The following is a 72,089-nucleotide window of genomic DNA, read 5'->3' as shown; positions in this document are numbered from 1 at the left end:
ATGGGGATTGAATGTGAGGGAGAGAAAACATCAGTCTATACTGCACTTTCACATGCACTAAGTTAGGCGCAGGATGTCTATGTGCAAGAGTCGGGCACTCAAGTCTGTTTTCAGGAGTCTTCCATTACGTCGTGCCTCAAAACCCCATTGTGCTTTTGACACATACAGCCCCATAATTCCACTCAAGTTGAATAGTTCTGCCACGATGCAGTGTGCTTTGTGAGGCAATTCTTATGTTCAACCCCGTCAGAGGATATGAGGTATGGCGCACAACAACGCCTCAAGCAAACGCCTCCCTCTATGTGTTCTGTGTACTGCGCAGACAAGCATCCGTGGTGCACGCAAGGTAACGTTTAACATCAACTTCCCATTCCCGTTTTGGACTGACCATTGAAGAAATTAAATCTTCGCCGTCAACAACACCACTCATTATTCTCAATCAAAGCAACAGCACAGAAAGCTCCGCTTCCATCGATTCCCACAGTGCGTGGAAGCTGCCTAATTGTCCCTTCTTGTGTGTAGCTGCAAGCACCATCGACATGAAGCGTTACCAACTCGCCCGACCTTCGCTCGAACGCTTACTTCTTAAACCAAAATAAGTCACCCATGCGCACGACACACGCAGCGCAGTCACGGCGTCAGCTAGAGGCGCGGCTGATTATGAGCTCCATTTTCGGCATCATGCCATGCACGTATCTTCGTTTCATTTTCACCGGAATGGTATGAATCTCCGCCATGTGTCGACGGCGAGGTACGGCTTGTGCCTTTGCTCAGCACAGTGGTCTAATGAGTCCAACGTTGCCTGGTTGAAGCCGTGCGCGTAGCTCTACGATTCGCTTCTACAGCAGTGGTTTGTACCTCGCGAGGAGGCGCCGTAACCTGTATCGAAGAGTAAACACAGGTATCCTGACTAAGCAGCGCACATGTCACATACACTTGACCCATGGCAGGATGCGATGCTGTTGTTGTCGTTGCTGTTGATGATGATTTATTGGTATCCGCTTTGAAACGGGCCGGTGACAAATAATGACCTAGTCTCCTTGAGTTAACCAGGCTCCGCTACTTGCAGCATGCAAATGCTGCATGTCGAAAGACCTGTTGGATTAGAACGCAACTGCTATGCACACTGCAAAAAAAAGGGGGTACCAGCGAAACACATGGACGCGCACACAAGGAAAAGGCGCTAGACACGGACGTCGCGCGTCCTTTGTATTTCGCTAGTACCCCATTTCCTCAAGTTCATCATGCACCAACTGGCCCAAGAGCTTGCGCTAATGCTATCCAAAATTTGCACATATCGACCCTACGCGGCGCGCATGTCACATTGCGTGACAAATGGCAAGATACGACGCTAATTAAGATGAGGGTGATTGATTGGAATTCCTTTTGAAATGGGGCGGTGAGAACCAGTCGCCTCACCGGTTTGATTTAATCAGGTGTGCTACACATCTTTTTTTCATTCTAGCATTTTTTGTACACATCTCCTTTATCTTCTTTTTCTTCTTCAAAGATTCTCTAACTACCTGGTACCACTAGCTAGGCAACTGCTACATGGCGTTCCACCTGGTGTAATAATGTACAACTGCAACAGAAAGTGCGCACATATTCATGCTAAGCGGTGCGCATCTCATATCGCGTGACAAGTGGCACTATGCAAAGTTAATGAAGATGATGATGATAAGAAGGAGGAGGGCTTATTGGGCCGTTTTTGCTGCCAAACGCACGGCACGTGTCTGAGGGCGCACGAAGGGGCCGCGCATTCGCCTCTAATGCCAGCGCAGCACGACGTCGGCACCAGCGGCGACGGCGCGAGTGCACTTGGAGCGTCCCCATAAATGCTATTGCAATTTAACTCAACGAGTGCTACACAGCGGCCACTGTATGCCGAACCTCATGAGGCGCTATTCAGAGGCCGATGTGCGACGAATTCAGTCACGATTGGTCAGTCAGCGGCATATTTTAGTTCTACTGGATAAATACACCCGCTTTCCTTATGTTATTTTAATTACAACATGTCTACTTCACCTAATCAAAACCACAGACTGCTTGAGGGTGGGCTGGTAGAGCGTTTGCATCAGGTGCAGCCAGACGCTATAGACCACGCCCTATGTTCTACATACGCAGTCTGCGTTCCCAGGTACCTTTTTGGCTCAAAGCTAGGAGGCACTTGCCTCGCAATGTACCACGATTTACCACAATACTCTTGAATGGCAAATGAGAGGTTACGAATCTTGACAATTATAACACCATAACCTTTACATGCAAACTCGCTTTCACTTGAGAAAATGCCAAATAATACGTATTTTATCAGTTCAACTGCAAAGCCGATCCTGAGAATGGCTAAAGTGATTCCGGATACAGTGTAATCTTTTGGTGCCGGAGAGGAAAAGATAGATGCACATTCTACGTGCTCTAATGAGCAAGTCAACCTTTCGTCCAGGCAGGCGTAATTATAATTATCCTAGTGAACGAAAAAAATGGTAACCCTCCCCTACCGCCAACACAGGTGCTACCGAAGCTCGGAATGCGCGGCTCTTCGTTGTAACGCTTCGGCTTCGCGCTCCCTCACGGCGAGGTCGGCTAGTAGACGGCTAGCCCTTTCTCGAGCGGGTTTCCGGCGGCGTTCATGAGACGCGGCCGAACGCGCGTCCTGCGTTCGGCCGCCTTCGGCCGAACGCAGGACGCGCGACCCGCTCCCGCTGCCGTTCCTTTAACGCAGGCTGCTCTTCGACAGAACGAACCAAACGCGGCTGCCCTGTCTGACTGCCGGCCCTGCATTGGCGGGAAGGGTGAGCGCGGGATGAGCAAACGCGTGATCACACCCTTTCCCTCCTGCGGAGGGAGCAGATCCCTGTGATTGGCTCGCACCTTGTGCTGCGTCTACTTCTTCAGGCATATAATAGCCCGCTTCAAAGGGCTCATGTGACCAATCGACAGTGATCGCTATACCAAAAGCCAGTGATCTACAAAATCCTGCTTTCGCGAAAGTGCTGCTCATGTGAGAAGTGTGTACGCGGCGCAGGAAACTTCGCCAGACTGGACGCCTCTGTTTATAATGTGTAGCTGTATCCGCTCTGTAATATATTTTCAGTTTTGTTTTCCATGTAATAAAGAAAAAAAACGACAGTATCTCAATCGATAAGCGTGGTGACTTCGCAACACCGACGTCGGTGGTTCGAATCCGCACTTCAGCAGGGAAGAAGTTTGGGCGTGTTGGTAGTTCAATAGTAAAATCGCATCCGCAGCCCGAATCGAATCCGCAGTTATGTCGAATCAGCATCCCGGCAAGCAATTTTTCTTTTCCCGCGGCTTCAGTTATTCCGTACAGCAACGCCAACGTCGACATGAGTGAGGCAATACAAGCTTCGCTTGAATACAGTTCATCTAGGTAGCCTGGCATTTCCCCATTGATTGAGAGCATGACATGGCTTCCCTTGTTATTATCAGTACAACTTCGAATGTAAACTGTAGTGTTCTAGGCAGATGTGTAAGTTATCTTTCCTGCAGTGTGTTTTGGGCCCTCAAGGACAAATTGGTGAGATGTAGAAAGCTTCGCCTTAAAATCGAAGCCATTCCATTCTGTGAATGTGGGCTACCAGTGGAGCTGTAATAAAGACAAACCGTGCCAGTGAGTGTAAAGGTTTACTTAATTTGGGGCTTTTACTTTCCGCGTATGTAGAATACTCTGCAAACACGCGCAATCGCTTCTAATAGAGGCTCAATCTGTAGAGGTGTCCAAATTGAAACGCGCCAAGTGTCTCAAGACCCTGGCTTTCCCGCAAGCAATTGCTTGCCTGCCGTTCAAATGCGCTCAACGACAGAACCCGGTGATCTTCCCACGTGAACTTTCAATTTTGCTCTTACAATGGCGAGGCCATTGCACCCACGCTATAGGGTGACAGTAAAGCACCTCCTCTGAATGAAGCTAACTTTCTCTTTATTTCAGCTTGCCTGAAGCTTTTGTTTAACTCAACACAGGTGGATGCCTCCGAGAAAAAAGAATAAAAGGGGGGGGGGGGGGGGTGTTCATACGACAGTCCAAAGCTCGCATCATTGCGGGCGAGAGCGGCCTCGTCGAACCACCATCAGCCTCGATGAGCGCGCAATCAGAGAGGCGAGCATTAAACTACCGGGGTCACACGGCACCGCAGTGGAGCGAGTAATAGGGGCGTGGTAACCGTAATGCAGTTACCGTCGCTTGCTCGTGGTGTGAAGCGCGGCCAATTAGACAGGAATCACGGAGTACCCGTAGGGCGACACCAATGGGGTGCATTTCGGCTCTATCGGCGCGCTGACTCTTGCGGGAAAAAATTTTGTTTGAATGCTCTGTGCTTCATTAAATAGCATCAGCCGCCTGCAGGCATATTATTAGGGAGCTCGGCTACATGCGGGGCACCTTTCTTTTTTTATGCGAAGCATATTACGAGAGCTCAACCCAGCTCCTCAGGCGCGGCGGTGTCGCCTTGAAACCACGTGACACCATGACGTCACGACAGAGGAGAAGTGGCTTTGGCTCAACTCTTTCAAGACGGGCTGGGTGGGAATCGAACCAGGGTCTCCGGAGTGTGGGACGGAGACGCTACCACTGAGCCACGAGTACGATGCTTCAAAGCGGTACAAAAGCGCCTCTAGTGAATGCGGTGTTGCCTTAGAAACGAGCTGTTTCTAAGGCGTGCGTCTCTTGCTCAGGCGCACATTTCGTTGCCGCGCCGAACGCTGCTTTGCTCGACGCTCAACGCGTCCAATGCGGGGCGCGTAGTCGCTGCCCTGTAGCCCATTGTCTTACACCCCTTGGCGAGTCGACGGGAACGCTGTCGCGTTCCGCTCTTGAAGGCGAAGCAGTAATGCATGAGTTGTTTCTTCGTCTAGCCGAACCAAATATAGCCAAGCAACAGCAGTTCACCAGGCTAAACAGTGGTTCAACAACTAAAATAAAGGCTAGTATGCTTCGCATCCTGGGCTTAACCTTACCTAAGCCACAGCCATTTTTTTGCCTTTGTGCTTTCTTTTGCTACTTCTGAGGAAGTAGGCGGGTGGTACTTGCGACGCTGTCGTTAAGCTGAGCATTAAACTCGAGTGAGTCTTTTCAAACGTGTGCCTAATTAGAAAAGAAATGAAAAAAGAAAGTTTGCTGCTCGCACAAGAGTGCCCGTAGCTACTCCGAAGTTTAACGAGAATGGCAGATTGGGTCACAAGCTCTAAAAGACAAAGCGTGAAAGAAAGACAGGTACACTTCTAAATACAACCTCCCATATAGCGACATCGCCCACACCTCTATTAAATGCAGTGTGCCTCCTCAGTAGAGACATATACGTATTGGTTAGGCTATGCATAACCACAGTTTCCTATATCTTTTGTTGCAAGAAGACTTCGAAGCGTTTATTTTAGGCAACATTTATACGCTTTGCTGGACATTTCATAAAGGCGCAATTTATGGCGTCACGTCGCAAAGTGCGCGTTATGTATACGAGTGTTCCCTTGCGCGGACACGTACATTAGTCGGTAAGCAGGAAGCAAATGTTGCATCCTTAATATATCCATCATGCTGCTTCCTTTTTGTAACATTGATCCAGGAGCAACCTCCCCGAAAAGTAGACCACTCATTCGCAGTGATTTTACAGATTTAATGGACTGACGTTTACACAAGCAAAACACTTTCGTTTATTATACACGAACAGTATCTCTATCTCGCCCATGGCAAGATATCCAAACATTTGGAGAAAGCCAAGGTAGCTTCAGATAGAACGTGGCAAAGTTCAGGCAGATTTTATTCCGGTACCGAAGCCACAGCCTTACATATATCAGCGTCGGTGGTCGATCACATCAGCTCGCCACTTTTACTTTACGTGGAAACGTAAAGCGCGTGCATACCAGCGTCTCTTCCGGTGGCTAAATAATTACTCGCGTCCAGAACAGCCTAACTAATGCTCCTACGAACGGGCAGAAGAAAAAAAAAAATGCACCAACCGTCGCAGCTACGCTGCATCACCTGTGCAAACGAGTCTGAAAGGGGCGTTCAGACATTGGAGAAGAAAGGCGATTCTCGCTGCTGGTTGGCACAGCGCTGCACCCCTCATTAAAGATTGATGGGGCGGGGGGGGGGGGGGGGGGGCCGCCAGGCTGCTTCAAAGCACCGGTCTCCTTCCGTGCCAGCTCGACCCTCAAATGGCGCGAGATACGGAGACCGGGCAGACGGGAGCCGCCGTTCGAGCGCGAAGCACGCATTGGGCGCCGTTTACTTCGGCTGCCTACGCAAATGGCTGGCACTGGCCGCTTTAATTCAATTAGGCCCCGCGCAGAGGCGGGCGCAGCGGCGGCACGCGGACTGTACCGGAGTGGATCCTGCACAGGCGCAGGCCGATAGTGGCCGCTTTTGTCGAAGTAGGCATTCCTGCTCAAGCTAAAGCTCCGGAACGTAATTATTCAGGACCGTTGAGCCCGAGAGGCGCTAAGACCCCGGCGGTGGCACACTCTTCCTTTTTTTTTCCTTGCTCTATTAGCTCCGTAACGATCCGAAGTTGCCATCGGAAATAAAGTTACCACGGCCAAAGGAAGAGCTGGCGCGAGTGGAGATAGCTGCTCAGCATTGAAGACGTGGCTAATCGCCTGATGTTGCAGCCGATGCTTTGATGATCATTTATTACCACCCCCGTCGGTGACTTTCGAGGCATTCTTTCTCGCGTCAACTTTGCGAGTGCGAGCTGCATCTTATATTGTGACATACTGTGTTACACGTCGTGGAAAATCGCTACTTGTTGACTCACTTGCTACAGATTTCTGGCTTGTCCAGAGGAAGATCGGTAATTGGATTATTCTACCGTGGGAGACGCATTCTCATGTCGAGGAATAGGAGTTTGCCATTTTTTTGTATTTCTTCAGTACGCTAAAGAACTAATCCATAGCCATACATAAATGGCCGCGGCTCTTACACTTCAATAATTGTTAAAATTTGTTTATATTCTCGGGACCCTTCAGCTGACTGTATAGGGGAGCAGTGCCCGTAACACCTCCGCGGTAATAAACATCACCATGAAGTCGCCATGCCAGCAATAATATCAAATGACGCTATCAAAGAATGAGGAAAACAAACGCTCCTGGGGTGATTTCTTACATAGGAATTTTAATCGAAAAACTCCCGCTGAACGAAAATGTAAAGCGCGTGCTCTTATATCAATATTGCTTTGCAAAGGAAACGCTGCGATGAGTGCTTTCGTGGACGATACAAGCATACATCACTAACAGGGCAATTGCGATTAACACTGGGTTTCGATACTCTACGTAGATGGCCCAAGATAAAGTTAAGCGGACAGCGGTCCTTTTAAATTTGCTACCAGTTTTGACGGAACCGATAAAAACGCAGCTTTGTGAAGATAGTATTGAAATCAAAATGATGCCAGCTACTTTGCTGTCAAAACACGGTGGCAGGAAATTGCGTCAATATTCGACTATTAGGTAGTCTGCGCTCAAGAAGAGGAAAGAGAAGGAATTTAATTTATAGGAAAGCAGAGAGGCGAGTATGAGCTTAAGCGCTCTCAACCGCTACTCAGCGCTTAAGAAGGGGACCGAAAAAATTATGGAAGTTGGTGATGGCAAGGATGGGTATCTGATGGATGCTACAAAACACGTCAGCATAGATAAATCAGTCTTCAACCCGTTCCTGCGTCTTGGAAAAGTTACACTATGACTTGTACAGTTAGTCCAGTAGATCTCGGGTAAGTTAGAGCCCATAATAAAGTCCTCCGAGAATGGTGTTGCTATGATCGTTTCCATAGAAGAGGCTAAACTTTGTAGCCCCATTATTTATACTGAGCGAAAGCTGAATGCGTGCGATATTGTCTCTCGTGCGTGGTAGTTGTCGCAATTTCGGCTGCTCTTGCAGCCGATGAGGTACACTTAGCACTTTCTGAATGCCACGCCACGTCGCATTCTGTGTACCAAACTTGTGTAGTGGCGTTTCTGGTTAGGCGGCTTGCGAAAGTTTGTTTCGGTATCAAACTTGCGCAGGCGTTGGTGTTGGTCGTCTGGTTGTGCCCTGTGAATTGGTGTAATAGATCTGTATAACGTCACCAAGCAGAGAGTTTGCGTCAGGTTCCGGAAAAGCAATGCATACTATAGTGTCATGAAGCAAGGCAGCCTGGCTTCTGTTTCGCCTTCCAGATCGCATTGTCCAAGTGGGCAGTGGAATTTCAGTTGGTTGGTCCATTGTTGTGCAATGTCCATAAATGCTGCAAAGTCGGAAGCTAAACTGAAATGGGTGTCCCTGAAAGTGCATGCGATAGTCTGCAACGTAGTCTTAGAGTCGAAAGCGCTGACCCCGCGCGAAGCTGTTGGTCGCAAACGAATCTCACTGTCCCTCTAATGTAAACTAGTTTGGCAGCAGCTGAGGTTGATCTACGGTCTCACTTGAACCATCGCGCTTTATTATACTCTTAAAGTAAGCTACGTGTGGTTTTTCATAGGTTCACACACAAAGAAATATAAAATACAGCGATAATAAGGGCTTTTCGTAGCTTTTTTTTTTCTTGACTCGAAGTGGCGCCAAGTCTCAGAGACGTCTTCCAGAGGCGTCAAAGTGTTTGTACTTGATGCTGTCTTCTCAGCCGTCACAGCAGGCTGTCTTCAATGCTGACCACACTTGTATCACTGAAAACAGATCAAGGGCGCTATAACGTAAAACTATTCCAAACTTTTCTATTCCCATTCTGCTATCAGCCCTCCGTGATTGGTCAAAAACTTTTTTGGACCATCCCCCATTTCACCTGTCTGTCACGCGACGTTACAAAAACCGCAATACCTCCCCATCTGATATGATGTGTGCACACTCATTATGCATGATTTGACAGAAAAAAGAAAAACAGTTATTTCTGATTCGACCCCTTTTCGCCATTAGCCCTCGGCTATTGGTAAAAAGTTTTCGGGCTGCACCCACTTCACCTGCCTGTCACGCGACGTCACAAAACCGCACGAACTCACCGCGTCAAAGTGACGTGTACGCGATAAAGATGCATTAATATGCCGAACAAAACTGATTTTTTTTCGGAATAGCCGCAGGCTGCCCCGTTCCGAAAGGAATAAAAGATAGCTGCCGCCGATCGCTGAGACGCTGGCTACTCGCACCTGCCAGAAAGCATGGGTGTATTTGCGTATAAAAAACTTCTTGCGTGACCGTGTAACGTTTTTAAGCACTTTCGACACGTTTACTACCTCATTCTGCCAACTCTTCTTTGCTGAGGGTCAATTTTAGCGTCATTCTTAAGCTTCCGTTGCATGCCGCCGCGATTTTCGACCAGCCACCACAAGCTAACTAAGGGAAAGCCGACCAATCGCAGAAGCCGGCACCACCCTCTTCATCCGGTTATCGGTTTTCAGTGCACTGGCTCTGCCCTAGTGAATCCCTCTCCACTTGAGCGTTCTCCTCGCCTCTTGTCAGCCAATTAGATACAACAAGCCGCTCAGTGTAGGCAATGTTATTCGTTTTTCACGCAAACAAAAGGGACCTCCTATGAACGAGGAGAGCGTTTGATTGGTCTGTTCAGACAACCCTATGGGTGACCGCCCGGTGCTTGCGTCGGTGGTTACGCAAATTTGACGTCAGGAAATTGGAATAGAAACATATTGGAATAGTTTTACGTTATAGGGCCCCAAGTTGGCGGCATGAATTGAAGGCGACGGTGGCAAGAAAACTTGGAGAAGCGACGTCATTTACCCTTCAGAGGCGCAGAGAGCACAACGGCTGCATCAAGGCAGTGTTAAGAGGGAAATATTTGGAGAGTGCCAAACTATTGGTCTTGCTTGCCTGTCTAGCTGACCGGCAAGATTGGAAAGGTGCGCGCTGTAGCGAATGTAAAGGTGACTCTAGTTGCTGGTGTAACTGTAATTGGCATGTTTGAGGCGTAGCAGCTGTTACGCTTACTACGGGGAAAACCAGCTTAATTCAATGGTGTACTTCGCTACATGGTTTTGAAAAATTACCAGTATGCTTACTGGTTGCCTTCAAAGCCTGAGGCGGTACATACGCAGGCTGTTCGCTCTGCTCTTTTAATGTTTAATGAAACAGAAGTCATTTGAAACATTGAGTAATGTGCGTTATCGATTTCAATGCTTCGTAATTTCGAAGAGCCTCATAATTGCATTTCTTGCCTGCACAAACAAATCATGGGATCACCTCACGAAGAGTGCTTGATGACCTGACGTTGAAGATAAAGCCGTCAACTTGTCACACACTCCAGTGCTGCGGAAATCAGATTGATGTGGTTGAAGCGCTGTGGCAGCAAGTTTAATTTTATTTTTCGCCGCTCGTCTTTTTCAGCTGGCGCTTAACGCTCCGTAAAAACAATACACGATCTCCGCCAGATAAATTTCTTTGCTATTTAATTTTACGAATGGGGTCTTGTAGTTGCCTTTCTAAGTACGAAAAGTCTGACGATCATGGCAGAGCTTCAGGTCGTGAGTGCTAGTGTAATTCGAGTTTCCTAGCTATCCCACGTATCATTTGATAAACCCTACCTCTCTCTTCTCTGTTTCGTGATAGGCGATTACGTTACGTGTGTTCAGATATGAAATAACTCAAGCATGAATCTCGCTTTACAGCATAGCAATCGTGAGTATTGAACAACGTGCGCTTATCAACTGCCAAAAATATGGGAACTTCGGGGAAATTTTTTTTCTTGTTCCCAAATTTTATAAAATGGCTGAAAGAAACAGTTTCTGCGAATTCAGCTATAAAATATGTTCCTCTTCAGAGCCAGAAAAAAATGTTAGATTAAAATTTAAAATAAGCTATACTATAAATGAGAAGCTACTTCAACATGGTGGCTGCTTTAAAAGGAAGCTTCTGATCGAGGAGCTACTCTGGTAAAGCAGCAACAGTTTTTGCCGGCAACCAAACCAACAAATTTGGTGAGGCTTGTTGTATATAAAGAAAGAGCTAAAACCAAGCGACGTTTACAAGCGGATTCTTGATTTAAGCAGTGGGTTTATTTTTACAAGAATTGCCAAAAATCGCAAATATCTGCAAAAGCAAACCATGCAATTTAAAACTCTGTGCCTCAGAAATAGATGACGATATCAGAATTCTGTAGACAGCATCTAAAAGTACAATTAAAGCGGACAAAATTACTGTGTAACATGCCATTCCGCAGTATACTGTTCGTACGGGAGTATGACTTCTGCAAAATCCTTGTAGACCTTTAACAATGTAGACATCTAACAAATTCACGCATGCTGTAAGTTTATATATCAAATTTATGCGCTTTAGATGGTCTCACGAATGAAGTTTACAGAATCGTGATATCTGTTTCTTATGCAAAAGGACAAATCTGTAAGCTTCGGGCTTCCATGTTCTTAAAAAGAATTTAAAAAAAAAATAAGAGCCTTCCAAAAAATGTTGACGAGCTTAATCAGAATTTCGCTTCCGACAGGCAGTAACATTTAACATGCTCTCTAAATTGTAAAAATTCATTAATTTCGGCCAAAGGGTTATCTCAGAAAACTATGTCTACTTTCTTCATGTACTTGAAAGAGGAGCGGCATCGAAGTTGGGCCCTAGATAAAGCTTCGGGTTCCCAGGAAAGCTAACAAAGAAAGGTGGAACTCAATAATATATTTATTGAGCTTTGAGAAGTCTATTTTTGTTGTTATTATCTGCTCCCAGTCCAGCTTCCACCTATGGAAAGGTGGAGGCGTACAAAGTGGAGCCGTAGGCGTAACTGTATAGTAAAATCTGCGGATGGGCCTTCGCAGCAACCGCTGAGGACGTCGGTGCGTTGCACCCATGCTCTTCTTTACAATAACTTCCCTGCATCTCACTTTTTTTTGCTGTTCTGGGGAATGGATTCGATGTGTAGGCAGGCCGAAGCTGCAAGAGCGCGACTGGTTGAGCACGAGATAGTATGTTGCGCTGCATGCTTAGGGTCATCACCATCGGCGGCACGTAAGGAATACGCGCATAACTCTCACCTGACGAGAAATGGCCCTGACTTCAGTAGCCTTTACTTAAGATTAAGTAAGCGGCCAACAGCCTGTAATCACTCAGTAAGCTATATGCGACCGAAGCACTTTCGTCATGCTACCTACTGTCAACAGCAAAGCCAAGAGGAAAGTGTGTTACACAACACCACTATAACCCGGAACCTGACACAACGCTTAGCTCGACAACCCCTCCCATGCTGTGAGTGCAACAAGTTGTTTGAACGATGTCGGAATGCCGTTGCATCTGTGACACTGTCGGAAAATAAAGACACAATGCCGGACTGATACAGCCAAATATAGAATCCACCTTGGGCGGTGCGGGAGAAGGGGCGAAGTTTCGCAGCGTTATGAAGCGGGCTAGACTGTGTACGTTGGTTGTGACTGCGTTAAGACTACAGCACACAAGAGCGGGGACCCGAGATATATCGACACGTCCCTCTTAGTCGGCGTGGTTAGGAGGACCGATGTGTCAGTTTGTGTTTTCTTTTCCTGGTAGGTGTTTGTTCTGTCCTAGTTAGAGCGTGTAGTGCATAGCGCAAGAGTGGTGAATGAGCGAAATTTCGCCCAAATGTAGTTGACGGTAGCTGATCAGGTGCAGAAGAGATGAGCACACTCCATAACAATGCAATTCGTTCTTCAAAAGACGATTTGATGTGAGCTACAGCAAGTTTCTATACGTCTATTCACGAAAACCACAAATAATGTATGCATCATTTTAAAGCGCAATCAGTATTGTGGAGGGTTATTTTAAATAATTATGAGGTCCGCACGTGATTCTACTCGGGAAATGAGCGGCGTTTTTATCATGCTGAGTCATTGTCTCGTGCGCTCACACTATGTTATCGCGTAAAAACGGAGTGGTATGTTGAAACTCGTTTGTCGTCGGGTGCCTCAAAATCAGTAAAACGAAGAGTTGGCTTTGTGAGCTCAGTGAGTAAACCTTACATTAGCGACAGAAATTCCAACACCATCTTCCTCACCCTCCTTTAATTAGCCCAGTTTATATGCGAGAAAAACCCTAATAACCTTTCAAAAGAGGTCAAAATGGTGACATTTTTACAGCAGCGTAGTTATTGCCTTGTAAACCTCGCTGCTTAACTTTAGTGCGTATTAGGCTCCCTGGTCAGACCTGTGATATAGTTGGGTTTACGACGCGAAACTTCAGCGCAGTAGACTTATACTGAGTGATATGCGTGGAACGTACTCGAAAATGGAGCCTAAAAAGGACTGACCTCGCAAGATTACTGAGCTCATCATGACTGCACATGTAATGCGAACAGCAGTTGTGAGCTAGGGAACGACGCGATCTTGTTGTTCGTTAGCGTGCTCGTTTGTTCGTCCCACTAGCTCAAGACACGGCCACCTAGCAACGCAAGAGTCCGCACCAGAATTATACAACTACGGTCTATGACTACAACATAACGCAGTCGTTCCTGCGTTTCGTCATCTACAACAAGGGTGGCGTGATGATGAGGTTAAGGCCACGATGATGGCAACAATAGCGGCAGGACTGCGAATCAGTTCAATGCTATTTGTGACAGAGTTCGCCCATCATAATCTGAAGCTTGTTAGGACTGTGAACAGGGCGAACTCTTACGAATGTATCTTTTGCAGCCCCACATTTAGACACGGACGGGCAAAATAGTACAGGACGTCTCGCCTCCCTTCAGCTATTTATGTCAGAAAGTGGTGCTGTAAAAGATTCATATTCTCACGGTTGGGAAGGGGTCTGTCTCTACGCTGTTGTTCGCAGTCATCTCGTTAAAAGACTGAGTTGCTGCGCCGTGGGGATTGTCCATCTACGCATCATTCACACGCAGTACTCGTCACGGGAGTGACTTCTTGCATTTTCACGGCACCTAAAGCTCTCCTGCTGAGGCACGAATCCGCGGATAACAGAAAGCAATTCAAGGCGTTCCACAGTAAGAGGCCCGCAGACTAGCGCATGCTCAAGGTTAGCTTCCAGAAGCTAGCGTACTGCGATAGATGACAAAAACGTACTGTTGAGCTCACAATGTGCGTGCTCTATGAGTGAGTATGACAGACGTAGCTCCCGAAGCGAACTCCTCTGTAGTGCACGTTTACTCTTTTTCCGTATGTGCTTAGAAGGGCTAGATATTTTGGCTCCTAAGGATATCTGCATATAGTAGGGCATACGTGTCTGCGAAGATCAGCACTGCAAGCCTATAGGTAAAACTATCTCGCTCAGGACTAAGAATGATTTCGAAATGTTGGAGGGTGTATCCCTGATGTAGCCGCCGAGGTTACTGCTGAGGTTTTAAGACCAGACCTACGAAGAGTAAGGGTCATCTTCTGGAAGTTCTTTGGCAACCATAAAGACACTGAAGCAAGCAAAAAAAAAACTACCTAAAGATGTCGCATACTGTTGCAGGGGCGGTATAATGTGACGACAGAAAACTAAAAATGTAATCATCATGTCCACCATCATCATCCCATTTTAAGTCCACTGCAGGGCGACGGCCTCTTCCTCCGATCTCCAATTACCCCTCTGCTGTGCCAACTGATTCCATCTTACGCCTGCGAATTTCTTAATTTTATCACACGACCTAGTTTTTTGTCGCCATCGACTGCGTTTCTCTTCTCTTGCCACCCATTTTTTAACCCTGACGGTCCACCAGTTATCTAACCTGTCGTATTCTAAGTATTCTAATGTCGATTAGAATATCAGCTATGCCCGTTTGGTCTCTGATCCGCACAGCTATCTTCCTGTCTCTTAACGTTACGCCTATCATTCTTCATTCCTTCGTTCTTTTTACGATCCTTGACTTGTTTTCGAGCTCCTTTATCGGTCTCCAAGTTTCTGCCCCATATGTTAGCACCGTTAGAAGTCAGCGGGCCGATAGGTTTGATAGCGTGCGCCATGGGATGATCCGCTTCCAAGAGAAATACCAAAGAAAGGGGTGAAGCAGGGAGGTTAACCGGAAAGGAAAATTCGGTTAGGTAATAAACACTAAAACTCGGCGAAGGTGAAAGGTAAGAAAGTTGTGAGACAAGGGGCACAGACACATAAGAACACCGAAGACAAAACGATAGTTTGCCAGAAGCAGATTGTTGAGAACAAAACCCAAGGAAGAACTGCTGCATACGCCTTTCTCGTAAATAAATTAGCTTCCAATAGGGCGGTTAACAGTGCTGTTCAGGTAGCATTAGGTCCAGGAATCCATACCATAGACTTTCCAGCAGAAGCACCAGCTCCACTTTCTAGACCAGGTTCTGAAACTTGAAACGCATCACTTGTGCTGGATGTACTAACCTCATTTGCAAAATCACTTGCACTTTTTATCAAACATTTGAACCTTGTGATACGAACTATCGGCCATGCTGCTTCAAAGAAAGCCCTTCTTCGCCTTGTCGCCATCAAGCAGTGCCCATCTTCAAAGCTCTTGTGGAGTTGCTTATGGCCGCCAGTTTTCCTGACCACTTCGTGAGCAGCATTACGGAGACATCTTGCAGTGTTTGCACCAGGGATTTGCCAATTGTGAAAACAAAATCGCAAGAGAAAGCTTCTAGTACTACCGTTTATTCATGGTCTTCCCCCAAAACTCATGAATGATGCAGAACCCGCCTAAGTCGTAGCAGTTCTCGTAGCTAAGAGCAAATTTTGATGTCTATGAAGGATTGTCAACAATGCTTATTCACCCCGACAGTCCTGTGACAAGAGGCACTCATAGAGACTCATTTCTTCCTAGATGCGCTCGGTATACGATGTACCGCTGTCATGCGGCAGGCCATACATTGGGCAAACAGGACGCTTTGCCTACGACCGTGTATTGGAGCAAGCCATGCGTTGTGAGACAAAAGAGTCACTAATGTGGCTGTCCACTGTGCCAAGCGCGGGTTTGAAGTGAAATTTTAATGCCCGCACGCACAAGGACGTATCTCAAGTAACGAGCACGCAAGATGTTCTATGCTTTTGCTATGCATTGCAGTGTGACTTTTGCAGAGTTTCGTATGTGGGGATAGGCGATAGAGAAATCGCGTACCTATACGATGTTCTTACGATGTTGCTTTTCTGGATGTTGTTCTTGCCTTTCTCTTTTGTCAGCCATCATAAACCATCTTTCACAAAATAAATATTTTAGTAGTTAGCGCACTGTCATACTTTCCTGTACTGTGCCTTTTTAGTGTTGTTTGCTTCCAAAGCTCGTTCTTCGTTAATCCCCCAGAATGGACATCTCACTCTAACACAAGGGGTGCGAAGCCTTAAATGTGTTTAGATATGTGTAGCACTTCATTATGCATATACCTCTGTCAAGATTCTTCGCCAGACAAGCATCATACTTGACTTTCGTACTGTCCATGAAGAGAGAAAACAGCTACAGACAAGGCATGCGCTTGTGTCATCCGTTAATTATGCTACCTCGGTAACTCAAACACGTATTCAGTCACTTTTAACGCAACATTTCATCGGATCAGTGCATGGTTATCAATGAAGCGAAGCAGATACAAGCTGCGCATACAAAAATTGTTCAGCGAAATTTCTGTAAAGGTGATGTCATGCACTGCCGCTTTAGTCGCGCGTTGCCAGTCACACCCCCAACTGCCTCCTGCTTCGCTTTCATCTGTACCAAAAGCCAGGCTGGAACAGTTCTCTTTCCACTTTTAACCACTCAGGGAAAGATACGATGCATGATTTGCCTTGAAATTGGGATGCAGGTCGCTTCACACAGCTATAAGCCAAAAAGTTGGCGACTGGGCCAAGCCGGTGCCGTAGCAATCACTAACAGTTACTTTCTATCAGTGGCTGCTGCGTGGCTGAATTCATACTGAGAACACAACGTTTGCAGCAAGAAGAACCTCTTCCTACCGACACCATGGTCGAACTGATGCCTTCGCATAAGCGACGATCGGTTTCTGTCTACGATATTATAACTCTCTCAAAGATACAACAGTTCCGGCCCAATGGGCAATACTGCCCACGTACGCACCATTCTGAACAGGTGAAGTATGAATGCATAGAGCAAGAAAGAATAGAAACATGCGGAAGTCTTCGTGGCACGAAGTCTAAAATATCGAAGTGAACAGAAATCAATGGAGATATGAGTAAAGCGGGTCAATTATCGCATTCAGGAATAATCGTGAATGTGTAGTAGTTGCAGTCAAAAAGTAAGAATAAATAAAAGCGCTTTTCGAACGATCTTCAGTAGAGAAGCTGTTTTCCTTCATCCTATTCATAGATTACGTTTTTCTGATGCGGCTAATGTGTAAGCGTCAAGTAAACTCTCCTGTGGGATCGAAAGGCAAAGGCAAAACTGTGCCGAATACTATTTCAATAAAAATTCTCTACACCCACAGTTCTTCAGTATTTATTGTTATAAATTCTCTTTCAGAAGAGACGTTAACCCTCCCAGCTGAGCGAGCGGCCGGTAAATAAGTTGTGCTATGACTATTGCACATACACTCGAAGAACAGTTTACACCCTTTGGCGTGCCCCTTCTGCCACACGATGATAATCGTCATCTGCCTTGATGCGTCTCCTTTCTTTAACGCTGCGAGCCCGGAACTTTCCACTAACGAACGGCACGCGCGTTATCAGAAGGAGTACTCTAAAGGGTGTAAATTGTTCTGTGCTGATAACGCGCGTGCCGTTCGATACTGGAAAGTTGCGGGCTCGCAGCGTTAAAGAAAGGAAATGCATCAAGGCAGATGACGCTTATCGTTGTGTGGCAGAAGGGGCAAGCCAAAGGGTGTAAACTGTTCTTAGAGTGTAGAAAACGTGTAAAAAGAAACGACAGAACTACTTAGCCGAACCTGAAATGGCATTTATAAGAATGCAAGTTTGCTTAATTTGCGCAAACTAACTTAGCTGTTTAACTTCTACGTGTCGCTAGGATAATTACTGAAGTCTTCTTGAAAAGTATACAAATATCGCCCCCTTTACGAACGCGAAAGCCGTTATTTCTTATAGACATGGTTTTGTGCCCACTCAAAGTTAAGAAAACGGCTAACCGACGCTTACCATCGTTTTGTCTCAAGAAACGTGATTGCTACATTTCCTGCTTGAGGCCCAAAATATGCTTATTCAGTTTCTACATTTTTCAGGCGCCTCTAAACGTTTAAGAGGAAGGAAACACTGTACGACTTATTGCTACCATGAGGGTGTGAGGCAACGTCAAAAAAAAGAAGGAATAAAAGCTAGCGCCATTCCGGAAAGCTTGCATGTATATGGAAAACGCGGCAATGCTTTCCTCTCTACCGCTCTCACAAATTTCTCCTGCGGTTTCCGTCACCCCTTGGGGCAAGTGTTGGCGGTATCAGCTTCTCGTGCATGTTTCCCGGCGCACAGTTCTTTGTGCGAGGCCTAATCGTTGGCCATGTGCAGTGTGAAATGTACAACATGGTGTGCTTGAGGGCAAATGTTCATTTATCGTAATTTGCGTGGGAACTAAGTGAGCAGAATGCACTGCGCCTCTTGGCCTTTCGGCAACTAGACAAACATCTTTAAGCCTAGGCGCGTTGCAAGATGACACATGACATTTTTCAGAACACACAAACTCGCAAAGTTCTTCGTCCTATCTTGTATTTCTCAATACAATAAATACAGAATACACCCTTAGTGCGCCAGTTCACTTCCCCACAAGGCCTAAATGGTGTGAACAACAACGGTTTAGGCAACCGCGGAGCTGACGCACTTTTGAAATTAAACGTATTCAATTTCGGTCTAGGGGAACGCTTGCCGAAGTCGCATGCAACAAAACGGTTCTACACTTTTCTCGCTTCTATCGTTGCAACCGTACTATATATACCCACGCGGCCTACTTCGATATCATTGTGTAGAAGAAAGAAGTTCTTATGCGATTATGAATATGTCGGGTGCATCGATGGAAGCGTAGTCGCGTGAGGCACGACGCAGTCGGAGTTAAATTTATCCTCTTGTTGGGCGTTCAGAGAGGCACAGCTGGACAGTACGTTTGTCGATCCGAATAGGAGTGGTCACGTTTAACAGCTCCCTGAACCACAGTACGTATCATCCACAATGCTCAAACGTCTGCTCATAAGCGATTATAAGGTGGTATAGTCTGCATTTTTAAAAAGAAATTTCGCGCTTTCTCTGTTATGGTACTCCTGCGTTCGAGGCATGGCTTCTTGAAATGGCGTGCGGAAACTCGGGTCTCAAAACACATGGATGCCAACTTGAGCCCACCGTCTTCGCCGCGCGGCAAGCCCGCTACGAACAGAAAGTGAGTACGACTGCAATATCAGAGTGTAGGACACCGACTAGCTGTAATTTTAAGCGTGTAAGCTACCATATTGCGCGAATAAATGTCATCTCCTCACTCTGGCACCATATTGCAGAGAAAAATTAGTCGTTACGCGAACATTCATGCGAAGCGCGCACTTCGGCGCCATTGTAGCACCACGCGTGACGCCATCTGAGGTGCATTTAGCCTCGCACGCAGCGCTCAGAAAGCCCCACGCGTTTGTCGATCCGAGCATGTCGTGTTTGAGAGAGGTCATCATGCCATAGTCGAGATAAGTGACCGAACTGACACCGATGCCCACCAGAAGTTAACAGGAGGTATATACGTGCGCAAACTGTTGCAAAACCTTTACGCTTGCTAAGATATGGGGTCCCTGCGTTGGACACGTAGGGTTCAGCGGTGCCGTAAAGAAACTCGGCCAGTTAGACAGAGTGATACCTAACGCTTTGACCACGGGCGGATCATGTCTGTTTCCGTAGGCAACGCTAGCGCAAAAGATTGAGAGACGCGCAGGAGCCCAAACCATTTGCCAATACTATGGGCTTGATCGGCTCAGGGCAGTCTCTGGTGTCACCAGCAGGGGGGACATTTCTGTGCACTAGCGCCCGAACACTCTCTTCGAAACAAACGGGCGCAGTACGAATAGGGACTGAGCTCGATCGCAAAACTGGCCCGTAAGACCTCCAACAGCCATAGCTTAACCGCGTATAATAAATAAGCTTCCTAACGCGTGAATGAGCGTAAATTCTGCATTTGGTAACGTCATTTCTGTACCTTATGGTGCCCATACAACTTCTGCCGCACGCACAAGACGTTTCGCAAATCCCACTGCGGCTGCGTGCCTGATACAGCCGACCAAAATTTTTGTATAATGTTGGTCTTCACAAGGTGCATATGCTCAATAGCATGGAAATACCAAAATTTGCTTAGGCAAAGAATGACTTCTTATAGATTAAGCTGATCGACTAATGATATGCAGTATCAGGCACGTAGGCAGGGTCTTTTCTGGGGGGGGGGGGGGGGCTGGGGGGTGTAACCCAAGGCAACCTTTTTGTGCAAATGAGGGGGAGGGTACTTTTAGTAGCACAAACGTGAATATTGCCCACCATTCGCCATAAAGAAGCGTAAACCAGCACAAGAGAATTGAAATAACGTGTATCTCGTAGCTACGCCTGCGAAATACACCTCTTATTTACTTGGCAGACAAAGAACCACATCGAATGGACTCGCGCATAGATAGATAGAATAAACTTTAATGTCCAACAGAAAAGGCGATCTACCCACTCCCCGACACGCAGGTCAGGGGGCGAGTGCCACCGCCTCAGATGCAGGCTGGGAGGTCTTGGGTCCTAGCAGCCTATTCAGCCAGTTGGATGAGCCGGAGCTGGAGCTCAGAGTCCGAGCTGCGCAGCAGGGTCTCCCAGGTGTCTCTACTATCTATTTTGTGCGTTCCCCCGGGAGAGTACGGACATTCCCATATTATGTGGTCGAGGGTCCCTCTCGCCCCACAAAGATTACATTTATCGCTCCTGGCCTCGGGGAACATGTGGTTCGCCATAACCGGGTGCGGATATGTATAAGTTTGTAGTCGTCTCCACGCGACTGCTTGTCTGTTGTTTAATTTTGGGTCTGGCGGGGATACCAGTCTACGAGCCAATCTATAATGCTGCGTGATCTCTCCCTATTTTAGCATGCGCTCTCCGCTCCCTCGGTCATCGAGGGGCCCCGTAGCGGCTCGGCGGTAGAGATCTCGAGCCAGCTCGTGGGCCGCCTCGTTGCCGGGGACGGCTTCGTGCGCCAGAGTCCAAATTATTTGAATTTTTCTATCTAGCTTTCTCTGGCCTAGGATTCTGGCCGCTAAGGGCGAGATCCTTCCCTTGCTAAAATTTTGTATGGTAGTTTTGCTGTCACTGATCACAAATTTCGCGTCCGTTCTAGCGCAAGCTAATGCGATCGCAATTTCCTCGGCAACTTCTATGTTGCGCCCGCGCAGAGTGACAGCGGTCACGGGAATACCCCGGCCGCTGACGGCCGTTGCCACCGTAAAACCGCCGCTACCTCCCGCCGCGTCTACATAGGCCACCTCATCTTCCGGGATATTACCGAATCTAATTTTTAATGCTTCGGCTCGTTTATGCCTTCTGTCTTTGCTATGTTCCGGGTGCATGTTTTTTGGCAGGGGGGGATAATCAGATTTTTTCTAACTTCCCTATCTACTTCCACCTTTTGGGTCGGGCCTCTGTCCGGATTTATTACAACCTTGCCCAATATGGCTCTTCCTGTCCTCGTGGTGCTAAGTCTCTCAATTTGAGAGGTTCGCACCACTTCCGCCGGTTCTGCCCATGTGTTGTGCACTCCTAGATTCATCAGTCTCTCTGTTGATGTACACATGGGCAGTCCCAGCGCTAGTTTTACGCATTTTCTCATTAGAGAATCAATCTTTTCTCTTTCCACCACTTTCAAATCGAGATATGGCGTTGCATAACTCACCCGGCTGAATATGTACGCCTGTATTAGTTTAATAAAATTTTTTCCTTTAGCCCTCGGCCTTTGCTGGCCACCCGCCTAATTAGGCTCAGGGTCTGTATTGCGTGATTCTGCAGCCTCTTGATGATCTCGCCATTGTGGCCGTGTGACTGGAGAATCAGGCCCAAGATTCTAATTTGCTCGACTATTGGTACCTCTCTACCCGCCACTTTAATTTTGAACTCCGACGGTGCCTTGCACCTTAAGTGTTTCGGATTGTATATAAACAATTCTGATTTCTGCGGCGAGCATGCTAGGCCTCTCTTGGCCGCGTAATCGACTATGATGTCGGTGGCGGCCTGGAGCAGGCTTTCGACGGCTGAATCACTTCCCCGGATGACCCAGAGGGTGATATCATCCGCATATATACTAAATTTTAGTCCCTAGAGCTTTGCCAATTGCTCGGGGAGTTCTCTCATAGCCACGTTGAAGAGTAGGGGAGACAGCACCGATCCTTGGGGCGTACCCTTACTCCCTAGCTCAATTGTAGGGGATTCCAGCGTTTGGGACGTTCTTCCCCTCAGGAAGTCCCTGATGTTTCGATATGTACTGGTACCTACATTAATCTTGTTCAGCCCTTCCAGGACCGCATCATGCTTTACGTTATCAAAAGCCTACGTGAGGTCCAGTCATGAAACATTCGGAGGGGGAACCTTGCCAAGAACTAGTTAACTATTGAAAGGGCCAAATAAAAATTTCTGTAGAGTTTTCTGAATTAGCTCTGGAAGAAATATAGAGAAATGTATATTTGCGGAACAATCACAGTTATTTTGGATCCCTCCTTGACTGCTCTACCAAGTGCCAAAACCGACTCGTGTTGTTATTTGTGAAGTTGCGTAACGATGCGTGGTCACCAGTCCCGTACAACCACGTAAAGCGCAGGACGCTGCGTTTCTAGACGTACTGCGCTCACCGCGGAAGGTTAGAAAAACACGCCGCTTAACACAGCATGGAAGTGGCTACGTCTGCGGGTCGGTTCATAACTGTACCAGAGCCATTCAAAACACACGGAATTATTCTCCACTTCCGGCGGCGTTTTCTGTGCTCCCTTTCTAAATAAAAAGATGTTGATCCATAAGTATTTTCACAAACAATTTTCGCTTTGTCTCCCTGTTTGGCTGTTGCCTTAGCTTTTTCCCCTAGTAGATCGCTTAATATCTCATCTCGTTGCGACTCTTGTTTCCAGTTGCCAATCTTGCACGAAAAGTGCAGTACACTTAAGGAAAAACCAGACGATGTAAGGGGTGACAGTCATATTGCTCATGGGTTGAACGGTTATTGCGGAGTCTGACGATGGACGCTGTTTCACAATATTTTATTTTCTACCCTATCTGAACCATATCGCGGATTTATGGTTCTGAGGATCTGCTAGCGTCGCGGGGAGCCGTCACTCGAGGAAATAATGAAGTAAAAGGAAAAGTTAAACGCAACTGGCGTTTTCTCCGGTCACAACTCGTTCCACGAGCATACAGATAAGCTGACTATGAAGCGAGTCCCTTTCCTGGCCCCTGGATCAGTCTAAACAAAGAAGGTTGAACTAACGAAGCAACAGCGTTGCGCGTGATCGTTGAATAGATGGTGACATAAAAATTGTGTTGGGCATATTAAATAAAATAAAATATTATAATTAAAAGAATAAACTACGCCCTGCCTGTTGCAATAGATGATGACAACTGTATTCACCGTGAGCTAATCGTGTGGGCACCGAGTCGATGAAAAAACTGGTCTCTACCACTCAGGAGGTCCCGATAACTACCGCCATCCAAAAGGAAACATTTGACGTACATTTCACTCTGTGAAGATAGAATGGCAGCGAAAGCTGACTACAGTCAAAGCTCTCAAACGAAAAGAAACGTGTTTCACCTCCGCTGCGGATCGGCCTTAAGATATTGCAATTCCGGGCTCCCACGCGGCGGAGGCGAAGCAGGCGTTAAGCGCCCGCCATACGTGGGTCCATCCCGAAGGTAGTTCAAGACCCGCGGTGGTGAAGCAGGCATTAAGAACACCCCATACGTAGGCCGATCCCGAAGATATTGCAATACCTGGCCCAACCTCGGCGGAGGTGAAGCAGGCGTTAGGCACTCCCCATTCGTGTGCCCATGCCCAAGATTCGGAAGGGCGCGTTATAGGTTCCCGACTCCGCAGGAGTATGTGCCATCTATCTTGGACGCTTTTTGCACTATCACCAGGATCGGCCCATATGATAATTTTTTCTGTTAACGGACGCCGAAAAAAACAATGGTGGTCAGTCACACACTGCTTTCGCTGTAAAGGCAGCAAAATGGTGACCGCCGAGTAGATTGATTTGTCGGCGCTTTAGGAATGTGTGTGAAGATTGGTGGCGTGGGCGGATGGGGGGGGGGGGAGCATGCTGCTTAATTCCCTATAATTCCATTATAATATACAGGCACGTACCTCCCCTGGGTACGTGCCTGTATAGTATAAAGAACGGTGGATATTTATTTTTGAAATGAACCAGCATCTTTCATCAATGCGGATGCAGTTTGGTGGAAATGATTGCGCAAACCCGGAACTTTAATACTGATGACCACTTTACAAAAGGTGAAGTTTAAAATGACCACCGAACGTCATGTCGCGCGTGAAGCTAACGTAATGTATCATGGCTGTGAGCAAGCTAGTCGTACCAATGACACTGTGGTCGTGTTGGATGATAAGAACACTTTCATGATCCCATGGAAAATTCTCTTTTGTATGGGCTTTGCTTCTCAGAAGAAGTATAGCAAGACCGTCATAACTACTATTTCAGCTAGTTGGGGACAGGTCTCGAGCTTTGTTTGTTCTTCGCCTGTTCTATATTTGTCTAAATTGCACGCTTCTACCAAGCCATGCAGAACTTCTCCAAACCCTTGATCACACCGACTTAGTGTTTAGGATTGGTACGTACTAACAGCTAGCACATAATTTACTTCATAAATGGCTCATGCAATATCGTCTTAACAATGGCTAACGGTCATTCACTAGTAAAACAGCCACCAAAAAAAAAACTAATTGTGCCAGAAACTATCGAAGACGATCGTCAATATCAGTGATGGCTTTGTAATGTAACCTGCTTTATATCATACCATCCACAAATCACGAAAGCTTATGAGCACATCAGCAGACACATGCAGTACCAAGCTCACTGTCAACCACGACTCACCATAATACCACGACATAGTATATTCTGTAATGACTGCACCTCAGTTGAAACTCCCTAGTGCACGACCCCGCTGTTCTTGGCATCAAAACAAAGTGTTTCGTAGAAAAAAACGTTCCTGCTTTGCCTCGGTGTTTGATGCTCGTCTCGTTGCAGCTAGCCTTTACGATAGTTTCAACGATATGAGATTTCACGAGAGCAGTGCACAGAGATCACATTCTAGGCGGCCGAAGTTGAGAAGTAGGGCACAGCTTGCAATTCGTCGAACACATAAACGATGGCTAAGATAAAGGGCACCAAAGCAAGAAAGGAAACACGCAAAATGGGTTTGATTTACTCAAGAATATTGCAAGTGAAGAACGCTCTCGCTCACGGTTTTCTTCAGCAAAACATAATTACATTGATAACTATGTTTAAATAATGATCCTCTTATGTCACGCTTTTTCCGTACTTTGCTCTGTGCAAGTTATTATTAGTTACTACAGCTGTTGCGTCTTTGTCCCAACACTATCTAATTGTGGCGCCTATACGTTCGTTGAGGTACTGAGCTCAAGATGCAATGTACCATAAAGAAGCAAAAAAAAAGAAAGAAAGAAAGGGCAGCAACTTCACGAATACTGCACGGCCGGTAACAACACGTGCCACTGATTCTCTTCCGTTATCTATAGGCCGAACTTCTGGGTCAGCTAGAGCGTGCACGCAGATTTATTGGTACAAATGACATGAAATATTTCGTAGCTTACCTTATCTGTACCTATAGAAAGGACTGAGTTCTGGAAATGGGCTTGCGCTATATTATATCTTAAAGGAATAAGCGTTCCCTGTACTTCACATCCATTTTTCAAATCATTCGTGTCTTACCAAGGCAGACAACCTACCAAAGGTTGTGTGCCAGGTTTAGGGCTGCTTGCGTGCTCGGCACAATGTACTCTTTTAGCTGCTCCCTAATATAAAACTCCCCGCACCTTCGGTACAAACGTTAATGTAAGAACAATGCAGTCATTACAGGTGCTTCGCTAATCGCGTATAACATCAGTGGTACACGGGAGCACGAAAGTACGTACAACTTTCGCGTGCAGACGCAAATCAAGGGGCGACGCTCAACCTTCAGATTTTAATCGATAGACCTTCTACCGAACGACAGTCTTCGCGACGAGAGTGCTAAAATAACTTCTTCGAACTGTCCGAACCGTCCCATTAAGAGTCGGGAATTAAGCCGCTACGACCACGTATTGAGCGGCGGCGGTTTACGCACCGCCCCTCCCTGCATTCGCGCCGGCAAAACTGAAGGCCCCCCTCCGCGAGCGCCCGCGACGTCGCGGCGACGGAGAGTCCTCCACGAGGGGGCACCTGAGCCCAACCGTCGGGCTCTGACGTCACGAGCCGCTCGGCAGACCGCGTGTCCCCACGCGGACTCTCAAAAAGGAGCTGCGATCGACTCGCGAGCGCGAGTGAACGCCGCGCTGCGGTCGAAGATGCGTCGCTCGGCTTAGCGCTTCCTCCTCAACGGCAATTCGCCCGCTGCGACGATGAGACGACTGAAGGAGCAACGGTCGTGCTCGGAGGCTGCGATAGGGCAGCGGCCCCGCTGGCGCTGTGCTCTGGCGGCGTCGACATCGCCGCGAGTCTCATGAGCGGATTTGAGCTCGTGCTTTAAAAAAAAAAAGTGCTTCGGTATATATCTGACAATCGCGCACGATTCGCGCCGGATACGTCACATGGCAGACGCGAGGTGGCACGTGAGGAGGTTCGGGACTGTGCAGCTGCCTTGACCCCATTTTCTCCAGCGAGGAGATACAGACGCAGTGCCTGCAAACCTTGCCGGGCGATGAAGTGCCATCCGTGTGCTCTCTTCCTGTTCATGCTGCTATCGCTGCCAGGTGAGTCACTCATTCCTTATGATTGTAATTTTGCGTGTCAAATACTTGCCCCTTCCTTCAAGACTTGAATATGCCCACAGGCCTTGTCGCTGTCATGTGGGCATGTGTGCCCCTCTGCTTAGCAAGTGTAACAAAATATCGTCCCTCTATAAGCTGGTTTTATAGCTGTTCAGTAATACTCTGCACCCAGACATCGCTACTATGTTGGGAAGCCTGCTGCGTCGAAAAAGCGTAACAGTACTCGTGACCCTCACTTTGTAGCACATACACAGACATCGCTTGTATAACGCGAGCTGCATTCTAGCGACAGCCACAGACTGTGTGTCTGGGAAAATGCGTGGCTTCAGGTGCATACATTTGAATTTAGGACAGGGTTCGCGCTGCGTGGTAGCGCTTGCGACATTGCGTTTATTTCAAACTTGGCATCCATGCGAGTGAACTCTCACTGCGACGTAGTGCTAACTTCCTTCGTGTTTTTTTGTGTCTTCGTAAGAACTTTATACTATATAGTGCTATTAGAAATCGCGCTAGTACCACAGCAGTGCTCGTGAAAATGATACGCTCCAGGCTAATGTCGGGATTTCAGGCGTACTGAAGAGCCCTTGCAATTTGACAAAAAGACTGCGAGATGACAAAGCATTATACTGAGACAATAATACAGCCGGTTCTTTCGAGAAGGGCCGAAACGGCGAAAAGTGCTTGCCGCTCGCGGTAATCTTCGGACGTGAGCACAACTTCCATAAGGCCCCATGAAGGACACAAGAACCCTTTGTGTACCGCCTTTTCTTGGCACGACCTCAAGTTACTGCATCTTAATAGTTTGAGTTTGAGGACAGCGGTGTCTTGCTCGCATTGGTTCTTGCAGCGCAAGCATAGCGGTCGTGGCAAAACTATTCAAAGCGTTGCATGCCTGAAAGGCAGGACATCTGGCCGAAGGGCTGCATTCACTCGTGCTACAAAATGGGGGGTTTTCGATGGTGGTGTTCCAAACGCGAACTTCTCGCATCCGAGCCGTACGCTCTGCCAACTTGGTGACGACTAAAAACTTCGGCGTTTGCCTCTGTGGTTTTTGTTCGTTTGGACGCTATTTCGCAACTGCACGCTATAATTGCAGTATAAAAGGGCCGGCTTCGGAATGATAATTTTAGTGCGCGTGCTCCCTTTGGAACAGAGCTGTTGTCGAAGTTTGGGCCTAATCAGCGCGATACAAACCTCCCTGGAATTTGCCGCATGCACCTTCTCCATGAAGGCTAACTGTAAGCATTCATTTAGCGATAATATGTGAATAGAAAACTGCCCGGTACAAAAATATAATGAAAAACGATATCCCTAGGATAGCAGTAATGATGGTCTCAAGCTGAAAGCTCTATGCTTTCCGTTCCAGCAGCAAGCGCTCTACTAATGCCGAAGCGCTCTTTGCAGACACTGAGGCAGCGAGTGCATGGCATGAAAATATCACGTCGGGAATACGCGACGAATTTCGGTTTATGGAAGCGGTGCGCTTATGTGTGGTTATCCAGTGAATACAGCATGTCGTGGGTGCGAAACTAGCTGCTGCCATAAAAGAAAAATGAATAACATTTAAAAAAAAGTTAAATATTACACCATTTGGCTTGTGACCTTTTTTTTTAAGCCATACAGCGCTTGAGAAAAAGCCTCACGCCTGCTATCTGCCGTCGCACTCTGCAGGTATGTTACGTAACTGAAGGGAAAGCTATTTCAGCCGTGATTGACAAAATTACCCTCGTGAATTTCTGAAAACCGAAGCAGCCACGCATGGGCAACAGTTCAGAGTGTTTCCTGCGGAAGAAAGGCATCGATAGGCCAGACGGCTATAAAAGAGCATACAGTAAATTTAAGCGCTTGCTCTACTTGAAGAAAGTTTGAGCATCGCGGTACATGCGGAAGTCACTGAACATGCAGCAGAGGCAAAAGGCTTGGCTTTGGCTAATGAAAAAGTAACTGAACATAGGGTCATGTGTAAGTCAGACTGATCCCTGCCTTCTGGGCAGTACGTGTGACCGCCACTGCGATGCATGGTAATCTTGGAAAGAACATCGTGACTAGCTTTTGAAGCCACCTGCAATAACGGCAAATTTTCAGAGGGATGCTAGAACGTATTCGTTTTATTTGTTGCACACTTTGAGAATCACGGTGAATCCTTTCTGCATCGCACTTTTGGTGGTATCCTTGACGTCTTGCTGCATAACATATTGATTGAAGAAATATTCGAAATGCACTTAGAAGTGCTTGCATTTATAGTGGCAACAAATAAAATTAGTTTCTCACCATTTGCTCTCCTACGGTACAATTTGTGGGATTCTTGTGATAAGATCGCAATGTGGCGTCTAGCGTGAAAGAATAAATTTACATCTGCAGCTTATTTCATGATAGTTCATCGTTCTTTGACTTGGAAATTGAAAAAGCAGCCATGGGTTTACACGAAATAGTTAATGATTTCATGCCAAATATATTACTGACATTTTGGCACTTGCATGGAAGACATTGTATTGAAGAGCATTCTCCAGCCGCGCAAGCTTGCTGAAGAATGCTCAGTCTATGCAAATTATTACTTCTTTAAGTTAGAAACTGTCAAGCTTTTTTTTTTTTGACAACACACAACACCGAAAGACCGCCTTTCGTACGCTGGAACATCTCGTTCCAGCGTTACCCAGCGTCAATGTACCACTCATACATTCTATGTCACACAGTGTACAGTCACGATTTGTCACAAAGTCTGGTGTCTTTTAAGTAACGTAGCAGTGCTCTCATATCGGCTCGCACTGATGTTCGTATAGGCCGGTTTCGATAATTATATGCGATACCTTCTCAGAGTGCGTGACAGCGCCCACAGAAAGAGTTCTGTATTGTATGTTTGTGTGTGTAACGTGTGTTTTTCTTTTGTTTTTGTATTATTTTGCTCTCATCTATCTCATCCGTATCCTCTCCCGATACAGGGTAGCCAATAAATAATGGGTAATTCCCCTGTCTTATTTTTGCCTTTCTCTCGCTCTCTCATTTCGGCACAGAATCTTAGTATCGATGTTTCGCTAAATCGCGGCATTTGTATATCAAAGGTCAAGTTTAACATTTCTTGATTGGTTAGTGCGGTGTTTCTCGGGTTGATAGCTCCGACAGGTATGCCACATCTTATTAGCAATAGTTATTGTGTTTTCGCTGACGTGCTTACACATGGGAAGAAATATCACATAATTACATCCCTTGACAGCGTTTTGTTATCTCCGGGAGTGGGTGTTTCTATGTAGGTTTCCTAATACATAATACATAAGTTACGCATGTGATAGGGTATACTAAAGATGCAGAGTGGTTTGAAAACACGGTTCGTGTCTGCCATATTGGGAACAGCTTAGGCCGCCAGGGGACATCATGTTGTGTAGTTCGGCTATCTTTGCCGTACCTATATTCAGGTCTGTAAAGTGCAATAATCACCCTGATCGTCCAATGGATAAAGAAAACCTAATCTCTCTGTTCTGATTTAAATTAACGAAGCCACGCCAGCAGTTATTTGCACTATTGGGGCTCTATAACGTCAAGCTATCTCATACTTTTCTATTCCAATTCTTCAATCAGCCCTCAGGCATTGGTCAAAAACTTTTTGAACCACCCCCAATTCGCCTTTCTGTCACGCGACGTCACGAAAACCACGATAGCTCCTCATATGATGTGACGCGCACACACTGATTATGCATGACTGGAAAGAGCAAAAGAAAAATGGTTGTTTATGATTCGACGTCTTTTCGCCATTAGCGATCCGCTATTGGCCAAAAGATTTTGTGCGACACCCACTTTACCTGCCTGCCACGCGACGTCACAAAACCGCGAGAACTGCCCACGTCAAAGTGACGTGCACGCGTTAAAGATGCAATAATATGCCGAGAAAAACTGAGTTTTCTTCAGAATAGGCACAGACTGCCCAGTTCCGAAAGGAACAAAAGATGGCTGCCGCCGATGGCTCAGGCACTGGCTACTCGCACCAGCCAGAGGGCATTGGTTTATTTTCATACAATAAAGCTTTCTGTGTGGCTGTGTGACGTTTTCGAGCACTTTCGGCATGTTTACGACCTCGTTCTGCCAACTATTCTTTGCCGAGGATCCGTTTTAGAGGCATTCTTAAGCTTTCGTTTCATGCCGTCGCGATTTTAAACCAGCCACTGCAAGATAAGGGGAAGCGGACCAATAGAAAACGCCGGCACCACCGTCTTCATCCAGTTATCGATTTTCAGTACATTGGCTCGGCCCCATCGAATATTTCTTCAGTTGAGCGTGCTCCTCGCCTCTTGTCAGCCAATTATATAAGACCAGCCGCTTAGTGTAGGCAATGTTATTCGTTTTTGAAGCAAACCAAAGTGACCTCCTATAAACGAGGAGAGCGTTTTAGTGGTCTACTAAGACAATCCTGTGGGTCACTGCCCGATGATTGCGTGTGCGGCTACGCAAATTTGACGCCAGGAGATTGGAATAAAAACATGTTGGAATAGTTTTACGTTATAGGGCCCTTGGATATCCGTTCGGACGGCATTGAGAAGAAGGTTACTGCTTTGAAAACGAAACCTGCGCCGAGCCTCCTCGTGCGCTAGAAACTTGAGCAAATTGCTGATTAATTCTCAAATTAGCCGCATCAAACCTCGAGAACCACTTTGCATAGCAAATAAATGTCCCGGCTCCGTTTCCACCGCATGTGAAAAACCAATGATCCCTTACTAAGCGCTGTTCATCGAAGCTTATTAATAAGGCTCCTTGCACGCAACTAATGAGAAGTGCAGGTCGCTCTGTTCACCTTTTCGGAGCGCCTCGGGTGTGCGAGCTTAAACTGCGCAAATCACACAAGCGTGGCCCGCGAAAACGAGAGACAAACGTGTGCCGCAAGTTGAACGCCAGGACTTGGTTCCTTGAGCCGCTTTCTTCGCTTCGCCGCAGCCCGTGATAAGTTCCCGCACGATAGGGCGTTGCGCGTGTTTTTCTCTCACTCGAGCTCTGTGCGCACTTCAATTCTCGCAGTGCTTTTGTGCCTCAATAAAACTTGGTGCTGGGCTAGTTGGTGATGCATTCTTAAAAACTGATGGTAGCGCTAAATAGGAACGGACACACGAAGAAAAGACGACACGACGACAGTTGTCAGTAGCGTTTCTTCGTCGTCGTGTCGTCTTTTCTTCGTGTGTCCGTTCCTTTTTAGCGCTACCATCAACTTTTGTGCCTGTAGGCTGAAGACTTCACTGTTCACACACCTTTCGGCTGGAAGCATAACGTGATAGAACAGTAACGGGCAACCTTCAAAGTGCACTGCCTCTCAATAAAAAGACGTAAAATGCGAAAAAAAGCATACACAAGGCGGTTTAATGTTAACTGAAACTACGGCAAACAAACGTCCATACGATGCAACAGCATCCTATAAAGGTATAAAGGTATAAACTATAAAGGTATAAAGGTAAAGCAGCGAAAGCTTGGAGATTTAGGGCTAATTGAAATACAATTTTTGCGGCCATCACGCTGTGGTAAGGGAAGTTGTTCATTTTCACTCAGTCTGGTAAGAATCTAATGGAAACTGTATACCGCAACCTTCCATGCATTCTTTCTTACTCGAATAGCGTAATGTATGTAGCCGCTAAATTGTACAAATTTTCAATGTGCGTTGTTATAAAAATGCATTGCTTGTTTGCTTCCAAGCACACACATACACGCACCTTTAAGAAAGTTGTGTGAACGTTAGCGCTGCTGTTGGGTGCAAATTTAAAGCTTGAGGTGGTGAAAAGCATTACACAAATATTTTTTTCTACATCTCTCGAAAGAGATTGCGCGAGGTATACTTGCAGCAAAGACTCAATAAACGTAGATAATATTAATTGCTAGTCTTACCAGCTAACAGCAGCACTGCACCGCAACGGCGACTGCGGCGGCTTACCACTATTGAGCTCGCAGATTACATTTTACTGGCTGATTTTGTTTTGCCCACTACTACAAACAAATAACCCTAGATTTTTCTCGGCGTTGCCGCTGATCCTTTGCTTCGCTTTTAGCAGCCAACAGCGGTGGTTCACAGAACACGGATGAAGTGGACGCTGTGCGTGCAGCTATTCTGTCAAGCCAGCAGTTTCATTTTGCTGTGCCGTCTCCAAAAGGGCGGACGGCGCTTAGCGGCAAGGCTTGACATTTTGAATATTATCATCATCATCATAGTCATCATAATAATCATCATCATCAGCCTGGTTACGCCCACTGCAGGGCAAAGGCCTCTCCCATACTTCTCCAACTACCGCGGTCATGTACTAATTGTGGAAATGTTATCCCTGCAAACTTCTTAATCTCATCCGCCCACCTTTCAGCCGCCCCCTGCTACGTTTCCCTTCCCTTGGAACCCAGTCCGTAACCCTTAATGACCATCGGTTATCTTCCCTCCACATTACATGTCCTGCCCATGCCCACTTCTTTTTCTTGATTTCAACTAAGATGTCATTAACTCGCGTTTGTTCCCTCACCCAATCGGCTTTTTTCTTATCCCTTAATGTTACACCTATCATTCTTCTTACCATAGCTCGTTGCGTCGTCCTCAATTTATGTAGAACCCTTTTCGTAAGCCTCCAGGTTTCTGCCCCGTACGTGAGTACTGGTAAGGCACAGCTGTTAATATAGGTAGTCAATATAGTCATTATAGGTTTATGTAGGTATAGGTTAATAGGTAAGACGCAGTGTTTAAATATCGCCCATACACAAATGGAATCGCTCTCCATACCCTTCTTCATCAATAGGAACTTGTAAGTGCCACGGCGAGCCACGAATGAGTCCTCATGGGCATTACGCGTCCTATAAATTAACAACGTCGCTGCTTATTCTTTATTGGTATGGCTGACACCCCCACGTGCAACCCATGCAAGTGTAACGAGACAGGATTCGCAAGATGGGGAATTTGGGAAGAGCATTTTTATCTCTAACGTTCCCGAGAACCATCCCAATATATCAAATGACCATCACATTTACAATCTACTCGCAAGCATTCCATCTGCCATTGTTCAACACTCGTAGACTACTACTGTAGCCGACGCAGTCCCAGGAAAGGATGACCTCGCAAAATACGACTCGCTGAGTCAACTACTTATTCCTGAGCATGAATAAAACAAAGCAAAGAGACTGCTTAGCAGTCAATTATCCGAAAGCATCGGATCACGTTCCTTGTCATCGCCTAATTGCTATGCTGTCATAGCCAAACCTCGACACCGAGACCTGGAGGCTGCGCCTTATGGGCGAACTGCGAAGTGCCGGCGAACAGCTCTGCCCCGCCAACCCTTAATGACCGTAGTCGTGAGGAGCGATTAATTATGCAAAAAAATACTTTGAAACAAAAACTCAAGCGGCTGTCATAGACGATTAATCATCCACCTTTGGGAGCAGTCAATCGATGTACCTAATGGCAGTGTTCGGGACCCTTTCATAGCTGAAAAAATGATCTTCATCCTAACAACGTGTACCATAAAATTTTGCCGTATGATTTCATTTTCTATCATAAATACACGAACTTGCTGCCTAAGATGCTGTTGAGTTAAGCCCTATGTATGTGCGTAAGGGCTGTTATCGCAACACGAAACGGGTTAATATTGACAGGTTATCACACTTATTGGTGTGAAATGAAAGCCACTGACTTATGCGTCAAATATTTCGGGTCCATTTATACACACCCGCTTAACAGCTCTGTTACCAAAGAAATACTACAACGCACTCAACCTATATACTAAAAGAACCGTTTGAATAAAAATCCAGCCACTGCTTCATGAAGTAATCGCTACATAATGGGTAATTTTCATGCGTTCTTTCTTTTACAAGAACCCGCCGTGGTTGCTCAGTGGCTGTGGTGTTGGGCTGCTGAGCACGAGGTCGCGGGATCGAATCCCGGCCACGGCGGCCCCATTTCGATGGGGGTGAAATGCGAAAACACCCGTGAACTTAGATTTAGGTGCATATTAAAGAACCCCAGGTGGTCTAAATTTCCGGAGTCCTCCACTACGGCGTGCCTCATAATCAGAAAGTGGTTTTGGCGCGTAAAACCCCATAATTTAATTTATTTTTTTTCTTCTACAAGTAAGTTAGCACGCGAAAGTCTTGTTCGCGTTGAACTCTTGTTTGCGTCATACATACGAGAAGGCAGTTGAATAGATAGTTCTGATAATCTAACCACTCATGCTATGCAGCGAAGTTATTCGCTTCACTGCTAACAATTGAATCCGTACCTTTTCAAAAAAAAAAAAGCTATTAGTGAGCTACGCTGAGTATGTAAGCTTGATACAGTGTTAAAATCTCATTTTGTACCACACAGTGCGCAAACGCCTTTTTGAAAGAGCTTACTTTGCGAGTGTTTTTGTTTTTCTTTCAAAAGTGACGGCGCTTCGCTACAATTCAAACACGCATTTTTCTTTGCTTTTTTACCGGTCGCTGCCGTTGTTTGCTTCACACTGTCTCCAGCTGTGTGCAGAGCGCTAATATCGAACTGGAGGCAACGTCGTCGTGACACAGAGGTGTAAACAGAACGAACCGCTGGGAAATCTGGGTTTGTTTCCACATGGCGTGACGGGTTGTTTGAACAGTCTCAGTTTTTTTTCGGGACAGACAGCCCCATCTCATTCACAAGAACAGAAAATAGCGTGCCAGATGCCTGCGTAGTGACTTATTTATTTGCTCCCGTTTGCTAGCTATACTCCACTATAGATACGAAAAGCTACATTTCACCAGACAACGAATAAAATAGGAAAAATGAAAAAAGAATGACTCGAAAGCGCAAGGCATGAAGGTACATAGCTGACGAGGCTACCAGACTACTACGTTGTCTGTTCATCGTGCGGTAACGCTGTTTCTGAGAACATATATACGCTTGGATACATAATAAAGTAATATGAGATGTACAATTTAACGTACACAAAATTAACAAAATACTGATATTCTAGGTTGATAGACGCTACTTGCACTTTGTCATAGATCATGATAAATACTCTTCTGCAGCTGCAGATTCCGTTATATCTTTAGAGCTCGAGCTGCTGTTATTTCATTATGAGGAAAAATGTAACTGCCTCTCTTTAATGAACTTTTAAAGTCCATTATCAACGTCATCTTCTTTATCTTTACTCTAACTTTATGTCCACTGCACGAAAAAGGCGTCTCTAAGCGATCTTTACCTACCCCTGTCTTGCGCCCGCTTACACCATCATGCCTTGTACACAATCAAAAGTGCAGTATATTGTTAGGGCGGGTCGGATCAGTTACAACACTATTATAACACTTTTTATCTATCACAAGCCAACGCCTTATTTACTACCCTCATTCAAGATTTCTAAAAAAACTGGAAGTAAACTGAATTGTCAGGTGAGTGACTACTCATACTAGTACGATTCGCCGTTGCAGTTTTAAACGCAAGATCATTCTTGTTGGGTGATTACCGAAATTAGGTGAAACTTTTGGGAACGCCACCGACGGCGGTTAATAAATTATTGTAATTAAGTTTTCTTTTCTCATGCTCCTGTTTGAAAAATACAGTAAGGTTGCAGGAATGCTCCAACTGTTAATGTGATTGTCCAAACCGTTGCTCTGTGACACAAATTTTCACTTGCTGAGTCTGTGAAGCTCCCATATGTAAGGAAAGTGACGCTTTATCAAAAAGAAGAATATGTGCGACCTCATCGATTGTGAGGGCTCACCATAAGACGAGAACAGGTAAGTGTGGAGGTTTGCTAGATTCATGTTGTCGATGACACCGTGAGAAAAGTGGATATGGACGTGACTTTGTTGCGCACGCTGTCTTAATAGCTGCCTTTAACGTAGCTAACTCGAAGCCAAGTGGTCAACCCTTCTTTTTAACTGCTCCATCTCTTGATGCCCGACATTTTTTGTTATTTGGCTGTGATTTGCAACACTCCCGTATCACGCGACATACTTCCACCCAAATGTGTGCGTCCGCTGCTATGTCTCCTGCTAAGTGGCCTATGTTCAAGTGGTAACCCAAGGTTTCGTTGCTAAATGATTATATGCCCAGTTACGCGAAAATCTGGCATTGTCGGCGGCGGCGTGACCGAAATGTGGTGCCAAAAATCGCCGACAGCGCAATGAGTAGAAACATGTGAAACATGCTCGGAATGACGTCACATTCAGGTTTCTGAATGAACGTCACAGGAAGGTTTCTGTAAACAAAGTCAATGAATGGAACGAAAAGAAATGAGGTAAACTTCGGTCTGGGTGGGAATCGAAACAGTGCCTCCGGAGTGCGATACGAGCACGCTCCTCCGACGCCATGGTGGCTCCGAGTTGTGCCTAGTGCATACGTCATTGCACAAGTGACGTCATTGCCTACGACACAGCCTCCCACGTGTCGCTTGGTCTTCGGATTCCATCGGTGGTGTGTGTACTGCGATGCACACTCGACGCCAAATCATGAATGCATAAAATAAGGCGCGCCTATTGCATGCGTCATTGCACACGTCACATCGCTGCCTCCCGCGCTTGCTCTTCGGATTTCATCGGTGCTGCGTCCACTAGTACGCACTCCGAAATTTCTACAGACATATACAGACATACAGACAGTATTTGTCCGACACATTGAGGAAACTAGACGATCGTCCTTTGAGTGAATAGACAATATTAGAGCACCGTCCCGACCGATCATCGGCTCAGAAGGCAGTGAAGGCACTTTTCTGTTTTCTCAGAACGTCTGGTTTGCTCGAGCGACTTTAACTGAAGTGCTGTACGTACACGTACCTACACCTTCTCTCTCCCTTCTTTCTCTTCCCCTTCTCCCTTCCCCTAGTGTAGGGTAGCCAACCAGACTATTGAATGGTTAACATCCCTGCCTTCCTGTATTCTTCTCTCTCTCTCTCTCTCCCCCGAAATTTCTACCTCGTCGGCTTCTGTGAAACCTCGTCACCCACGGAAGCACGCCACGCAAGACGAAGCAAATGAAGACAAAAAGGAATGCCGTGCAAGTTTACAACGTGCACAACGATATACGCATGAATGCCTAAGCGAAAATCATTTCCCAAGGTGACTACAACGCTTTTGAATTCCCCCACGTAAGCAGTCTTAACTGTCTCTGCAAATCTTTTTTATTTATTTATTTACGCAGCTTCCTTCATTTTTTTCTCAGTCCCGTTTCGCGATGCAGAGTGAAATAGGCAAGAAATACGGTATGCCAGTATGGGAAGGACTTTTCGCCGTCTTCGTGACGTCGCGTGACAGACAGGCGAAGTGGGCGGTGGCCCGAACGTTGTTGGACCAATCGTGGTAAGCTGGTCGCAAACTTTGAATGCAAACAGTTTGGAATACCTTTACGTTACAGCGCCCCAGATGCCGTGGCTTTCTTTTGTCGCTTCATTGCGGCCGACAAAACGTAGTTTAGTATAACTTTCGAGACGCAATGAAAAATAGCAGGTAATTAACTGACTTCTACCATTTTATTTCTAGATACAAAAAAGCTGGAGGCTATAACTAGACTCTCTTCCTCTAGTTGTGGTGAGCAAAAGCCTTCCTATAATTCACCATAAATTTCGTCCTTTTTCGACTCAGGCGGGAGCCATTCGCAACTATATTTTTTTTTTCCGCGGTATTGATTCTTGCTTCGCCGCTCCCTCCCATGTCGAGGTATCCCTTGCGTATTGTCGGCACTTTACACCGTCCATCGTGTTTCGATAATGTGTGTGCTCCGAAAAGAGACTGGGTCGTTTTTCTTCCCCCGCTCGCATAAATAAATCGTCCCTAAATGGCCTGCGATCCCGGTTTTTGTTGTCGCTGTTTGATTTGTGTTCGTCCTTCTGGAGCCTCGATAGCGATCCTGCATGCGAGAATTACGATAGTTTCTTTGTCACAACAATAAACAAAGAACACACTTCCGCAGCCCGGTGGCGATTCTCACGCGCTTTCACTTCATCGATATTTTGTTTTGAAGGCAGGAACGACGGACGCGTTTTCAAATTGAGAATGTTTACGCGAAGAGCGCTTTATCTTGCCTGCTCATATGATGTCGAAACAAAAGCCCAGGAAATTGCTGTACTTGTAGCGTTCATTGCAATCATCTGGCTAGGCTATGGAGCTAGAGCGAACGAAATGAATCAACGAAAGAATAGATTTTTATTCCAATAATATCACGAGACCTGCGAGACCGCGTATCAGGTGAGCTACAAGGAAAGTGTCAGCGTGTGTGTTATGAAAATGCACACCTATATAGTAAGACATGAACGCGGGAACTTCAGAAATTGAGCTCTGCTTACATTTCTTAACTCGATAGTGCCACACGTGCTAAATATGATGGGATGATATTGATGACTCACAGTTGTGAGTTAAGCATGAAATTGTTAGCGCATAGGCTGTAATAGCGTTTCGATAGGTTGGAGGCTGTTTTGAGTTACGAATGCTCAGCGAACCAATTATAAATTAATTATTATGCTGAGTAGGTTCGTGTTACCTCAATATTTCGTTGTCTTCTTTTTTGCACGAATCTACTCTCCATGGCATTGAATAACGGCGAACAAGTTTTATGTTCTTCGATGTGAACTGCGCATAACAATCACAGAAATAATGTTTTATCTCAACCTCAATTCCTACCATTGCGCTGTTGTCATCTGTTTTCTATTTTAGTTACTAACATGTTAATATAGTAAAGCATAGCACACTTATGTTGCACATACTATTCGTCATTGCAGGACAAAACAAATGAAATAACAAGAAAGTACTGTCGTACATGTGTATGCAGTATGCTATAGCTGACCTAACTAGTGCGCAATGTGCTTATTGACACTAAATCTTAAATTTCGGCATCTTTTCAGCAATGAACACATGCGTTCTCTCACAAGATATCTGGTAGCTTTTCCTTCCTTTGAATACATTTTCATTTGCCATGCCCTGTAGCTGAACTCATTGTCACAAAAAAAATATTGCGTTAATGCTTCATCTAAGGTTGTCTAACTTGTACAACAAACAGCTCATTCGGAACACAGAGAAAATTGCATAGCATTCGATGCCCCAATATCTACAGAAGCAGAACGACGCAAAAATGTACGGGCGTTCCAATAAACATCATGCGAAGCAAAATAAAGTGCAGAAGGTAACTTGTGGCTTTAACTTGTGGCTTGAAAAGGGATACTTGGACAAGTGTGTCGTCATACACTTTCTCTGTGAAGGGCTTCCAGAAGTCTTCTCATTCCACAGCCATACTCTGAGGCCCATTGTTGATTTATCAAAACCTGCTTGGTAGATATGTGTAATGCAAAACATATGCCGCGCTTTTGCTTAAAGTAGAATTATACATCACTTGTCGCATTAGCAGCTAGAGTAGTCTATCACGGAGTACGACGTGCAACTTTGGAATTATCCAAAAGAAAATGTGCTTAGCGTAAACAGAACTGTCAACACCGGAAACAAACAATATTTGTGAAAGCAGCCACTAGTTAGAAAGAAAATGGCTCAGGGCTCACAAATTACCAATTGTAAATTCGATTCCTGCGTCTTTTCCCTGAAATGTTGCGTATACTTTGCAGCTCTTTGTGTTATTTCTCACAGCAAAAAATTCATGTGTAGCCTGTCAACACAAACTGTGACCATGAAAGACTACTTTACAGTAGAGCACAATAATCGTACTGCGCTGCAACTCAATTTTCTCCATATATTTCCCTGTGCAATCAAATGAATAAATGGAACTACCAGAGTTTGTTTTAACGTATAGCAGGAATATTTAGCATAATTAGGAGGTACGATCTAATAGATCAAATACTCCATTCCCTTCGTGCTATATTACGTTGCTTCGTCAGATATAGTTTCTTTTTTCGTTTTTTTTTTGCCTATAAGCTATACCATGTCCTGATGTCTACAAGCCATTCGTTATATATTGTAGCGTTTGAGAGAGATAGCGTTTCGAGATTTTTCTCATAGTCTCTTGAAGCTCGCAATCATTCTGTTCATGTTAATAATAGAAGCACTTCATTCCTTACTCTTGTTTGCCTTTATCTAATATAAAGGTAGGATAAATGGTGCATGCCTAACTTACTCGTTTAGTTTTATGGAGACAATCTGCGATCAGCCATCTGGAACTACGTGACTTTATTTGCAGTTGCGTGCCCAGCACTCCATGTCCAAAGTGACAAAATATGGTTTGGTTGTGAACGAATTCAACGTTGTAAAGTCTTTTTTCTTCGTTGTCAGCATTTAGTTGCAGGCACATCCTATATTCTGAAAATGAAGTAAACGTTCTACAAGTCCTCTGCAGCCGCGTCACGCTCGCGTTTATCGCTTGAAAATATTGTGGCAATAGTATTAACGCTTTTCTACCATGTACCGAGGTAAGAATGTGTTGTGCCTTAAAGTCAGCGCAATTGCCGTGCTGGCGAAATATATTGAAGAAAAAAAAAGACCCAATACAAGCTCAAGAATGAGCATGCAGCAATGCGGAAAGCGCAGAACGTTGGCGAAAAAAAAAATATCCTGCATTTTTCACGCCGCTGTCTCGGTCGTGCGAATGACGGCCTAAACGAAGAACTCTGGCAGCAAAATTTGTTGCCGAAAGTGCAGACATGGGCGGTCCTAATGACGAAGGTGATGCATTCAAGGCTGAGATGCTGAAAAGAAAGCACCAGAGCCCACACATTTAGTGCTCGAAAGGCTATCTCTCTTTTCGGAGTCAAAGTTATAAGAGCGCTCCATTCCTTATCAAGCCACCGCCTAGTGCAGCAACTAGTGCCGCCTAGTGTAGCAAGCGAGGCCAACTATAGGTCGACTTGAATTTTCTACTGTAACAATCTTGTGGCGCTTCAGGTTGCGTGTGCCTCGAAGGTTTACCGAGCGAGAAATACGTACCGCTAGAAAACTAGGTGCTTATTGAACGAACTTTTGGGCATTGTATTTGGTCGTTGTAGATCTGTGCGCGTAAGCATCGAATATAGTGCGCTTGAATCGGCGGATTCAAAACCCTGCTCATGAAATGGCGCAAGAGCTTTACCCAGTTTCTGCAAGAATAACAGAAACCTATGTACTGCTTTGCCTTCCCCACTTCTTACTGAAATTTTTGAGAACCACAATGAAACTGTGCTGCCAACAGTGGGGAGAGGCGATTCTGTTTTTATGTTCCATATGACTAATTTTGTAGCGTACCGCTTTGCGCTGCCGCTGTAATAGTATGCATGGGACAGGTACTATATCCCTTGCTTTAGGCTGCAAACGAATTGAAAGTCTTTAAAGGAGAAAAGACAGCCGTCGGCACCGGCGCGTCTTAAGCATGTAATATTGTCAATGCTTGTGCTACCACATTCCTGATATTTTGCGTGACAGCTGAAAAGTCCGCCAAGTTGTCTTCTTAATGGTAATAAGCCTAGACACATTCGGCGCAGGCTTCACTTCGTTGGTTATTTATAAAGCAGGCACTAGGTTTTTTTTTTTTTTCCGACAGACCGTACGTTTCGTGGCCTTGCACTAAAAGCTCCCCTTCCTAGCTCCACTTTTTGCTTTCTGCTTTTTTGTTTTTCGATAGCGGCTTTTCTTTTTTTTTGTGAATCGCCAAAGGCTGAAAGTCGGTGCTCTTCTAGTGCCGCTCGGTTTCCTGAGCCGATAACCATGACGCCTGTCGCAAATGTTCGCCATTATGACGGAGACTCCTTTACCAAGCTGGCTGCGCCTCCGAGGTGACCGAAACGACCCTCACCCCCCTAAAGCGAATACCTTTCGTTAGCTTATTCAGCCATTTTCATGGTTTGTCAATTGTAGGTGGGTCAGTAGTGGTAGTTCGATGGACGTTGGTCGGAGTCGGCAAGGAAACCGTTCCTTCGTTCGCTTTCTCTGGCTCTCGTCTTCGCTCCCTCTCCGGCTCACCCTCTCTCTTCCTCGCTCTTTCGATCGCTCGGTCGTTAGGGCTACTCGCATACATTTACAATAATGATCGATAGATTTCGTTGTTTTTCGTTATTAAACACTGTCCCTTGCCAAAGTTATTTGGAAGGGATTTGAAAAAGGTACGGCAATGTTTGACAGGTAAAGTGCGCGTGTGACAAGAAGCTAAGCGTTCTACAGGATGGTTTCTGCGATAAGGAAAAGGAGTATTTATTTCCATTGCGATTGCCATCTTACGCTGATGATATGTGCAAATAGGTTATGAAGGTGGCGGGATTACGCAATAAAATTTGCCAGGCAAGAAAGAACTTAGTTACGTTTGAGCGGAAGCAAAGGAGTTCTAGCCACAGATGTGCATTTCTCAAGCCCTTCGCGAGTCGACATCGGACAAAATATTGGTTACACTTAGTGATGCTGTTTGGCTGAAATCTGAGGTTTTTCGAATATATTTTGCTATAACGCTCACTGCAAGCTAAAGAAACCACGCGAAAATAAATCCCAAAGCTATTTCTATAAAAGCGCGTCGAGACGAAAAATAAGGACTTATGGGGCCATTTAACGTAATACTATTCCACTATGTTTTTATTCCAATCTCCTGACGTCAAATTTGTGTAACCGCCTACGCAAGCATCGAGCGGTCACCCACAGGGTTGTCTGAACAGACAAATCAAGCGCTCTCCTCGTTCATTGGAGGTCACCTTTGTTTGCTTGAAAGACGAATAACATTGCCTATTTGAGCGGCTTGTCTTATCTAACTGGCTGACAAGAAGCGAGGCGCACGTTCAAGTGGAGAGGGATTCGATGAGGCCGAGTAACTGCAGTGAAAATCGATAACCGGATGAAGAGGGTGGTGCCGGCGTCAGCGATTGGTGCGCTTTCCCTAACTTATAATAGCTTGCAATGGCTCGTCGACAATCGTGGTGGCATGCAATGAAAGCTTAAGAATGACGCTGAAACTGATCCATGCAGAGAAGAGTTCGAAGAACGAGATCTTAAACCTGCCGAAAGTGCTTGAAAACGTTACACGGCCACGCAAAAAAAGTTTATTAGACGGAAATAAACCCACGCTCTTCGGCAGGTGCGAGTAGCCAGTGCCTGAGTGATCGGCGGCAGCCATCTTTTATTCCTTTCGGAACGGGGCAGCCTGCGGCTATTCAGACGAAAATTCAGTTTTGTTCGACATATTAATGCATCTTCAACGCGTACACGTCATTTTGACGCGGTGAGTTTTTGTGGTTTTGTGACGTCGTGTGGGAGGCAGGCGAAGAAGGTGCAGACCGAAAACTTTTTACCGGTAGCCGAAGGTTAATGGCGAATAGGCGTCGAATCAGAAACACCCATTTTTCTTTGTTTTTGTTCGGTCAAATCAAGCATACACAGTGTGTACACATCATATCAGATGGGGAAATACCGTGGTTTTCTTCACGTCGCGTGGCACACGGGCAAAATAGGGGTGGTCCAAAAAAGTTTTTGGCCAATCGCAGAAGACTGATTACAGAATTGGAATAGAAAAGTTTGGAATACCTTTACGTTATAGCTCCCATGGAATGAGGTATGCATTATTCTGCCCTATATGATGTTGAGAAAAGGCAACGTAATCGTAAAGACGCTGATGCGTTTCAAAAATTCCGAAACACGCAACCTAAGTAGTTTGTATTGTGAAGCATATCCTACGCACGAATTGATGCAAGCGTGTTCATTTCGGGAAACTGGGCTGCGTGGAGTACGTCGTAGCCTATGATGTCATGTCGTCTTCAGAATATTGGATTTTCGTATGTCCCTTGTACACAGCGGTTGCGCCGTTCAAAGAAATTGCACAAATTTTTCACGCACCCCTCATGAAATGGAAATTATTACTGGTTTTGTTTTCTACACGTAACTCAAATCGACAAAGAAGCGCCCGAGATGTGCGACTCGCATCGACTAAACATTGGTGGTTACTTCCGCGACAAAACAGAGTGACGGTCTTTTCAATGAACGTTCGTTTCTGCTTCCTTAAATAAGTATCCCACGCACAAGTTTGTTTGAGGAGCGTTCTCTTTTATTTTTGCTTGCTCGTTTAAGTTACATTCTCTTCGATAAACGCTGGTGCCGATTGTGTACGTGTCACCTTCCTCGTTTTCGCTACGGTAGAACTTTCGACGCTTGAACTTCCTCAGCTCCCCCTAACCACCTTGAGGCAGTAAATAGGACAGGCTTCAGTCCTTCTGAAACCAACTTTCGCGACCTCATTCCGGCTGCAGTCGCTGCTACATATCCTACCGTTTGGAAACTCAGCGGAATGGAAGAATGTACTGCAGGGCCACAATCCTCCCGAAAAGAAAAAAACAAATGGAAAAGCATATGCCGACGTTTCCCATCTAAATTCCTAATGCGACGTCTCTAACGTCGGGAACCCATTTTCTTAAGTCCATTTGCAGCTATCTCTAGCAAGCAGCGCGCCTGCGCGTGGCATTACTCCTGCTAAAAAAGCTCTTAATGTTCGCATTAAAAAAAAAAGAGCAACGCAACTAAAAGGGCGTCCCGATGAGCTGGAGGCCTTGCGGCACTTCATCTTACTGAGCAAAGGGCAGCAAGACGAAGACACATAAGAAGCCGCTCGTCCAAATGGGCCTCTTATTGAATATCTGGAACCTGCAGGAATTTTTTGCGTGTCGCCCTACTTCTTTCGTGAGCTTGACGATGGTGGGGCATAACGCGGAGTACTTTCAAAAACTTTTGCTTCTCTCGAAGTAGGGGTGAACACTAGGAAAGCGACAATTATTTCTGTTTTTAGAATGCTGCGGGCACTTTTAAATCTATTTTCGTTGCGCGGGAACAGTATCAAAAATACAGAAATGTGCCTCTCGCCTAAGAACGTTATCCATTCTTTTGTCTGTTGGATATGTTCAGAAATTATAATTTCTTTGGATTTTTCGAAGGGAATGTCCCCCGGGGTGGAAATCAGAAGCAGTCTTGTTATTTCCTGGGTCAAATTGTGGGAATATTCTCCACATCCGGGTGTTCCTTCTTTTCGTAGCACAAAACGACATCGTCTGTTATAGAAAATCTCTCGTGGAATCTCCACACACACACGGTTCATCCCAAAATATCTTACAGCAAACACTACTGCTGCCTTCCACATGACCGCGAAAAAAAAAAGAAACCTCACTGTTACCAATCTAGCGCGCACAAGATACATATAGTGTAGCCGTAAATTGTTTTTCTATGACAATATGGAAAGTCCTGGACAAAAACTTCCTGCTTCTATTTACCCAGTTAACATATACAGCCACGAGGTTCCACTGACCCGCATGATGCCACCGCGAGTCGTGTATAATTTGTCGCGAAAGACAAATGTACAGGCTTCAGCGAGTTATTAATGTATGGTGTGGATTAAGTAGCGCAAAAAACTGCAAAACATATGCAGATACGAATACCTGGAGCCAGCCGTGCAAAAAAAATAAGAACACACTATCCATCAATGACCATTTGTTAATTAGCGTGAACTTTGCAGCACTATATCAGGAGCACCAGCTCGTGCCTAGTGAATTGAAACGCGAGGCTTTTATGAATAGCGTAATTCTGAGAATTCTGAAGGCTCTATGTTGAAATGCTTTGAACACGTGCGAGTGACCCTGTATAATGGTGCGAGGTTCACGCCAATAAGAAAACAAAGACAGGTGACCCAACGGATGCTTTTGAATCGCCGTTGAGCGAAGCTTCCTTGAAACGTTTAAATTAAGTGCCAACAAAGGGGCAGATAGTGCATGCCGTTTCATTTTATTTCTAATGGTGTAATCTGGCTGTCTATTCCCTGGCGCAAAATTATTCATCCGATGGCTTCTGCCGTGATTTTTATACGCTCAGCCCTAGCGTTGTCCACGTTCTCGTGATCCATGCGCGCGCTCTGCTTGAACGCTGTCCTTTAAAACAAGTTGGGAGTTAGTGCGCCATTTCTAACTAATTTTTTTGTCCAAGTCTTTTGGGCGCCACCTACACCAAATCGCCTTTTGATTAACCCAATAAAGTGGGGTTGCGTTCAGGTAAACGCTAGCGGATCGGGCTGAGCAAACGTCGAAGCGAGTTCTGTTAACCTACCCGCATGGTGTGGGTTCACTTGCGCTACGCGCGTGGCAAGACGGATGTAAATCAGGTCTTCTTGTACTGGTCATCTCTGACTTGTGACACCTCCCGCTGGCCGTCACGTTCGTAAGACCAAAGCTGAAATCAGTCGCGCTTTGCTTCCGTTTCTGGATTTCTTCTTCAGAAGTTCCCGTGGTTGCTAGCCATGGGGTACACACTAAAAATAGTTTATATTTATATTACGTGCCCTTCCTTTCGTACATGTGAATCTCGCACTTGCAAGTCACCAATGTAATGCGGATTATCAGCCTGGCATAGAATGTTTGATAGGAATGTCTAGAGTGCCGAATTTTCGGAAAAGGAAACGTAAGACAAATGAGGATTATCGTTGTTCGACAAGGACATGATCCGTAGAGTTTACAATATATTAACAGTGTTGTCCTCAAATGACTAGCTGTAAGCTTTCTTTCTTTCCTTCGGCTGAGTGTCCTGTCGGCCACAGGCATCACAGAGACCTGTAGTGATGTCTGCAATCAACAATATTTAGTTCTTTACCTCACATCCGTCGTCGTGAAATCGAGCTCCAGCATGGTTGATTTTCACTGTGCACACCAAGTGCTTCAGAAGAACTTCAGATTGGCCTAGTTGGTATTTACTGCAAATCATATTGAGGAATCCCTCATCAGTTACATCGTTACCGCCTGTGCTGTTTATGTGTTTTCTTCCTCTGTCCCCGTCTTTTTTGCGGTCAATATAATTTACACCAAGTGCTTCACTTAAATAACGAAGGCAACCGTCGAGATTGCCAGTATAACATCTTTTCTAAGCTTCTCCATGAAGGACTGTGTCTTCAGTCACAACTTTCTGTCATAGGTTAATTACAAGCTCTGTCTTTGACCAATAACAAAAACAGAACAAGGAAATTGGGACATCTGCAGAGTCGCCAGGTTCACCTTGAGGTAGAAAATATATATTTGAACTTCGATCCATATATTTTAAGACAATACGAAACATGTTGCAGAATTATCAAACATTCGTCGATTTCTGCTTCAATGTACTGATACTGTTTTGCGTGCCTCATTTACATAGCGTGGTACGTAAAATGTGCGCATAAATACAGCGCTCCCGCTTGTCTAAAATTGTTCACGTCAGCTGTTATCCCCTTCTAAGGGCTTTCCTCGTTGGGTCACATGTTCGTTCAGTATTAATGATTAAGTTTATAAAGCATAACCCGCACGCGGGAGGGCAAACGACGAAAAGCTGTCCTGATTAAATAATGTGGGGCTTAGATAGAAAGCCCTTCGCGCCGTTTGGATCGATGATTTCGCTTCACATCGAGTCGAGCGCGGCGAGGAACACGAACGATCAAACTATGGAGAGATGAATATGGTTTTTTTTTGCGTTTTTTTTTGTCCCTTGCAAGGAGAGCTCAAGTGTCCCTCTCGCCTCGTCTTTCTACACGTCCGCGACGAAAAGACCGCCAAAACAGCATTTTTTCGGAAGTGAGCCCTATTTAGCGTTTTTCGCCGCGAGCTCGAATCAAGGCTCTCTATACTCCGTTTCATACACCAGGTGTGCAACGCTGTGGAAGCTACGCGAGAAGCACGGTCGCCAAAATTGAACACCCCGCGCGTTCCCTCCATGCTTCGCTGCGCGCCAGCGGCATTTTCTCGCGCGAGCATGCACGTGAGGCTGCCGCGACGGCCTGCGAATGAAGAAAATAAAACAAGGAAAAGCAAATTGGTCTAGAACAAAGTGTTAGTGCAGTCTGAGTACATGGTTTGTTTGTTTCTAAGGGTAAATTGTTTTTTTTTATTTAGAATTGAGTTGATATTAAAAACATTTTCACAAAAGGTAATCCCGAAAAACCGGACTATTTCTCATTGCGAACGCAGCCACTGCAAAAAGCATCTCTAGCCATCACAGCGTTGCAACTGATGTATGAAACGGAGTATTGTGTTGGTTCTACTTTAGTGGGACACTCTTCTTCTCAAGAACTTCATCTCAATGTAAACGCTTTGTTGTTACGCTCGCACAATATCTCAACAAAAGGTAGTAAATGCTGTCAAAGAGGGCGCGATATTGTGCTCAAATGTAGTATGCGAGATGTCTCTTGCCTGCGTTACTGCACAAAAAGGTTCTTTTCTTGCAGTTGTTGTTTACAGATGTACTTGAATATTTTTCACTATGAATGGATGTGCACTTCTATTTTATGGGGTTTTACGTGCCACAACTACGATCTGCATATGAGGCACGCCGTAGTTGGGGACTCCAGAATAATTTTCACCACCTGGGGTTCTTTAACTAGCACTTAATTCTAAGTACACGTGTGTTTTTGCATTTCGCACTCATAGAAAGGTGACCGCCGTCGTCGGGGTTTGATCCCGCGCTCTCGGGCTTAGGACTCATACTACATGGTGCCGAAAATGCACATGTTGCTCGTCTACACGTATTTTAATTACCACATCTCTGATAAATAAAGACAAAATTATAAATGACGCATAAGATAACGTTTGCGGTATTGCTAATAATTGGCCGGCACGCGCCGTAGCACTTTCGGCAAAGAATGGTTTCCTGTTATTTTGTCATTTGTATGCAAGGCCGCTGGGAATGCTTTGCTGTCTTGCTTGGGCTAGTTATCGCGATGCTGTAAATTTTTTGAGTAGCCGTACTGTCAGCACCGGCTCCATAGGCTGGCACTGGCTTTTTAGTTAAAGCTAAACATTCAGCGACCTATCAAGAAAGTACTGATTCTATTTCTGCTTTCACACCGTATGTTGCAAAATGAGAAAAATTCTATCGCTTCAAAACATTTAAATATTCCCCGTACATTAAATAACCAGCTCTATAAATCAACAAAAAATATTAGGGCAGGAAGGAAGCATCAAAATCAACTTATTCCTCGAAAACGTGTTCGTTTTAGGCATTGAGGATGACGAGAAAAATGGAAGGTCGCATGAACGGTAGGAATCAAAATTATGTGAGGTACTTGAATACAGAATCTGCGGTTGGCTTAATTTAGTTCAATATCGACGCTCTTGTGAACATTTTTGTTAGCACTGATTGCGTGTGTACGCAGCCACTCGTCGACGTCCCGACTCCGGCAGGTTGTTTCTGCCGACGCTCTCTCTCTACGCCTTGTCGTTGTTCAATAAAGGATAGACAGTGTTTAAATAGGCCACCTAAGAGCCGCCTATTTGAGTCATCAAAGGTATCTCCAGCCATTAATGTATGCCCCACTAGAGAATCTACAGTTATGCATCGTGTCACTGACTTCCCATGACATGACCTGTAGCAAGGTATATTGGGCAGTCGTCTCTACAATTTCGGTGGACGCTTTTGTGCTTATGCACTAATCAAGTTGCCTCCCCCCCCCGCCCACCTTCAAGAAAAAGCAGGAAAACAAAATAGGCATTAGTATACTGCTTTGCAGGATTTTCTGATGGACAGTGGCATGATCAATTTTGATTGACCGACTGTCTTCGCGATTTCAATTCCGCGAAGTTTCAGTGTATCATTTTAGAGCGCAGCCCTAAGGCGCCCGTTCCTGCGTTTCGCGTCGCCGTGTTCCCTCGGCGTCCTCTGTTCGGCGTAACCGAGCGAAGGAGCACAGCGTAGGATGAAAGAACGAATGCGGAGCGCAGCGAGGGAGAGAGAGAGAGAAGAAGATTCTTGAAGATGGGAAGGAAAGGTTGGGGTAAAGTGCAGCGCAGTAACTGTCTCTCAGCAGAGGACACCTCAACCGCGCTGCACAGGGGGGCAGGGAATGAAAGTAGGGGGAGAGAAAGAGCGCAGCGAGGGATGAAATACGGCGATAGCGAAGAGAGCACAAGGCGGGAAGCGGAGGAGGAGAGTGCAGTAGAAACATGAAGCACGAAGAGGAGGATCAGTGTACGTTCCCAAATCGTGAAAAGAAAAGCGTAGTGTCGTGCAATACGGGCTTCGCGGCGGCGATAGCTACAAGATGGCGCTAAAGTAGCGCTCTGTCGTCTGCTCACTGATATCACACGTGTGCGCGCAGACCGATACCATATATGGAAACAAAGCGCTGCATGAGCGGAGGTCTATCTGCGGTGGCTGCTATGGATCACGCACACACGTCACCCACGCGCTGCGTACCGCAATTTCCTTATTAGCGAGGATGTCGTGCCACACTTCGCTCCGTTTGCAATCTGCTGCACGAGACAGATTGTCCACGGCTTCCAATACATCGCGAAATGAAAGCACCTACAGAGCTGCGCTCAAATTTCGCATTAGAGAGTATCATAATCGTCGGTGAGTTTTTATTTTTAATGTGATCTTTAATATTCTGAAATTCTGGTTCTACCCCGGGAAACATTGCGCGACGCTCCTAGCAGTATTCCTTGGCGCTGGACTGACATTTCACTTCTGTATAATTGATCCATTTACATAGTAATTACATAATTATTTCAAGTGTATTTCATGTTCTTGTACAGTACCATTTATTGGTTTTTCTCTTGTGCAGATGTACTTCCTGCGCAAAATCAACGTGAAAAATTTGTAGTTGGTGCTTTAGGTGGACAGGTCGTTGACGCAATAACGTTTTCTTGGGCGAGCTGGTGCTTGCTGAACTACGTGATACTGAAGCGCAAGAAGACTGGAAAGGAAAGGTTGACAGGACTGGAAGAACAGAGCTTGTTGGGCGTTGCGGGGTCAACTTACCCTATCTTTCCACAAATTTTTTCCTGTTTGCGTTGTTTTGTTTTTGCGAAACCTTTACGCTTTTTCACTCTCTTCTGTGTTGTTTTCAGTGATTCGCGCTCTTGTTTCTACGGCGCTTCCTTACTTGGTTATAAATTTGGTTCGACCGCGTTTCTTTTTTATTTTCGTCGCGCGTTTCTTTTTTTCGCGGTCTCTCGTTGCTGAGGTTTCGGAATAGCCGTCCTTCACAGCGTCCAAACTCATCGTATATGGCAGCTAATAAACAACGGTGAATGGGAAGAAGAAGACCTCGCCCACGATAGACGTGACACGTACGACCTGATGCGAAGCGCTTCGGTCGATATTCCGAGCTGCACTTGGGCTCTCCGCCTGGAGTTTTTTTTTTTTATATTTCGTCCTTCCGTTTACGTTGGCCTCCACATCCGGAGAGGAGCCGCTCGAGGCCGAAACTCTGTCCTTCCACGGAACGAACTCTCAATTTTGCATGACGCAAAGAAAAAAAGAAAACAAAATAAATGCACAAGAGGGAAATCGGGTCGCAGGAGGCGACCGCCGTACAAGTCAAACGTGCCCGCCATCAGGAAGGAGGCCGGAAGCCAGGAACCTTTCTGCGTTGCTTCTTCTTTTCATACACGCGGTTTGCTTCGCTCTTGCCTACGGGCCGGTATTTGTTCTAGCCCGTGGCGTTTTACGTGACTGGCGCTGTCGGACCTAAGTGATTATTCCCGCTGCGCCGCAGTGGGTCGTGTGCACGTGTCCGCTTCAGGGCGTGCCCCAATTCTTGTTGTGGCAGTAGTATCTCATTTGTTGTTTATAAGGCAGCAAATAGTTGTAACTCTTGTTTGTCGAATTAAGCGATCTTTCTTTTTAAACAAACAATAAATAAAGCACGGCGAAAACCCAACAGGTAAAACCCAGCGGGCTTGAATCGGGCATCATGACCGGTGTCAAACTGTAGGGCGAGTCCATTCAACATAATATTTTAACGCATAGCATCAGGTTCTGCAAGATGGTTTGTTTTCTGGCGCGATTTATGAATTCGCATTTGTTATTGGTGACAATTAACTAGTATTATTTTTTTAAGGACTGTCTATTGCACTGGGGACAACAATGAATATTGAAATATTCTTCTCCAGAGAGAGAAAGAGAGAAATATAACAGAGGAAAGGCAGGGAGGTTTACTACCCTGCACTTGGGAGAAAGGATACAGGGACAAATAGAGAGAGAAAGAGAGAGAGAGAGATTGTTAGGTAAAGAAATGCGCTGTGCTCAGACCAGGAAATATGCCTGACACTAATTGGCGCGCAGGAAAAGCAGAACGTAAATGAACAATGTAAAATTGTGCTGAGTAGTGGCGTTCAGTACTAACGACCACAAAGACACTGAATGCTTCAATGTGGGAAAAAGGAAACGCCATTGCAAACAGGCATAGCACAACTCGTTTAGAGCACACGCACGCGCTTGTAATAGTGTCAAGCTATGCTCGGTCACGGAGCTTTAATATATACCGAACATAAAAGCGGAGCCTCTTTACTAGTACTATGTGGCTGAGGAGTGCGTGCCGAGGCAGTTTGTGACATTTCACAGCGTTTTTTGAATGCTCTTCCCTTTTTTAATTCCCAATTATCTCTGTCTGTCGATTCCGTTTTTTCTTAAGGAAGTTTTCGCCCGTCGACTCCCTCACAAATATTGCGGAATACATTGGACGCGCGCTGAATACTCCTCATGCGCGATGCATTAAAGTTCCCCTGTTTCAAATTCAGCACACTTCAACAACAGTAATAAGCAGTTTTTAATCTTTCTTGATTTTTTTTTTCTCCTGACGTTGCGTGTTTATGAGAGATGTCTCAGAGACGTCGCAGGTTGTAGCATAATTTCGAAGACCTGGGACTTATTGACAAGTCGACTAAGTATATGCCACTTATTTTTTTTTTCTTTACATAACACTCTTGGTTTTACATTCCGCACCCATTGAAGTATGCAGGTAAGGCCACGACTTCATGCTCAGTAGCACACTGCTGTATTGAGCCATGTTTTACCTCGAGGTCCCTGTAGTTGCAAAACGTTTTACAGCGACAGAAGAACGCTTGTGTGCGTCCACCCGCTCCACCCGGGTCCTCTCACAAGAACCTTACCAAGAAGGGCAAAGTTATGCCTTTACCTCCAGATCTCTATTTGCTTGAGTGCAAATGACACTGCTGCCTGTGAAGAGATCCTGAGGCTTCAAGTCACGAAAAAAGGAACGCTAAAAGGTAACGTGATTGATAAACTATACGCCGGTGACTACACGCCCGCACAAAGGTCGCGCTAGCTGTTGCGCAAACATTCGAATAAGCAGACTCTCAAAGCTGTCCAGCGGAAAGATCTTTCGAAACCATGAAGTATAGGGAAACTACAGCTGGGCGTCTGCGTACTGAGAGCGCCTGAGGGCTGCAGATATTGCCGCTGCGGTGGTGGAGGCAGCGGACACTGAAATATTAGTTAAAGAACGACCGCGGGCTATTTTCCTAATTCCGGACGAGAGTGGCAGCCGGCGACACAGTACCGATGGTGTACTGCGGAACACAATCACCGTGCAGCAGCGCCTGGGCATGAGCATGCCCCAGGCGTCCGCCATTGCTAGATGCGGCGCATAGAAGCAAAGGACACGAAGAGCGCGAACGGATTGTGACACTCGCTTCTCGTCATTTGCGTTTGCAAGGACAGACCACAATGGTAAGGACTCGAGTAGAGTGTTCATCCTACGGTCAAGTCACGGCGAAGTGGTTCTCTCCCACTGCACCTCCTCCTCCTCCTCCTCCCCCCCCTCCCCCCGCGGCATTCGCGCGCCGTCGCGTTCGAGAGATGCGCGACGCTTCGCAACATAGGAGCGCGCGAAGCTAACGGGTGGAAGCGATGGCTGACCTGCGGAGCGCTGACGGTCCCTGTGCGCGCAGCAAGCTCAACAAACGAGCCCGGCAGAGCGGATATTGAATGGCCTCCGGTGTGTCGAGGAACGCGACCGTGTCGTGTCGAGCTGTTTGTCTTTGTCGTCGCTATTGTGTATTTTGTTTTCTTGCCGGAAGAGCGTCAAATATTGGGTCACGCGAGACCGAGAGAAAAAGAAAGGAAATTTATGGTGGCTCGGCTCTTGTGCGCGCGCCGTAGGGTAACCCCGGCATGTCGCCGGTCGCAATCGCTCGTATAAAAGTATAAAAGAACGTGTTTCACACGAAAATAGAAAAAAAAAACGTCTCGAAGCTTACATGGCCGCGCAATTGCAGTGATTACATGCACTCTACAGAACAAACAAAAACAGACAAGCGTACCTTTCATTTAATAATTTTTCAGTCCAATGTAGCAGCGGCCCTGGGGCTCGTGATGTCTATTTTTGTCGAGTGCATGTAAACGGTAAAGAAATTTGAGCAACCTACATAACGTACTTACCACTAGCACGAACAGAGAACAAAGCCGGACCACTACTAGCATAAGTTGGATTGAAGTGGTTCATGTATCCGTAACGGCGTTCTTTCCTCTTTCCTGCCGTAAACTTACAATATGGCGTAATGACACGCGCGTATTTATGGGAACGCCGGATGAGCCGTTGTTTCGGGCATGAAAGAAAGCGCATGTGCTTGATGACTCAGCCTGGGACATTGGAGTAATATCTCATCGTCTACTAAAAGCACGCAATACGTTAGCGCGTGTTATAACATGCCGTAGCATTTACAACTTGTGATTTGATAAAGCCGACTATGTAATTTTCACCGATAGAATAATTATGTAGTCGACTAGCCTTCTCTTTGTCTGAGCACTAAAAACAAACTTGCTTGTACGACACCGTAAAAAGGAATATCCGTCGTCATTAAAAGGGGAATAAGCCTCTGTATATGCATTTCAATAAGAACATAGTTACGAAAACCAAATGCTTATTGGAGGAATTTTGATACAATTTCCATGAGGTTAGTATTACATTATTATATTTTTCTTTAAATCAAGCACTACAAATGTAGAGATTAAGATTAACTGGCTGGTTATATCAGCTAATGTTCGCTGGCTATGTTTATCTGTGATAATGGAATTTCGGATTCTAACGACTGTTTTAGAAAAGTTCCACAGCAGCGCAGAAGTGGTCTTGTTTTGTTTTTTTTTATTTATGCGCTCTGTTCAACCAGAAAAAGGAGTAAGTGCGCTTCTTACTGCGAGCTCTGTGTTTGAGAAACCGCGCTAGTCATTCGGCTATTGACAGGCACAGTACCACAGCGTGCTTATCAAGGCACGGTGACTAAAGTAATAAAGTGATCAGCTTGGCTAAATTCGCGGTGGCGTTCATTCAACATTTTCTTTTATTTTTGTTTGTGTTTTACGTGACGCAGAAGATGTTGACAGCAAGTAAACGGCATAAGAAAAGAACGACATAACGCGCGTAACAGCACAAAGGAGTCTCTACTGGCTCCCGATCCACTGTTTCCATCTATTGAATCTTTTATCAACAAATTCGCCATTGCCACTTCCATCTTTCTACATTGTCTGTGTGTCGTTCCCCGGAACCGCTTCTCCAGTCGCCAGATAGTCACATCACTCGGGACGCGATTTCTGTTTTCTCTTATCAGAGTTCGTCTATTTCTACTGCGCACCAAAAGCACATAGTGCGCGTTGCCTAAATGCCGCCACCCCGGGTAGACCGACGTTGCTCGCTATCGATGCATTTTGCTTTGAACATCGGGGCCAACCTGCCTTGTACAGCAGTTTAAGTTTCTCAGAACTAGCAATTGTGACGAACCACTTAATCTAGGAAAACGGAGCCCGCGCTCAAGTACACTTCAGGAATTGTTTCTTTGCAGCGCTTCAAGTTCAGCGGACCAATGACGCAACTGTGGCCTCAAACTTTACACGACGACCTACACTGTTTAATCAAAGCAAAACTTACCGCAGTTCCGCTAGAAGATTATAGATGTTCTAGTGAACGTTCTGCTTAAATAAAAAGAAAGCTTCGCAAATGTGACGTGCCTCTGATAGGCAAGCAGAATATATTTTTGCAGTCAGTACCCATGAACAGGTAGTGGTTCAGTGCCTCTAGCTTGATTGTGGCTTCGACAATACAAATCGTGATGTGCAGAATTCTTACAGCTGTTCGCATGCTGGCGTAATTTTTTAATGACAAATCATGCGTAGCAACGCAAACATGTATTCTTCTGAGCCAATCTGTTGTGCGTATCAGCTGCATTTTTAAATGCCCGTGTCCTAATAATGCACTGAGTTGAAGTGTATTGCGTGGCTCAACTAATTTACATCTACTACAATCACTAGGCGGCGTAATTTGTTTACAATTTTTTCGACAATGTGGGATACGTTTAAGGGGTCACGGTTGAGCTTGCGCGGAGTCTTGACTACCGTAACGCATCTCACAAGCGCGCCGTGTTTGCTATGCCTAACCATGCGCAGGTTTCTGCCGTGCGGTGACCATACGACGCCTCATCGTACCGCGCTGGGTGCGCAACGGGACCGACACGCCTGCCGTGCTAGACTGTGAATACGTCTACAACGAGAACGACCTGAAGCTGGTGGTGAAGTGGTTCTTCAACGACGGACCCGAGCCGGTGTACCAGTGGATACCCGAGATGCGTGTCCGCGAGGCGTTCGGCGTTCTACAGGGACGCCTGGACGACACGTTTTCCGTCAGCTCGCGCGACGTGTACTCACAGTACCGTGCCATCCGCATCCTGAGGCCCACCTGGGAGCTGAGCGGCAAGTACACCTGCGTGGTGACTTCGCTCGCGGGCCAGGACGCCAGGCACCAGGACATGACCGTCTTCGGTGAGCACTCTCTCTCTATCTCTATCTCTCTTTCTCTCTCTATCTCTCTCTCGCTCTCGTGTCTGTAACGCAGCTGAAGACGCATCTTCTGAATCGATATTGAGAGCAGCCTGAATGCTCGCCATCGTTCATCCGATACCTTCAAAAACCTAGCCAGCAAAAGCGGACAGCTAAGCAAGTGAAAGCGTAATGATTGGATGCATACTTTTTTGGGGATTTCCAATCGTGAACATGCACACCTTAATAAATCTCACATATTGATCATATTTTTGGGGTCGCTACAATATAAAGGGAACTCGTACCTAATTAAATATAGATTCGGCAGACATTATATCGTTTGTATCTGAGCAGCTTATATTTTTTATAAAATTTGGTACCCGCTGCCTTATATCAATAACATCGATTATTTATGGAAAAAAAGAAAGCTCTGTGGTGATGTAGAACGAATGTTCAGGCAGCAGCGGGGATTACAACCAGAGGTTTGAACTCGCAAAGCATCGGTCGCAACCACTACAGCATGAGCGTGCCATTTTAGTGGAGAAATGGTTAAGTCTTGCTTGCTCCGCTAGATTTTGAACAGCTGGTGCTGTTTTATACTGTGCGGGAGTGATTAAGCAAGACACTATATTGTGAGTACGTTGGAGGAAGAAGTTGCCATTGAACACTTCTTACCTAATTATGAGACCAAGTTGACAAGTACATTCATGAGGAAGCCATCCAGTGCATGGTCGAAAAAAAAAAGGAACGCAAAAGTTACACGTTTGGCATGAGCAAGCGAAAACGCTTGGTACTGACAACCTGGTAATCAGAGTTGGGATAATTCAAATGGCGGAGACACGAGTTCGAGACTTGAATACTGTGAAGCCGTTATTTCTGTTCAGCGCTGTCTTCAGCACGATTGGCACGGCCTCGCTCTTGGCTCTTCTTATTTACTCCCCTAACACTGAGTTTAATATGCTAGCATAGGGAACTGCTTTACGAAGCTAAACATTGAGCCAACATCGCCGCGAGAAAGTACGTTGCCATCTTTCGCATCGATTTTCGTTATGGTCAAACAAGCACACCAGCATCGGGGAAAAAAAAAGACTGGCATAGTTTAACACCGTGCAGATTTTGAGGGCTGACTGGCATACGAAAGGGAGATTTGAAGATAGTGATATACCTTCGATCGCTGGAACGCTGTTGTACTTTGATGCCTTAGACGCAGTGAACCGCAGAGAAGTGGCGCTGGACTGAAAAAAACAAAAGACGTTTCGTCTGGTCATGTCAGCAGGTTCCAAGGACGTCGGTCGCCATGTCTCTAGCCTGCAACATATGAAGACTTCGTGTCTGTATACCTTGAAAATGGGGATGCTGTAGCGCACAAGTGATGATAATGGTGATGCTGCGAACAAAGTGGTGCTGCTGCAGTAAATTAGTAACTTGAGAATTCTCCCATGCCGCTGAGCAAGGAAAGACCCAGGAACTCTCGGCACCTTCTTATAGGCAGCTTGTACCGTCCGAAGAGTGCCTACGACGTTTTGGTTTCTCACCCTAATGTCGCAAACAGTTGCTGCTAGGGAGGGGAACAAAACAAGACCAATACAAGCGATGGCAACTCAAGCGACTGTGGTAATCTGAGCGTTACGCACCACGCTCTGCACCGAACTCAAACTCATTAGTCTTCGCGCTTCGGTTCACAGTCACGAACATACGCAAATTATTCGCACAGTATGCGCATTTCGACGTTTCCACATCACGGATACACTTCCCTCATGATTAGCGACAGAAAATTTCACGGCAAATATTTCCCACGATGGTCTCGTTTTGCTTCCACCAGTCACCATAGTTGTGTTCTGGGGCTACGCTAAACTCTGGACAGCTTTAGAGCAAGGTTGGCCTATTCCTGCATAACCGCGCGCAGTATCGCAATTTCACTGCTGCCTTTACCGCTCACTTCTCATTATTTACCAATGCCAATGTAAGACTCTGTTCTTCTGCGGAACGTGATAAAGGGAAGCAATGATTGGCATGATGCTGTCATGCCCATCAGGCCTTTTATTTTGTTTTTTTGGTTGCGACGCTCAGAGAAGAGCAGTTAGAGAGTTACGCCCACTTGCATGACTATCCCGGTGGTCAACTATCCCTACGCACGCAGCAGCTCTCTGGCCGTATCAAAATTGCGTGCTTCGCTGTAATTTAGTGAGATCGGTACGAAGAGGAGCAGGTACGTCGCGCTTGTTGAACGTGTCTCATTGCCGAAACTACGCCTGCGTTTCTTTTCTCCTGCTCATAGAAGCCACAATGTTGCTTTATTTAGGTACGACACTTATTTCAGAGGCTTTGAAAGATTCGTTCGGCCTCAGTGCAAAAAGGCAACGTCACGCAACACCCCTGCTGCTCACATGAAAAAATGCGAGCGTGAAAAACAGTGCGTTCAGCTTCACGTTTTTTTTTTTTTCACGGTTAGATCGATTATGCTGATCATAACACATTCGCGAATTAAAGATAGGTTAAGAAATGACGCTTGTATAAGTTCTACTTTTGTATAATTTGTGCAAAAAGAAACGGAAAACCGATGATCCTGTGTCCCTTCGAGACAACATTAAGTACATATCTTTTTTTTTTGAGTTACGGCTGTTTTGAGTTCCCGCTTTCTCGCTGTTCCTCACCATAAACTTTTGCATTCCCCCTCCTCCTCCTCTTCTCATGTCATACGCATTACTACATAAAGGCGCATCAAGTGTATATATATATATATATATATATATATATATATATATATATATATATATATATGGGCAAACACTGTTAACCCCATTAAGATACCAAGCAGGGTCTTACGTTACCGATATATATTTGCTGAGTATTGCAGGAGGGTTCTATTGAAAAATTCATGCTTTCTACTACATTCGCCATAATTTAATACCTTTTCGCGTTGCTTCACTGATGCAATCTCTGAAAGCTAGGCTTTCTAGAATATTGGGACCTAATTGTGACGCTATGGGCACGCAGGTGTCTGCCATAGTACGGTTTCGGAAATGCAATTAGAGAACCAAATCACGTTTCAAACGTTCAGTGCTTTTTTCTTTCACCTTGACTTAAAGCGAAATTACTTTTCTCAATAGCCACTCATGAGCATCGTTTTATTCCACCTCCCTTTTGAAATTTAACATATAGAACGAGTCCCACTGCAGCTAATCTCCACATAGAAAGCTCCTTCGTTGTAGCTTTATAATATAGCTAGGCACGTTTTAGACAGTTTGAAAGAGAAACTGCCACCCTCTTCAAGCAGTTATTGTTTTGTTTTTATTTTGTATGGTAGAATACACCTGCCACAGTGAAGGTGAACATGAAATTAAAATTGCTGATGTGCAGATTCCTCATCTTATGTAGGACGTGCGAACAACCGCCCAGTATATCCTTGAGATGCAAATTTTTGTCAGTTGAATGAAAAATAGTTGGTGTGTTGCCACAATTTTTGAATGCTACGGGCATGATCGCTGACAGTCATTGTGAGATTGGTTTTGCCGGAATATTTTGGTTGGACTTTTGTGTTTATCATATAAATAACGACGTGATAACGCGTCCGCCAAAAAGAAGTATATATCTGCGAAATATTCAGCAAAACACTATATCTAGCAAGTGCTATTGTGGGCCATCTCGCCCTTCAATTTTTTAGCTGGCGCTTCAGTAAATGCATTCGCGTGAGGAATGCTGAAATCAGGTTATTGCGGTTCTATCTAAAACTAACTCAGGTGGAGTTGTTTTGTGATCAAAAACGTGGCGTGAATAGACAAGTGGGGCGTTATACTTAGAAAGAATACAGCCACCCGCTCTAACGAGGGTCTGAAGCGCGCACGCCTTCTGTCCTTACCGCTTCGAATTCCAGTCGAGGCCTCTTTTCAACAGTGGTACGGTATTTACATTGCACAAAAAGAAAGCTAAAATGCAAGTAGCTTTGCTAATGTGAACGTTGAGCACAAATGAGAGAGTTCCTGCTTCTCCCCAGACGTCTTAGCATTTGCGGTTTACCGAGTTATCGAGAGTTGTACGGCAGCAACGAGGCTAGTAGCGACATCTTGTGACCCTTTGTCTAACCACAATGCCTGGGACACGATTTCCTGTTTCATAGGCTTAATTTCGAAAAAGCTATCAAAATTGATAACGTGATGAATACTCTGCCGCTGCCGAAAATTTATATCAGCAGCTAAATAAAATGCTACTGTATGCTGCAACAATAGCTCTGTGTTTGTCGCGCTGAAGTCTGCGCCACCAGGTGTCTCCATCAACCCGACCACTTACCTGAATAAATCAAGCAGGCTAGGTGACGTTTTCGCACTGGCCCCCTTTAACGGCTACGCCAATAGATCGCCATCATCATCGCGTTTTCGCTACCGGCAATCTGGCGATTCCCAAACAGTGAGGATGTTTGCGACAAACTAAAACTCTTTATCATGGAAACCAGTTCTTGACGCTTAGGTTCCATCGCCCCAGTGCACATCTCGTATTCAACTTTAGTGCTAGATTATTCCAAACCTCTATAGAAGTTGTACTCGTACAGGGGGTCGCAGCAAACTTTAGCCAGGGTTTAAAAATATGCAAATGGCCACGTAGTGGTACAGAACCAAGGTAATGTTTGCTGTCGCTTGGAGATAATCAATTTTTTTATTCCGCCTAATTAGATAGGTAATTTTAGATATTTATTACTCAGCTTCCTTAAAAATTCTTATTAAATGAAAAGTGTCAACGAGAAAATACGTAGAGCTACATGAAAAAACTCCCTATACAGCTTTCTGTTGCTCAATACGTGGTGCATAAAAGGGTTTCCGAGCGTGAAAGAAGCTCGCGAATACGCGCAAACTGCCTCGATCTGCCAGCTGAGCTCAAATTTTCCATGTATTCGCGGGCTTTTTTTTTTGTCAGGCTCGGAAAAACGCTTTTATCATGCACAAATTGAGCAACAGAAAGCAGTATCTGGATTTTTTCATGTCGCTCTACAATTTCATCATTGACTGTTTTGATCTACTTACAATATTTGAGAAGTTGAGTAATGAAATAGGAGTAATTATCTAATTAGGCGTAATGAAAAAAATATTTGAGTATGTCCAAGCGACGGCAAACAACATTACCTTGGTTCGGCCCAGCTACGTGGCATTCGTACATTTTTTAACTTTGGCTAAATTTAACAGAGACACCCTGTACAAGCACAAACTGCGTGCTCTAGAGTTCGACCCCAACTGCTCTTGTTCAGCTTGTAGAGCATCGCCTATGGGATGAGGAAAAGGCAATATTAACCAAACCGAAAGCCTCTCTAAATTCTGTAATTCTGATTACCAATTTTCTTGACGGAAGTGAGAAAATTAGAACCCGATGATATATAGTCAAGCAGACAGTAATATTAACGCATTATTTATAGAGATTCAGTAACTTATCGTCATTTTAACTCTGCAAACAAGTGCGATTCCTTCCAATTAGCGCCCCAGTGTATTACCGCACAGTAGGCTTTGAGGACGCGCATATTTTTTGCTGACAGATCGATCTTTTATGTTTATTCATAATAGCGACGAATCACAATTTTCAACAGACTCCACATAAATATTTCGTAGGGAATGTCAAAGTAACAGTAGCTATAATGCATTTCTCAGCGCAACTCTATTTCTTGGAAATGCAGGTGCCCTTGACAAGCTAAGATAAGAGCGATACTTAAAGAATTCATGGGAGCAAGATATTTATCGGAATAATAAACACAAGTATACTATTCTTTCGCAGAACTGAGTAGATATGTTTAGACTACTTATGTTGCTTTTTTTCGGCATAAGAATGTGCAGCAGGCAAACAGCGAAACCTCGATGAAATTGGGTTTTACAAATGCAGCATCATTATACAGATTGCGTTGACTCATCACTAACAGTAATAAAGCTTACTCTCAAGGTTATTCCTAGTGAATCTTATGGCAAGTTTTGTTTGCGGTCTGTGAGACTGCCAAGTACCTTCACGCACTTACATTGCTAACATATCACGTATCTGATGCCCGTAATTTCATTCCTTAGCGATCAAGCTAATTTGTCAAAATATTCATGTCAATTTTTTTATTGGGGCCCACCCTTACATGCGGCCTGCAGATTCAGAAGAACTCACCTTTTTACTTCAATTCAATTAGATTTGACGATGATTGTAAAGCAGCCTGCGTGGAAAAAGTATTTTTCATAGCTCATTTGTCTTTTACCTTCACCTTCTGTGCCCAACTTTGCAGTGCCTGCCAAGTCATTCACCTTCAACTACAGCAGCTCGACGGCAGCCTTGGAAGAACAGTACCGATCACGCTCTGCGGAAAGTGCCGTGAGACTGCTGTGCATGGCTCGGGGCACGTACCCAAGGCCAGAACTCAAGCTTTTCCTGATCAAGGGAGGAGCCAGGAGGGCAGCAGGTGACGCGGGTCTCCGAACTTACGCTACGGCTACAATAGAGGACGGGCTCTTCAACGTAGCTCTTCACGCCGACATGAATGAAGGCCAGCTATCCACGTTGGCCGATCTCTTCGAGTGCGTGTTGGAAATCCCGTACAGCAGTTATGTGACGACGCGAAGGATGAGCCTCGCGCATGGTGAGCTGGCGCTCGAAGTTTTTCTTGATCCATTGATTGGTTAGGTTTAACGCCTCAAAGTTGCATGGTGATTATGAGAGATGCTGTAATAGCGAAATAGCATTCTCCGCACTCAATAACAGCCAGCCGGATCGCAAGCTCACGTGACTCCGCACTGTGCATTGCATTCACACTGTCATTACCTTAAATGTGAGAAAGTTGCCGGATCCGCAGTGTTTAGATGACCAGGAGTTACTTTAAAATAACAATCTGCCAGCTCAAGTCCATCATGTCCATCAAATCCATCATCATCCGCCGAGGTGCCATCGACCCTAAATGTTAGGTTGCGCACAAGCACGTTTATTGAGTTATCGTGTTCACTTCCAACTACGGAGCATCAGTTCCATGAAACAAATGTTTCGAAACAAGTGAATTCACGTTGCGGGCGTGTGTTTCCGTTTAGAAAATCATGTTGGATGCTTTTGGCACCCAACATACCACACATGTCTACTCTCATTTTCGGCAAATCTTTATGTTGTCTAATTTCACGTAGGTTCCGTGTTGTTCCGTGTGGTATATTTTATTTTGCAAGCTGAAATTACACGCAACATGCAGAGACCTTACTCCACTGTACGTTTTGTTTCTTACAGAACTGACCTGGGGTGCTTATGGTAAGTTACTACTTCTTAGTAATGGTAAAGCTGTGCATTCTCGCCGTACTGAGGCTGCCTAGGCAAAGCTGGTCATAAAATGTGTTTTTGATCATCATTGTCAACGCTCAGACGTGTATGCTATTCATTCACAGTCTTAATATTCAGATCCCTATTTTAATTTGCTCGTTGCTATACTTGGTCTTCCAGAGCCGTTCCCAGCATGGCAATGCCTCAGCAACGTGAACCGAAAACCTGGTACTATATGTGCCCAAAATCAAGAGTGGCATTTGAAAAGATATTGAATATGTTTATGAACACAATGCAACCTAGGCTGATGAAAGCCGTGGTTAATTATTCTCTCAGATTCTACCCTTCCCTACTTCTCCTACTGCTGTGTTTTCTTTTGCTTTGCGGAGCTCTGGGTCCATGCTGTTCTTAAGATATAAATTAAAGGTGCGTTCCGCACAAAATCTCAGTATTATTACACCTGGCGAATGGCGATGACGCCCAACTATGCGAACAGGGGTAATTGAAAACACCAAAAATCAAATGCGCCATGGTTGACTGGCTTTTGTCAGATGTTCGGCAGAGGCACCTGGAATTGAAAGCGTCTCGCAAACTCGTGTCTTGCCGGCCGAAGTGTGCAGCACGTGTACATACAACGACGGGTTTTGTTTTTCACGGGTGGTCGCCGAACCTATCCGTCTTTGGTGTCCTTGCTGCAGAATTTCTAACAAGAAAGGGTGCTCTACTTAGTTGCAGCGAAAATCTGCCCGATGCATGTACGTCACGCATCATCACCAACGCACTGAAACATCTATATACATCCACTGAAGACTACTTATTCATGCTTATAGCATCGACGTTACCTTTCGTGCAACCCACACAGACAGAGAAGACCTTTGAGTGGCTTTTTAGCCAATAATTTGGAATACATTAAGACGAAAGCCTAAGTGGCCCGTTGCAATGACTCATACCCCAAGAAAGCTGCGTCTAGTCCAGTCACGCAAAAAACCAGTGATGTGAAAAATATCATCATCAAGAATGGCTCATAGCCACGTAAGCAAGCAAAGATGCAATGGCTCAACATGAATGAAGAAGCGAAAGAAATAGTAACAGAAAGAAATAAAGAAAGACGGAAAGAAAGAGAGAACGAAAGACAGAAATAAAGAGGTAGTGCATTACGTGCTCGCATGTGTAGTTGAGGAGGTCGACCTACAGTTTACTTCACACTGCGGCTCGTTATGTCTTCTAAGAAGACTGAACCCTGAGATATTATAACTTAGTAGATTACCACGTGTGCAGCCGGCTTTCGCCTAGACGTGTTACAGAAGGGTACCATGCTGCCAAGCTCTTTTTTTCTCATGTCATGTTCTACCGGCTATACATTGGCGGCCAGCTATGAGTTTATACAGCCGTGGCAATGAAAGCTAATGCTGTCATCCAGAAAAGGCGCCAGCGCAGAAACTCCGAAGCGGCCGCGTGAACAATATATCGATCAGAACGCGAATGCGGTGTCAGCGAGGAATGTTCTCCAAAAACAGCCACTAATAAGACGCACTTTGGCCACATGCGAACTTACCCTTACGTCGGATCTGTCTATGATGCCATGCAGCTTCGCAGTGTTGCGTACGCAGTGCAGCAGCTACGGCCCGCGTGGTTGCTATCGCTGTCATTGTTTCACCCTTGGAGTCAAGCTGCAATTAATAAAGGACATTTATGGACTTGTATTTGTGAATGTGCAACAAAGCTGCTACTGCTTCTTAGAATACACATTTCCCTTGCTTCTTATCACCAATTGCTCTGAAACAGGAATCAAACAGTTCTTTTTTAGATAGTCTGGGTGCTCCTATTTCCAAGCAGAGAAACGCCACTTTTTTTTCTATAGTCTCCTTTTTTGGTGTTGGAAGAGAAAGCATCTACAGGGCAGTAAACTGCCAGAACGTAAGGACTATCACGTATCGTAATGAAACAGTTTCTGGCGCACTGTACTTTTGATTGTTAAGTAATAAATGTGTTGCTGTCTTTGCAGGCTCTTCTGCCGCCTCCTCCGTGCCGATCCTGTCATTTTATTCCATTGCACTGAGCTTAAGCATCTATATTGTTACTACGTTACAGAGCAATGGTAAGTCATGTCATACCCAAATGAATGGCACTTAAAGCTACTTCAGCCACGATCATTTTCGTTCTAAAGACATGAAGGTTAATTTCGGACGCTCAGGTTAGCTGCAATTTGTACACATCATAATATAGCTCCCCTTCAGGCTACATTGTGGCACTGCTCTTGCTATACATACAAGTTAGCGTCCATTTCTCGTAGTATGAATACAGACACGTCTAGTTATTAATCCTTTTCTGCGGGATTGCATTTCAGCCACGAACAACTTGAAGTTATCGTTCAGCGCAACACGCTCCCCGCACTACTACAACTCACTCGAATCTTATCGATAGTTCTATTCGTTGTCTCTTGTCACGGAACCTCGTGTAATCTGATTGTATACACGATGCGAATGGCGTAGAACATTCTGGAAGATACGCGGGCACCAGCGATTACTCCGGAACCTTCGATCGATGACTGATGCATAAAAGCTGATGCGCTTGACCAGGAGATCAAATTTTCTCGATCGCCGATTGTGTTCGCCATTTTCGTTGTGCTTTGAGTGTAGCCTGTTTTTGTGGGCACAGGTTGACCCACTAAAACTTACTTTTATTATTCACAGTTTTGCTACTGTGTGTTCTTTGCCGTCACTACTACGTGACAACGTGATTGAAGTATCCGGATTTAATCTGTACTATCGGTGATATTTCCATGTAAAATACAAGTGATATTTATGTATATAGCCTGTTTTTCGGCATTCCTTAGGTTAACGCCAAAGAAGAAAATATTAACCTGGCGTATTCGACTTCAGCGAGGGGCACTATCTAAAGCCCGCCTCGACGTGAGATTGTTTTAGAAGGCCTGATTGGAAAAAAAAATTGTTCGGGCAAATTACTGCACGTGTCAGGACATCTGGGAGGGTCATTGATACTTTAAAAAGGAAACGGGGCTGTATCTATGCCATTAATCTTACTTTTGGCAAACACACGGATAACACTGTGTTTTTCCTATGCTGCCGAATGAAGGTGATGCTTTCGCTCTCACGCATTCTTTTCCCACCACTTGTAGATAAAAAAAATGCAAACACACTTAAAATAAAGGGAAGTTTTCCTGGCAAGTACAGTAGAAAAGCACATCTTAGACTTTAAAGGATACCAAGGGGTGGTTTATTTCTCTAATAAAGCGCAGCTACACCAATGAGGGGCATAATTTGGCACTGTACACTTCTTTCAACCTAACAATCAATCTTACGCCGTAATTTCTGCTCATAACAAAAGTGTCAGAGGCAAACAAAAGCGCTTTTTTATAGATTCTAATGAGGCAACCTAGACCCTACGAATCCTTTAGCTGCGCAATGTTACCGTATTCACGGTAATATATGTGCCAATGTGGCCTGAAGAGCAAAATGACACGCCAATCGTGGGGCTTTACGCTGCGAATCTGCAGAGATAAATTCATTGTCTATGGTATATTGATTGATTCTCATTTCGTGCGTTTGTGCAGGTGGCTATGATGGAAGGCGCCACATATTCAAAAGCTTCCCGAAGAAACAAGAGGACACGTAGCGCTGCTACGAAAGGACGGTCCGTGGTTTTGTGGCTGTTTTAGCGAAGTTAACTGCGCGACTCGTGAACGTGGTGCCTGTTTCATCAGAACCAAATCGTTCCCAGAGTGGTGTGACAATGCGTGGAGGCGTCTAACTGTGTAAACAACGCACATGAACGCCGTTGTACGCCTGGGATGCAGCAACGACAGCGTGTCGGCGCTTTCAGTGGATGAAGGAGCACCTCACCCAACAAACTTTCAGCATCGTCCAAGGCCATTTGCGCACTTATGGTGGAACGTGTACGGCACAGATGGAGCCATGTGCCAGAAGTTGGTTTTACGTTCTTGTGCGGAAGGGTATTGTTGGCTTTTAAAATGTAGCAGTTGATTCGCTGCGTTTCTTACATTCGCGCATTTGCTCTAACCTTTACACGTGGCCTCGATTTGGTTTCGAGGCTCACAGAACGCGCAGTGGGGCATTCCCAGGAGTTCTCACAGAATTATGTCAGGTTGATCAAGAGCAACCTTTATTGGACAATTTGGGCTCTGCGCCTTGCAAATAAAGGAATGCTGCTGTACAGAGCAATTTCATTGGCAGATTGTTAGTGAAGTAAGTTTTTGCTTTGCTTTAACCTAGTGAAGTGTATGAGTAATGGCGTTTAAGTCCATGCAACGGTACACGCCGTTGAGAGAATTATTCCTGCACTGACAGTTGACGGTGTAGTGAAGTTTCCAAAAGGTGAGTTTTGTTTTCGTTGCGCTAAGGTTTAACGAATACGTGCATACAAAAACCGCTTGAAAATGAGTAGACTTCTTCAAATTCAAGCATCAAACTTAAAGCTTCTGATGCAGTAAAAGAATGAGAAAATAGAGTTACACGTGATTTGTTTCCCATCTTCTTTTGTTCTTTTACGTTCGGCCTCTGAATCGAAGTGACGTCATTTGTATAAAACAAACATATTACGGCAAAAGATAGCAGTGCAGTTGAGCGATCACTCGCGCTCCGAACTTCTTTAGAACAACAAGAAGATCACAGAATGGAAACCACCATCTTCTCAAGAAGTTCTTTGTCGCACGCGCAACAATAGCGTTGTCCGACGCAGCATGGCTGTTTTGGTCCCTGAAACGGATGCATAAACTCCTCCGCCCTCGCCGTCTGTGCAACACACAAAGCGCCAAATAAGTTACAATGACGCACCGATTATCACATATATGCAGCGTCCAAATTAAAGGCGTTAGTTTAACCCTCAGTGTTGATGGCGAACAAAATTTTTGTTTCCTTCGCGCTTTGGCGAGGGTAAAGTGGCGAAGAGGAGAGAGAGGAGGCAGCCTGACGATGATTTGGTGGTGGCTAGTCGTGGTCGGCCTAACCGACAGCAAAGCCAATTTCAAACTGGATTTGCGGTGCCATTACATTGCTGTGCCATTACACGTGTATATATAGGAGACTGAATATTAGTTCACCTTTTCCGACTCTTTTCTCGCGCCAGCCAATGACGTGACTAATATTGCCAACGCGGATTTGTACCATAAACGGACGCGACACACCTCCGACGGTGCATAATCGAACCCGACAAAGTGCTCCTGCAAATGCGTCGCAGAATGAACACTGTTAATGACTCAGTTACAGCAGCGATGGCGGACTATGGGGTGGTTGTGCTTTTTATGGCTCGTAAATTGCCAGGACGAACCGAAAGTCTGGGAAGACGTGAGGCAGAAATAAAATCAAGGCTTTCATTGTGACATTTTGTAGTTTCCATCACAAACGTATGCAGCACACAAGTTCACACGTCATATTCCATGCACGTTCACTTCTTTTGAAAAATTATGTGTCAAGCTGTAATGGTGGGTACAAAGAGGAGGGGCGTTTCGTACGCGCACATCATGTGGCTATGTGTTTAATACTGCTGCTCATATCATTACATAGGCCACTTCGACTTGCTACACACGTGGTTATTTGTTTCAGCTGTTACGTGGGCCTCTATTGAAACACGATCTGAGGCACAACATAGCAAGGCAAGAAAACCAAAAACACGAAACAGTGAAAACATAGGCTTGTCGATCAAGAAAGAAGTGAGCTGTTGGAGAGCTCAAGAACAAGTGTCGAATTGTTGCAATATTTATTTATTTATTTATTTATTTATTTATTTAAATAACTGACAGGCTCCTTTACATGGGAGTATTGTGCGAGTGGGATAATATACATGAAAACCGCAAAAGCTCAGGAGCAAATACATCGACTGAAGAAAAACGTTGTACAATTGTCAGCGACAAACACAAGACATTATATTTTTAAAATCAACGGAAGCAGTTATCCAAATTTTAGGTTTTAGAAATTTCGCTATATAAAAACGGAACCTAACTTGGAACAGAATTAAAGAAGAGCACAGTTTCATACACGTAACACAATATTAGAAAATATCTTGTTCTGGTTTAATTTATTTTTCACACTTCGTGCTGTGAGATTTATACAAACGTTTACTGCTGTTTGATTTCTGAACTAGATAGGCAATAGGAGAAGCTATGACTGCCAATCACTACAAAAAGAAGGAAAGTAGTCACCCGAAAATGCGCAATTAGCTCTCGGTTGTTCAATAGTGAGTCTACGCTGCTAGCGCAACTCATGGAATTTATTTTTATTTTCGAATTATATACTCCTGACACTTCCTCTGGTGGTAATACTGAACTCAGTACGCTGAATTCCGTGCCGTTGATGCGGAAATTTCTTACGAAGGACCATGAAGTGATGTGGTGAAACACGGCTTAACCAGGTGACTTTCTAGGGCTTCAAAATAGGAAATGGAAACAAAAACTGCAAGGTTTCTTCAGCTCCCACGTGATCAGGACCCATCGCCAAGGGTGCCTTCAGGAGTCGACAAGGATGTACAGAAATATTCCGACGTGTCCTTGCGTTAATTAATGAACATGACTGAGCGTTTTATTTGTGCCGAGACGCAAGCTTCAGCGAGTTTCCGTGAGCCTTGTTAGCCATATTTCTCATGCAAACAATGCATCGGCTTCTGTAGGTGCTTTTCAATAATTTTGCGGCTTGTATTTGTTAGTAGATGCCTGTAGCGTGTACAATCGCGCGTCATTATTTGACATCATGTCGTGTAGTACAGCTCACTATTTTGACGTCTTCGTGCATTTCTGTTTGTCAATGAGTGCTTCAACCGTTTCAAGGTTCAAGGTACCACGAACGAAGAGGAGTGTGCCTCGCAAGAAGCCACGCCAATCTGAGCCAGTGACACTGCCAGCCGCTTATTTGTTACTATGATCTAGGCCTTAATGCCTCTTTATTTAAAACAAATTTCAAGAAGACCGTAAAGAAAACCGCTGTAGTTTCCTGTCGGCATCGGATGAAGTGTAGCGTAAGTCAATACCATATTTGGCTTCCCGTGAAGGGAGCAAGTTGATCAGAAATTATCAGCGGCTGTGCTTGAAGCGGGCACCTTGACGCCGCCATTTTGGCCGATGAAATGGTTTTCGTGAAAGCTGAAAAGAGAACCTTGATATTAGGCCTACTTATAGTATTTATGTTGTGTGATGGAAAAGCGAAACGGAAGGCATCAACTAAGATTCATCTTGACAAAATATAACTTATTTGATACGGGTGACAAGTTTAACAAGGGAACGCTCACTTCTATCAAAGAACATGCTTGCACCTGTCCCAATTAATTCATTATCCCTGATAAAACTGCTCACCTTTGCACAGCGTTAAAGTTTGCATAATGATGCTTTCGACGCCGCTTTGTTTTCGAAACCGACTTTTGAAAACAATGCATTGGTTATCAAAACCGACTTTTGTTACAGAGACGTTTTTCAGGGGGAAGGATTAGGAGGAAAGAAAGAAAGAGAGAACGCAGGTATGTTAATCAGCAATGTGTCTATTTGGTTACCCTACAAAGGGGGACAGGAAAGAGGCAATGACAAAATTAGATGCAGAGAGGGGGGCTAAGGAAATGCGTGGCGAGTTCGCGCACCTACGCGGACGTCTTTTAAAATTTGTGAAATTCTTTTGACGTAGCACTGTAGCTGATCAATGCCACTTACGAGACGTGCCTGGTCAT

The 72,089-nt window shown here is 45.3% G+C and overlaps 1 protein-coding gene across 1 annotated transcript; it reads left to right on the top strand.

The window, feature by feature from the left end:
* The first annotated feature begins 26,320 nt into the window (after positions 1-26,320).
* On the top strand, positions 26,321-68,603 carry LOC135913400 (uncharacterized). Its single transcript, XM_065445986.1, has 6 exons — positions 26,321-26,756; positions 56,787-57,158; positions 63,394-63,744; positions 64,374-64,394; positions 66,409-66,501; positions 67,978-68,603. The coding sequence occupies exons 1-6, from the start codon at positions 26,705-26,707 to the stop codon at positions 68,037-68,039; spliced, it is 951 nt and encodes a 316-aa protein (XP_065302058.1). The 5' UTR covers positions 26,321-26,704; the 3' UTR covers positions 68,040-68,603.
* Positions 68,604-72,089: the final 3,486 nt, after the last annotated feature.

Source organism: Dermacentor albipictus, chromosome 4 (genome assembly GCF_038994185.2).
Source record: "Dermacentor albipictus isolate Rhodes 1998 colony chromosome 4, USDA_Dalb.pri_finalv2, whole genome shotgun sequence".
In the NCBI taxonomy this organism is placed as follows: Eukaryota; Metazoa; Arthropoda; class Arachnida; order Ixodida; family Ixodidae; genus Dermacentor; species Dermacentor albipictus.
This window is presented reverse-complemented; position numbering and strand designations above follow the sequence as displayed.

Bases quoted from the DNA above. Each gene is read 5' to 3' on its own strand.
- LOC135913400 (XM_065445986.1), top strand. From the start codon at position 26,705: ATGAAGTGCCATCCGTGTGCTCTCTTCCTGTTCATGCTGCTATCGCTG. The intron at 26,757-56,786 runs GTGAGTCACTCA...AACCATGCGCAG, and splicing joins CATGCTGCTATCGCTGCCAG to GTTTCTGCCGTGCGGTGACC. The intron at 64,395-66,408 runs GTAAGTTACTAC...CTGTCTTTGCAG, and splicing joins ACTGACCTGGGGTGCTTATG to GCTCTTCTGCCGCCTCCTCC.